At 42.1% G+C, this 72,089-nt stretch overlaps 2 protein-coding genes and 1 pseudogene across 3 annotated transcripts; all 3 read left to right on the top strand.

Moving 5' to 3' along the window:
• Positions 1-14,496: 14,496 nt before the first annotated feature.
• Positions 14,497-15,366, top strand: LOC147898443 (ubiquitin-like). 2 transcript variants are annotated; one of them, XR_015541576.1, is made up of 3 exons: positions 14,497-14,766; positions 14,964-15,106; positions 15,186-15,366. XR_015541576.1 is itself a non-coding variant. In XM_087379626.1 (2 exons), the coding sequence occupies exons 1-2, from the start codon at positions 14,514-14,516 to the stop codon at positions 15,020-15,022; spliced, it is 312 nt and encodes a 103-aa protein (XP_087235752.1). In that variant the 5' UTR covers positions 14,497-14,513; the 3' UTR covers positions 15,023-15,366. The 2 variants fall into 2 exon arrangements, 1 of the variants encoding a protein (XP_087235752.1); XM_087379626.1 differs by having other exon boundaries at positions 14,964-15,366.
• Positions 15,046-16,342, top strand: LOC147898442 (uncharacterized; annotated as a pseudogene).
• Positions 16,343-29,549: 13,207 nt separating this feature from the next.
• LOC147898441 (uncharacterized) lies at positions 29,550-29,984 on the top strand. Its single transcript, XM_087379166.1, has one exon. The coding sequence runs from the start codon at positions 29,550-29,552 to the stop codon at positions 29,982-29,984; it is 435 nt and encodes a 144-aa protein (XP_087235292.1).
• The last annotated feature ends 42,105 nt before the right edge of the window (positions 29,985-72,089 follow it).

Here is a 72,089-nt window from a genome sequence, read left to right as displayed (position 1 = left end):
ACTGTAGGAGTGCACCAGCATTTCATTTAAAAAATTTGCAGCAAAATGCGATGTGGACCTGTTTGAAATTCCAAACTACTCATATCGCATTTTATTGCAAATTTCTATTTGGCTTCTACCACCCCTGTGATTGCCTTTTCTTTGTAAGAACATGTTCTTCATGTCTTTGATCTCTTTCCAATCCTTTGTATGCAGTTTTTCAGAGTGATGGCAAGAACCAAATCAACTGCAAGGCAAGTTGGCAAAGGACCAGGTCTTGCAGCAACAGCAGCTGGGACAGGTTCCAAGAAGTTTAGTGTTCCTCCAAAGGGAAGAGCTTCACATGGCAGGAAGGGTAAGCCAATGAGCTTGCTCAAGCAAAAGGCCAAAAGATTGAATAAGGGTGCAGGTGTGCTTAGGGAAATAAGGAGGCAACAGAAAGCCATAGGTTTTGCAATACCCAAAGCACCCTTTCAAAGACTGGTGAGAGAAATTTGTGACAGTTGGAACCTTGGGTTCAGGTGGAATAGAACTGCCATTCTTTCCTTGCAGGAAATGGCAGAGGATTACCTGGAGAAATATTTTGAGGATGCAATGCTTGTAGCAGCCCATGCTCACAGGGTGACTTTGATGGCCAAAGATTTCAACACTTTGTCCAGAGTGAGATGGAGATATGACAAGCTGGTTCATCCTGTGGAATGGCAGGACATCAAAATGAGAGATATATTGCTAATTCCACCTACAAGGAAGGTCCAGGTTGATGAGGTAAAGGTTGTTGAGGTAACACACTCAAAGAACACCAGAGGGAAGGCTGCTTATGAGGACTCACTGAAGCAGCAAGTAAAAGAAACAAAATCTGTGATAGATGTGGAAACTGGAAAGAAGGAGCTACACATACATAGAAGGTTGAAGGAGCTGGGCCCTGATGTAGTTGTACATATTGAGGATGAAGTTTCAGTCAATGATTTTGATTTGACAAAACAATGCTTAGCAGCATTGGCTAACAAGAATGAGTATTGCTCAGATACTATCATTCTTGTAATGCTCTAGTAAGTGTCTTTAAATTTTACATTTTTTGCAAATCAATCCTCCTTGTAACTCTTTTATAACCTACCCTAATTATGTTCTGATCCTATGCAGCATGATGAGAAGCTGGCTTAATCCCTCTGTACAACATATAGTCCATATTGTTGATCCAGCCATTTCTTCTAAATTAAGAGATGCAAAAGAGACTCCCATGAGTATTTCCAGCTGGTTCAAACACTGCAATTTTGAAGTAATTGACATTTTGCTACTTCCATATCATAGCAGGTATGTGGGTGACTACTTCTTTTAAGATTCTTCTTTAATATTGGGAACTCTTGTAGCCTTTCATTTGCTTATGCTTTTTTCCTTATGCAGTGACCACTGGAGTTTTGTGTCTATTGACATCCAGCAGAAGCAGTGCTTTCTATTCAACTCTCTAAAAAACACACACAGAGAGCTGAAATTGTAAGTACTGTGTGTGCTTTCTGAACTCAAAACTTCATTATTTTGATACCATACTAACTAAATTATACATATTGCAGTTGTATTAGAAGGCTATTAGATGCATTGGATCATTGTCCTCCAAATGTCTCTCTGTTGGATTCAATAGAGCCATTAAGTCTAGAGGTAAAAAGTCTATTAAATGCTATGTCTTTGAACTTATTGAATAATTTTGTTTTGTGCTGATGCTCACAGTTTCTAACATTTTTTTCTAACTGTACAGACACCACAACAAAATGATTCAAGTAGTTGTGGATGGAGGGTGCTGATCAATGCAAAATATATACTTTCAAGCTACTTTGAAAAGGAACAGCCAGATCTGGTAAGGAAAAATACTTTTCATTTAGCTTGAATATAATTCATAATGATACAAAGTGTTCTAAATTATCCTCTGCCATTGCAGATGAAAGAGGATAGCTTCAGCCCCAACTATGTACATAATTTTAGAGCTCATACAATTTTGAGGTTTTTGAGCTATGCCTCCCCCAAACCTATTGTAGCAGCTACTGTGGAGCTGGGTGAAAGCTCTAAAGTACAAGAAGGTGTCATACACCTTGATCCCACATATGAAGCACTTGATGTTGAGGACCAGAAGCCACAGGAGCAATCACAGAGTGCTGAGGAGGAGCAGACACAGGAGCAAAGACCTGCTGTTGATGTTGAGGAGAAGGTGGAGAAGCAGCAAAGAGAGGCTTCTGGGGCAGTGGAGGAGACAGGATGGAGCACGGACAGGATGGAGCAGCAGAGAGAAGATCCTCCAGAAAATGTAGAGCAGCCTCTGGATGAAACTGTACATAAATAGAAAATGGATGTTAGAAATATGTTCTACAGATTCAGCTAAACAATTCTGTAAAGGCAATATGAATTAGAGTGGTAAATTAAACTAATAGCAATGCTTATAGAGACTAGGATAAATCAGATGGTGTACCTTTCTGTTCTTGTAGATAAATAAAAAGTCGTTTGAGATAGAACCTTCAGTCTCAAACAGAATGTCACTGCGTAATTGAGCTAGGGAGCAACATTCTCTTAACGAGATACTGGCTACCACATCACCATTCTCAAGAACATCAATATCAATAAGTTTATTTTGTGCACCAAATGACTCTTCATCTTGGTCCATTGGGACAAGCTTTGAACCTAGCATTCGACTGCGCTTGTAATAAAAAGAGAAAATAAAATTTTGTGATGCAACCATGTACTTCAGTTGCATAGAAGGTTGGACCACCTCACAAAACACTGAACTACATGTCTTCTTATCCCAACCTTTATCCAAAAATTGTGGCATGCATGCCGAATTTGTTGCTTTAACTGTGAGCATTGTTTTTGAAACCTTTACTGGAAAGGTATTAAACAAGTCTACAAAAACTGTGAGAGGCATGCACAAAGAAATTTTTACTATCCTAGTGGCAATATTGGGCCTCAGAGCTTTCTGTACTTCTGTAAAAAGCTTCGCCCTATATGCCTCTGTAACACTAGAATGTGGGTGAGGCCAATCCACCGAATTCCACGCCGGAAGGTCTTGTTTTATTAATACACCATGTGTGTTAGCTTTGTCCACAGCAACTGATAAAAATGATCAGTAAAAAATATACCCGATTGAGCTAGCTCTGTTGCACATCGACCTTGGTATTGTTGTTCTCCTATCGATCCATGCAGAACATCTATAAATCCCAGAATACAATCGATGTTTTGCCATGTCTCATACGATGAAGGATATAAATCTGAAATAAAACAACACAAGAATGTCAATAAGTTAAGAGAGAAAGCTTCATCTTAAAAATCCATACACCTCATGAAGGAAAAAACCACAATAGAAAAATATACAATTAGGCCTGTGTTGTGGAAGATTTTTTGGATAGTCTCGCAAGACAAGTTCTTTATGCATGTACACGTGCTGAATCAAAACTTCTTTCACGGATATCTTCCCTTTGGTGATTTTAAAATCTCGTACTCTTCCCTTCCACGATGCCAAGAAAATGTTTTTTGTCTGGGGTCTTTTTCTTTTGCTAGGTTGCATGAGCACCCATGCTCCTTTCGAAACACTAAACCTTTCCCAAGTTCCTTCTGTTTTGACTGTACTTGAATTCTCTACCGACGAAATAGAAGAAGCAGGTCGACGGGGTAAGGATGTTTGGTATAATTCTGCCTTCGTAGCATTATCATCCACAGAGCGTCTTGCACAAGAACGGCCGTGGTTTTGGTTCACCATGGAGATTTTCTGAATCTGTAAGAATAGCAAAGTAATGTAACTAAGATAACAATTTGAAGTTTCAAGAAAGAGAAAGTGGGCAAACAGGCAGTTGACGAGAAACATCTTACTCTACGCCAAACAGGATCAAGGGAGCAGTTTTGGAAAAGGAAGGCAGTTGCACAATGAGGCAATGGTGTAGAATGGTAGACCTTTCGCACGAAAGGCGGCACAATATTTGAAAATTCAAAGGAAGGTGGAAGCGGGAAGGATCTTGTCAGATAAAATGTCAGTTTAGATTCTATCTTCTTGTCCAAAGATCTTCTATGAATAAAAAACCAATCTCCTCATTAATGTAGCACGCTTGTACTTACATAAAGTATTGTTTCTTTTTTCTATTTTCTCTTATTTTCGTGAATTTTCAACGTTACGTTGGCCTTCTATTGATTGGTTGAGAGCTTATTTTTCCAAACCGTAAAAGGCCCCAAAATGAGCTCCCTTTTTTCCTAATGATCCAGCTTTTACTTGCTTGAAAGAATTGGACAAAGTTAAGAGAAGGGGCTTGTGATCAGAAATACTTATGTCCTTGAACACGTTAGTAGTGTGGTTAGAGAAAGCCACCAGAGCTAACGTAAGCTCCATCAAGCTGAGCTTTTCTGTGGGCCACTGCTTTGCACGAGTTCTCCTAAGTGAAATCCTAAGCAAGGCAAGTGTCAACTAGATATTATTTCCTTTACAGGAAAGCCAATTCTTTTTCTCTCTTCCTTTGATTACTACCCCTTGATTAAGGAATCGATCCTCAAGGGACTCAACCACGTTGAAGTCCCCAGTCAAGATGACAGGGTTGTCAAAATGGGAGAGGGAATTCCACAGGTCTGGCTGAGTGTTAGTTGCACCTCCAGCGTACAAAGACACAACAACAAAGGATTCATCTGCTTTAATTCGACTGCCACCCATCTGTGTGAGGCTTCGTAAATGGTGTTCTTGATACAGAAGCTCCACTTGGGGTGGATTCCAAGGGATGCGCCCCCACTTCTCCGGGTATGGTTAGTGGTGATCCAGATAAAGTCATTGGCAATGGCTTTGAGATTGAACTCCAAGACCCTGTCAATAGTCTTAATCTCCTGCAAGCAAATAAAATCCACAGTTAGGCTATTGTCTGAAATCCATTTTCTTATAACTTTAGGTCTTTCCAGGTCAGATAAGCCCCTTGTGTTAAAGTCAAAACTTTTAGCTGCTTAATCATTTTTTACTATTTTTGGAGGGTTTTGTTAGATATCAATGCTCCACTCTTGTGTAACTACGTGGGAACCAGCTAACTCTATTTGTAAGCCCCCCATATGAGGAGAAGGCGTTTGAGTAGCTCGGTTTTCCGGTAGGTCCTAGTTTGGACACTAGATGGGGGCCATGTGTGGCCTGATGGCTGGATAGCTTTAGATCACACTACCAACTAGGCTACATGCAAGTGCGGGAAGGCATCCCTTGACTGACCGCACAAAGGGTAGACGAAGCATTTCTCGGGGTAGCCACTCTCGGGTTGTGGGACCCGTTTGGAGCCTCAAATGATCCCGGATGGCTCAGGGCCGAACGAAAACCGTACGTTAGTTACTCTGTTTTACGCACCAGTTCTATCGTATAGTCGGTGGCCTATTTCGGGACCGACCCCTAGTCGACCGTTTTGGGCGGACTGGGTCGGTCACCCAATTGAGCCTAACCAACTACAACTGGTGGCTATATAAGAGCAAGCCCGTGAAGCCCATTTTGTCACTGGCTATAGCAACCCTAATTCCTTAGCATCCAACCTCCGTCTTCTACTGTTTCTAGCATGCCATCGAAGCTTCTTTCACAGGAGCACACTGTTGGGAGGCAGCGCCATCTATTGTATCAGTTCTACAGTAATCAAATTTTTGATTCTCCATACTATCTTGTTTTCTCTCTTGCGTATGAAATCCTGTTATCTGTTGAGCACAGACATTGTATTATTTTCTTACATGGTATCAGAGCCTGGACTCTAGCAAGAAGATTTGGTAGTGTGTTTTTGTTTGTGAGCAGATTATGAGAGATGGCCCAGCTCGCAAGACTGCGAATCCCACCGTTCGGCGAAAGCAAAAAGTCGGACGACTCTAACTATCCACTCTGACAGCTCAAGATGAAGACCATCCTAAGCGCATACGAGCTTTGGGACACTGCTACTGGGGTGGACGTGAGGCCGGTTGCGAGATCGGATCCAGCCAATGCAGGATAACAGATAGTACCAACTGCGGATGAGATTCTCGCGTGGACAAGAAGAAATGCAGATGCGCTATGTTCTATTGTCTGCAGTGTTAGTGATTCCGTCATGGCGTTAATTCAACATGTCACCACAGCGAAGAAGGCATGGACGGTCTTGAAAAATCAATATGAGACCATGAATTAGATGCAGATTCAGAATCTGGAGACAACTCGCGAACGAGAAGTTATCTGAGTCTGAAGCGACAGAGAAGCTCATCACCAGGGTGAAGAATCTGCGCGATCAGATGACTGCGATTGGAATCACCATCACCAGCAAGAATCTAGCATGAAGGTGCATACGGATTCTCCCACCAAAGTACGACGATCTTGTTACGACGCTGAATGCGCAGAACAGAAATCCACCCCTCAACTTTGAGAATTTCAGCGTGATGCTTCTAGAGGAGTTTTAGTATGTTCAAGGAATGGCATGTAATGGTCGAGAAAGAAATGGGGAGAAAGGTGAAGAAGTTGAGATCAGACAGAGGTGGAGAGTTCACATCAACTGAATTCAAAAGTTACTGCAAAAGTCACGGAATCAAGAGGTAGAAACCCCCGCCACATACATCACAGCAAAATGGAGTAGCAGAACGCAAGATGCGCGTCATCTGCGAAATGAACCGCAGTATGATGAAAGAGAAAGATTTGCCAAAGACTTTCTGAGCTGAAGCATGTAACACTGCAGTTTATATCCTGAATTGTAGCTATACGAAGGCTGTGAACGGGATGACTCCACTGCAAGCCTTTTCTGGTAAGAAACCTTCAGCTGTACATTTTAGAATTTTTGGATGTGACTGTTTTGTGCATGTCCCTGATGCTACCAGGATCAAATGGGAAGCGAAGAGCCGGAAGTGTATTTTCTTGGGCTACAGTGAAGAGGCGAAGGGTTACCGTCTCTATAGCTCTGTTACCAGGAAGGTAATTGTAAGTCGCGATGTGGTCTTCTCAGAACAACCGCATCAATTGGAGGAGGATGTTTCCTTCCCAGACAACCAGGACCAGGATATCCATCCAGTACTGCCATCAATAGCAGACCGAACTCCCCCAACGGTGCTTGGGAGGATTCAAGACAAAGAAGATGAAGAAGAGCCTGTAGAACCACGACGGCAACGGCCATTCCTGAAGTAGGTAAAGCAGCTTTTGGACAGTAGAGAACCTCCAGCCATTGAGGAGGAACCATCCGAACACTGCTAGTCCGAGAGATTAGAGGAGCAAAGAAGAGCGTAGGAACACTTGGTCAACTATGCTTTGATGACAGAAGTGATCCGTGCTGATGAACCCAAGTGTCTTGAAGAGGCACAGGGCGATGATAGGTGGATGGAGGCTATGCAATCGGAGTATGGCTCCATAATGAAGAACAACACTTGGGACCTTGTGGATCGACCACCAAAACGCAAGGTAATTGGAACCAAGTGGGTGTACAAGACCAAGTACAAGTCTGACAGCACGTTGGATAAGTACAAGGCTCGGCTCGTGGCAAAAGGATTTGCACACATAAATGGTTTTGATTATCAAGATACTTTTGCTCCCACAGCTCGACTAACCACAATTCGCAGTGTTTTGGCTTTAGCTGCCCAGCGAAGTTGGCCTGTGTTTCAGATGGATATGAAATCCGCCTTTCTGAATGGAGATCTCAAGGAGGAGGTATACATGGAACAACCACCAGGTTTTGAGATCCCCGGTTCAGAAGGTAAAGTCTGCAAACTGAAGAAGGCACTTTACGGGTTGAAACAGGCTCCATGAGCGTGGTACCAACAAATTGATGCCTACTTTCTGCAAAACCGGTTCAGGAGAAGCCCATCTAATGCAAATTTGTATATCTTCAGAGAAGGAGGCATGTGTATGATCGTGGTCCTTTATGTGAACAACCTTGTCATAACAGGGAATCATGAAGAGAAGATCTCACAGATGAAGCATTTGCTAGGAAGAGAGTTTGAAATGACAGGACTGATGCATTTCTGTTTGGGGATTGAAGTTTGGCAGGAGCCGAAACAGATCTTCATTTCACAGCTAAAGTATGCTGGAGAGATACTGAAGGCATTTGGCATGGCTGAATGCAAGACAGTTGGTACCTCTATGGAGATTGACGCGAAGCTCTCAAACGCGGATCCATCACCACTGGTGGACGAAGCGAAGTACAGAAGGCTTGTGGGCAGCTTGATTTACCTGTGCAACACACGGCCGGACATCAGTTTTGCGACTGGTGTACTAAGCAAGTTTTCCAATAAGCCCCGGGAGAACCATTGGAGGGCAGGGATGCGGGTGCTGAAATACATCAAAGGCACACTTGATTATGACATCACCTATACCAAGGGCAACATCTTGACCGAATTCTGTGACTCGGATTTGACAGGAGACGTGAACAGCAGGAGATCAGTGACGGGGTACTGTTTCTCACTTGGATCTGGAGTTGTGTCATGGGTCAGCAAGAAGCAACCCACAGTTGCTCTTTCTTCTACTGAGGCCGAGTACAAATCTGCATGCTTTGCTTCTTGCGAGGCAATGTGGATGAGGAGGATTTTGGGAGACATGGGTGTAGTGCAAAACAAGCCTACGCAATTATCATGTGACAATCAGAGTTGCATGGTGATTGCGATGCTCCACGCTTGCACAAAACACATTGAGATTCAATATCACTTTGTACGTGAGCTCATCATGGATGGAGAGGTCGACTTGGTGTATTGTCCGACTACAGAGAATGCTGCAGACATCTTCACGAAGGCTCTTGGAAGAGGCTTGCTGAAGAGGCATCTTCATCAACTTGGCATTGGGCCGAAAAGGTAAGTTTACTTGCGGGTGGACATTGAGGAGGGGTGTTAGATATCAATGCTCCACACTCATGTAACCACACGGGAACCAGCTAACTCTACTTTTAAGCCCCCTATATGAGAAGAAGGCATTTGAGTAGCTCGGTTATCCGGTAGGTCCTGGTTTGGACACCAAATGGGGGCCATGTGTGATATGATGGCTGGACGGCTTCAGATAGAGTTGGCACACCGCCAACTAGGCTACATGCAAGTGCGAGAAGGCATCCCTTGACGGACCGCATTGAGGGTAGGCGGAGCATTTCCCGGGACAGCACACTCTCGGGTTGCGGGGCCCATTTGGAGCCTCACATGATCTCGGATGGCTCTGGGCCGAACGGTAACCGTAAGTTAGTTGCTCTGTTTTTTTTTGCGCACCGATTCTATCGTATGGTCGGTGGCCTATTTCGGGACCGACCCCCAGTCGACCGTTTTGGGTGACTGGGTCGGTCACCCGATTGAGCCTAACCGACTACAACTGATGGCTATATAAGAGCAAGTCCGTGAAGCCCATTTTATCACTGGCTAGAACAACCGTGATTCCTTAACATCCAACCTCCATCTTCAACTGTTTCCAGCATGCCATCGAAGCTTCTTTCACAGGAGCGCGCGGTTGGGAGGCAGCGCCATCTATTATATCAGTTCTACAGTAATCAAATTTTTGATTCTCCATACTATCTTGTTTTCTCTCTTGCGTACGACATCCTGTTATCTATTGAGCACAGAAGACGTATTATTTTCTTACAGGTTTCCCTTGAGTACCTTTACCTGTACCTGGCTGGCCTTCGAGACTTTCCCCTACCTTCGAGTGTCTTCTCTTGGCCTCAAGAGCAGCTTTCTTACCTTTGTTTTGAGAGGATTTGAAGGGAGATGGACTTTCTGCCATGCCAGGAAGATTTTCTTCTTCCGCTTGTGACAGTCACTTCTCCCTTGTCTGCTGGGAGATTCAAGTCATAGGTGTTTACTTCTTGAGCTAGCTACTCATCGTGAAAGAATTGGGTGCCTTCAATAAACTCGTCTTCTCCCATCTCATCACTAGACTCTCCTTCCTCTAAAATTGGTTGAAACAGCACTTTGGATGGCTCAGTTAAATCAACTAGCAGCGGGGAGAATCGGTTGGCATACCTGTTCCGAACAAAGGGGACTTTTGAGGTAGTTTGGGGTTTGATAGTTTTACCTTTTCTACCCACCACCTAGAAGCCATCTCGGGGCGGAGAGATAGTTGCCGGGGGGATCGAGCTGGAGGTGTGTCCTTACTGGCATTCTTCGAGCAATCTTTGATGAAGCAACCCTGCTTAAGACATTTAAAGCACGCATTTGGCAAATTTGTATAGACCACTTGCTGTTTCCTAATGGCTTTCCCCATGGAGTCTTCAATTAGGATGTCTTCGCGCATATTCATACTGGTGTCTATCTCAATGAGGATTTGTGGATGCCATCGAGGATTGATCTCGGAGAACGGACGTTGGCCTAGAATCCTACCCAGGGGTTCTACAGTGAACTGAAGGAGGGGGGCTAGATGCAGAGGGAGGTTGGGGAGCTCAACCCAGACAAAAATTTGTGTTGGTTTGGGACCAGTCAGATCAAAGTCTTCGGCTCATTTGAAGAGGGAGAGGGGTGAACTACCAATCATCCATTGCCCCCACCAGGACATTCAAAGCAGTTTCTTTACTTTCAAGGTACTCTCTGGTCACAACAGGATTGTCTTTCCAGCTCGTCTTTATCCAGCTCCTGAGGAACTCCGTTGGTGGATGGGGCCCATGGCAAAGTCTAATGAGGGCCCTTTCTTGGTATAGTCCAGTCCAGTCGTTAAGAATATCAACTGGAATACGGTACCTGGGCCAGCGTTACTTTGGCTTCTGCCTTCATCATTGTTGTCTGCTTCGGCGGTCCTTGGGCTGGTGCCTTCGATACGTTTTTCTTCGAGTTGTGCTTCCTGCGACGTCCTGTAGTGTTGGCCTCCCCCTGTATGGGTTTAGGAGAGGGGGGGCAAGACACCTTGTGGGCTTTCTCCGAGAGGTGGGACATGGGGGAGCTGTCTGTGCTCAGACAGTGAGTAGAACTGCGGGCTGGCGTGGGGGAGAGGATGAAAACCATAGCTTGCTGCATGCAGGGGTAAGTAGGCAGAATTGTCAATCATGGTGTAGGGCTTGTGGGAGCTGGAGGAATCAAGCCCTATCGAGTGGTGATCTTGGGTAAGCAGGAGCGGATTCTCCCGTCCAAAGGAAATCCCTTCTAACCCTTGTGAGGCCTGCGCTTGCCACGATTGGAGAACTTGAACATTGGGATCTATTGGTTGCATGATTGGGCTCGAGTGAGGCGCTTCCTCCAAATGTGTCTGGTACGCGTTTCGCAGGGGCGAAGAGAAAGCTGGGGGTAAGCCGAGCCGCCTCTGCCATAAGGCAAGGGGGGGCTACCCTGGACAGTTTGAAGGAGGGTCAGGGCGAGCTGGAAATCTGATTGCAAGGGAGAGGCGGAGATGGGCGGGGGAGGAAGGAGGAGGTGCATGCAGAGAGAGGTTGAGGGCGAAGACGGAACCACAACAGCATCATAATTTTCCAAGCCTTTCTGCTTCAAGGCAGAGCTTTTGTTGCTTTAGCCGTAAGGCTGTTTTCTTTTTCCCAAATTTGCTAATCAACGCTGATCCTAGTCAAGCTCACCGTCTTAAAAAGTAGGTTGGTGTTTCATTTTGTGTTAGTTGTTAATGGGCATTAAAGATTGGGGAGAGAGAGAGAGAGAGAGGGCGCACTCGCGCAAGACGAGACCGGAGAGCTGCAAAGACCAGAGAACGGTTAATCATCCTATCTTCCACGCGCAATTGCCCGCAACTACCACTAATTAATGAATTTAATTTTGTGGAGGACAAAGCAAACGTTTTTTTTAAATTGTGGCTAGCCTTGAGCTATTAAAAGGTACTTTAGACTCCTAAAAGACAAGTAACTTCTTGAAAATAAGAGTGCACAACTGTGGCTCCTTGTATAGAGCACTTTTGGATTGAAAGGAAAAACAAAATTTTTAATGCAATGGGCTATTAAAAGGCAATTTTAGCCCTAATTTGTACGATGATCTCATGCACAACTCAATTTTTTCTTTAATGCACATGAAAATTCAAAAAGGCAAATCTAAATACACACAACAAATGTTATGATCCTTACACAACATTTTAAATTAAGAATTTGAGAAGTAATATGAAAATCATAGGTCCATGTGGACCTAGGCCTATTCCACTTTTTAAAAACAAAAGCTTAGTATGAAGAAGGCATTGCTCATATGAGTTTGTGATCCTACGATCCATAAACAATGCTATTAAGAGAATCAAATCCTCAAGTATGCATATAAGATTCACAATAATTTTGAAGATTGATTCATTACGTGAATTGAGAAGTATTCATAACTCGTCAATTCACATAATGAATTCGTCTTCAAAATTTGTATGAATCTCAGAAGTGAAAACAACTTTTTACCATTGCAAGGAAAATAATTCCAACATCATTTAAATAGAGAACAATGAGATTGATAAGAAACTCGAAAATTGGATCGCCCAAAACACAACATGGGATGATGAGGAATTGAAACTCTAGCTTATTAGCGAGCCCTCCAAGCACCCTCCTATCTATAAAAAAATATTATTAGTCTATCTATGCAAACAAAAAAAGCCTACTCAATTTTTTTCAAAAAACACTTACAAAATCTCCTAGGTAATAGAACAAGAAAGCCTTAACATTACCAAAATTCCTTATCAAACAAAGTGTGCTATTCTAAGTAAAACGTGCCAATTCAAAAGTGAAAAATTAGCCATAAGTGTATTTTCAAAATACTAAAATTATGAAATGGTTGTAAAATGCAACTATTAAGTACATCACCTAATATTATTTTGGCATCCTTATAATAAACTTTCAAAATAATACAACCCTTACTTTCACTCTTAGCCCTCTTTGTTCTTCTCCTATGTATCCTCTTAATAGCGTCCCCTCACACTTGTACATAATACAACATGCAAACTCAACTTTTAGTGCAAAAGATAGCTCCACATGGATTTCCTTAAGAATGTCCCAAAACATTCCAAAGAATTCTCAACCCGAAGCCTCTCTTTGCTCAAGTGCCTATCAAACAATTTTACATTGAACAATTTCACCAAGGTGATAGTTAGTGGAATTGTAGTGTAGAGGAGGGAATGGTCAGACCAATAGATGTAGTTTGTGCCTGTTGTTTCGTTCTAATCGAAGACAGAGTTGCACCAAATGTGGTCAATTGTTGAGCTTGTTATTGTTGTCGGAGACGTCACCACTTGCTCCATACTGTGTTTGTGCATGAATTCTTGCAGCCTTTTCTTGCTGCAGGCCTAACACTTGAAAGCAATGACCTCACATGGAGACCATCTGCAGCATACAAATCCACGAAAGGCGATTCAAAGCCTAGCAAGGAGTCCACTTGAGCTCTGCAGATTTGAACAACTACATCGGTGCCATCGCCCAGGAATATACGCCCTTTTAGAAGGGGGACTTTCGATGCATGGTATGAAGCCTTGCAACATATTAACAAAATGGCTTGAAAGGATCACGACTAACCCGTGCTCCTCTACAAACACTGCACATGTACTGTGGATGAGCTGAGCGTTCAGGTTTGTGAAGCGCAAGATGCCAAAAACCTGCAATGATGAAACCAATATGTCAAAAAAAGAGATTGAACAAACAATTCAATAATGTTCATATGTGTACCTTTTGCCCATAGCCAAGCTTGGAGACTTGGGTCATGAATGCATCTTGCAACTCATCATTCGCGGTGCTTGCCCTCTAGCAACTCAGCTATAGAATGGTGAAATCGTAGAAATCAAGCATGTTCTTTGTAGTCATTTAGGAGCAATTCTTCATCGTGTACATGACAATGCCTTCATCATTGTACTCTTGCAGCAACCAGGTAAGAACATTCTTCCGTTCCGTGACAAATGATAGTTGCGGAGAGATAAGTGTGAGCGATGAACTAACAATTGTTTTTTATCACAAAAAGATCATGAGATGTGTTTCAAGGTCCTTACAATTGCTCGATCTTCATTTCGTGGCCCATTTGCTATGACTATTTGATCTGAACCACCGTTTCGGTCAACTTTGATGAACAAAGCTTATAGTGCCGACAACTATGGAGATGGTGCCTTTCTTTGTTGTGAACGACTCTATTCCAAATGGGACAAAGAAAGATATAGAAGTTTCAGACACCAAACGAAGAGTACCATCAAACAGCTCTACCTTCAAAATGCTTGTGGTTGCATCTACATGGAGTGAAAATTGGCAACTTCCACCTTCGCCTTGACCTCGCTTGTGGGGGGATGCACCTTCAATCCTATAGAAGGAATCAGGCACCAAGATATGCTTGTATTGGTCAACGAAGCTATGAGGAACCACCAGTGTGATGGTTTGGCAATTGTTCATGTTAGTGAGGTCAGCCAATAGCCTTGTTGCGTACGTCGCATTCTTCGCCTTGAAAGTCCCATACTTCACTAAGACTTTTCCCTCAAAAGCGAACCTGTGCGGGATTGCATCGCTTATGATGTCTATGTCAACAATTGGCAAACTATTTGCCCCACCAATGGATTTCTCTCTTGTAGGGACCAAGGCATTTTATGTATGTATGTGAAATATGAAAAAGTTTCTTATGAAATTTAAAAACCTCTTTATAATGTACAATCTATTAAAAGCTTTTAAAGAACTTCACAATGACATTACTACTCAAGATCATAGGAGTCTATCGTCATGCAGATCTTCGTCATGAAGCTGACAGGCACGGTCATAACTTTGAATATGGAGAGCTCGGAAACCATCGACATGATTAAGGCCAAGATCCAGGATATGGAAGGCACCCCGCCTAACCAGCAGGGCCTCATCTTTGCGGGGAAGCAGCTTGATGATTGCTCGACCCTTGGTGATTACCATATTGAAAAAGATTCCACTCTCCACCTTGTGCTGATCAATAAAGAGTCCGGTCTCCGCATCCTCGGGACTCAAGGTTGCTTCAGGATTGCAAGTTCCGTCGATTATCGGTTTCCTAAATGTCCACAGTTTTCCCAGTCTACATGACAGTTTATGGATGCGTTGAGGAAACAATTCTTTGGTCTTTGGTTTACGTTGCTTTGGTAGCGCTTGCCTTTTGGATGTTTTAGTTTTTCGATGGCTTGTGCCTTGACTCTTTGCCTGTGTTGCAAGGTCATGAGCACCTAACCTGCCGAACTCATGAAACTGAAGCGCTGCAATGGTGCAAATGAAATCCAAACCAGATCAACCTACCATGAGGACTTTGAAGAGGATATCCTCGATCAGTACTTGAAAGATCTTGACAAACCTAACATGTAAGACATGTCGAGATACGACTCAATCCTACTCGATAACATGAATTTGCCATGTACTGAAAGTTTTGTTTTCTTGCAGCTCTTACAACCAACAATTGGCCTTCCGTGGCTTGAAGGCCCAGGTTTGGGGTGGACAGACCGAAGCGCACAGAAGAAAAGTTTCATATGATTAACTCAACAAAGGTCTAAAGCATGCAATCATGTCTTATGAGAATGCTGTCAAATCTGAAAAAGATTCAGGACCTTAAGTTATTCATCCAAGTGTTTCATTCATAGCATTTGAGCACTGGTATCAAAAGCAAGAAAGCAGCGGGCGCATTGCCTTCCAATTCACAGATTCTGAAAGTGGAGCAGTATATGGAGATCCCTCCTTTTTACATGAAGCCATTGCATCATGGTTCACCACATTACTAGTGGAGCAAGCCGCTCTTCTGATTCAGGAACCTGTCAGCACAATGATTCAGTTGATGGGATCTTCAAGGATCATTTTACCTGGTGGTCTACACAAGGAACCTGATTTTTCTGTGCAGCCTCGAAAATCCATGCATAGAATTCTGCCCTCTATTGGTGAGATAGCTTATGCAAATGAGTCAGCTAATGTACTACAAGGAGAATTGATTAACTGGACCATACAAGGTGGAGCAGAGATTGCTTATGGTGTCAAGGTGGCACTCCTTAAGGATGAGAACAAAGGAGTGAAATAAGACGTGCAATTAAGATTCATGGAGCGCAGAAAAGGGAAAGACAGGTTCACTCAAGATGTGGACTTCAGTCCGAGGAACTATACAAGAGTTGGTGATCCAGATTTCCAAGTGAAATTTCCTTTAGGTGTGGTTTTTAGAGGCGCCACAGAGGATCAAAGGCTACTTGAAGGGGTGGTCATGCTTGATCTATATGTGCTGCAACAGACTGTATTGGAGCTGCTAGAGAATTTTTGTTTGGCATCCAAGGAGAAAAGTGAAGAATGATGGATCGCCACTCTTGAAAGGTGCAAACACTATTTCTGAACAAAAGAAGAAGAAGAAGCCAAAAGGACTCTCAAAGCTGTTGGGACGTTTTCGTCGCAGATAGTCAAGTCAGTAGTTCATGGCTTAGCAGTGTTGATCACAAAACCAATCATAGGGCAAGAAGGCCTCTTCTGTAACCCAACTTTGGAACCTATCTTACGGTACAGCTTCAAGAGTTCTCTTAAAGGCAATTTCAGGAGTTCCACTGTGACTACAGAAACAGGCTGTCACAAACATGCTATTTTACTTAAATTGTTTGGCAGTTCATATAATCAATTGTCTTGAATTGGTGGCAAAACAGTGGATGTTGTCATTAAGGTAGTGTTCTTGGCATTATGTTGGTGGATATGTACGCCAAATGTAGTGCACTCGTAGAGACACAATAGATGCTTGATTCGATTCCAATGTTGTCTCTGGAATGCAATAGTTGTTGGCTATGGAAAGATGGAGAGGGTGAGGAAGCACTAAACTGTTTATAATTGATGTAATTTGAGAGCCTCTTTGCTAATATAGTAAAGTGTCTTTGCATCTTGAAGAAAGTTTGCTTGAGCAAGAATGTATCGGTAGGATGTATGCCGAATGTGATAAAAGAAACATTTTGGCTGACCCTTTACATTTGTGAGATCAAAGTGTGGAGACAGAAGGATAGCACCTTACGTGTGTAAATTGATAGAATACTATGAAATTTTGCAATGAGCTATGAAAAGGGTTTTTCAACAACGTGACACATGCCAAAAGGATGAAGTTAGGTTTTGCATCTGACTGGAAGACCAGCTTGGTAGGTCAGCAAGGGACTGAGACTGGCTTGGTTGGGCTCTTCGTTGGGGCAGCAGCCCTGTCCTGTAAATAGGGATCCCAAATCATTCACCCTTTCAGTGCCCAAAGCTGTGCCGAATTCAGCCTTCAGCTAGATGTTTACTAGTCCCCTTCCTCCAATAGCAGCAACAGATCTGTTCGTTCATGCCTTCCTACTGCCTGCTGAACCTCATGTTCAGAGCTAGGCTAAAAGTTCACAGCCAGAGAAGGCAGCATTCAGTTGATGCTATGTGTGGCCTATTAAAGTCCACACATGGCTCCTGGTGCTGCTTCTTGTTACAGCCCCTGTTGCTCATGCTGCCAGGCAATGCTGGCCTGTCATTCACACTCCCTACATGCTGCCCCACTATTGTGTGCTATCTACTGCCTCAGGCATTTACATTCCCTTCGTAAGTACCCCAAGTATGGAAGTATTAACATGCTCTAGATACCATCAGTACAACCCATCCGGCTATGAAAACATTACAACCCACACAAGAACCTTGTCAAACACTTGTGGTTCACTGTTGCTTCCTTGTCTTGCCCTTGTAGGGCATATCTTACAATAATGCAGACCAAGAGACTGGATTCCGGACAGGTGCTCATCAGACATTCAAGTGCAGCACGTTAGTACATATCTACCAAATTAGTTTCAAGCACAATATTTATTCCCAACCACCCGTCTTACAATCTTAGCATTATTTTCTTCACCGTTATCAAGTGCTCCTAAGCTACTGCAGGCATTCAAGATGCACATGAAGCTGACTGCATCTCAGGAGAGACCCTCATGTTGCAACAGTCTACTGCTTCCCCATTCTACCCCTGGCTGATGCATGATGATGAGCTCTATTGGTTGGTGGAGAAGTGAAGGGATTTAGAAGTAGAGAGGGACGTGAAGAAAGACGGAAGCTCATGCACCACATGTGGAATACATATCTACGAATGCATTTTTAATCAAATTACTATTTTTAATCATATCTACGAATGCTTGGCTTGATCGATAACGTTATCATTTGATCCTGTTTCAAGGAAATAATTTACATAAAGCATAATAAATGACATTTTTGCGATGAGGATTTGTGTAGTATTATGTATGAATCAACATGCATAAACAGGATATTAAAATGCATTTGCTAAGAAGTCTTTGTGCAATAGCTTGAGGTAACATTGTCCCAGGCAAGGAACACGTGTAGCCTTGATATAAGTGTTTAGGGTTTAGAACATCATGCTTTCTAGTGGTTTACATACTATGGATACATGTGTATAGGTTTCCTAAGTGGAAATCATCCTAGTCTAGAAGAAAACGATCTAGATCTGTCAAATTTTGCAATATTGACTTTGCAAAAGTCAAGGGTTTTGTCGGAGGTTAGAGAGGTGATCTTGAAGTATTTTGTCAAAGAGGAATCTTTGTCCCCTTGGGCTAGCAGAGGGGAAAAATTGCAAGATAGGAAAATTTGGTTCAATTCGCGGATCGCATTTTATTGGGATAGGTGGACATATGCTATGGGAATCCTTATTGGGATATCTCAAAAAATATGACTTGCCACCTTTGTTGTGTTGTCTTGACACACCCACCATGAACGCCAAATCGAAGGGGTTCCTCTATTGTCATGATAAATGGAGCATGAGGGTCATTAGTTTATTTATGGGACCTTGCTAGTGACAAATACAATCATATTGTAGATGATCAATGATGAAACTCTTGATGCACTACTTGATTCACGGTATTGCCCATGCTATTTATTGGGAGTTCGTATCTTCCAAACTTATCATTGTCGAGTATGATGTTAGTATTCTCTCATGAGCCTTTTGCAACCTCTTGGCTGCCTATGACTCATCTTTTGTCCTCTGGTTGTGTGCCTTGGATTGTCTATTGATCTTTGAGCAATGTTCTTCCTTAGCTTCATTTCACAGGCCATTTGGTTTCCAGAGTAGAAGGTGGTACAGATGGGTGGACCTTTTGCATTCAATGAAGTATCTAGATTATTTAGCTTGTCAATGTCCTTGTATAGGAGTTTTGTTCTTTAGCCTTGGCATCCATCTCTCCATTCATACATTTAGCTTGAGAAGATGTTCTTCTACCCTTGATGCCTTGATTATAGAGATTAAGCCTTCATTTTCCTTCCACACACCTTGTTGGGTTTCTGTACATTTTTTAAAGCCAAAATTTCCACTTATTTGCTTAGTTGGGGATGAGCCTTTTTCACCTCTTAAATGCACTCTTGGGTGTCCTTTGGTTTATCCTCCAAATATAACTCTATTTCATAGAGCTCGTAAGCCTAATTCTCCATGTGCACTCTTGTTGGTGTTTGTTGGAGCATTGTCACATAGCCCATCTTTGGTGTAGGCTATGGTATGCCTTCAACCAATGGCCATTATAGGAGGTGACCATTACATAAGGAGATGGTGGGATGGGGAAATGCTATAGTTGGAGCATAGGTGGGGTGATGTTGGGGATCTCTCCATACTCCATCTCATTGTCCCTTCCTTCTAGCAAAATGGGAGCTTGGAAGCAATAGAAGTAGCAACAATGTGATGTATTTAAAATGAGCGAACCAAAGTACAAGAGTTTAGTCAACATGACAAGACCCTAACTCATCCATGCACTTAGACTATTAGTGAGGATTGGAGTCGATGTCTTGTGTTTTCCATGAAGATTTGGAAGCAATCTCCCCAGTCAAACACATTGCATATTATCATGAAAGCTACCTTATACTCTACTTTACATGATGAGGTAACCGTCTCCTTCACATGACGATGTAGCCATCATAAACTGTTTCTTAGTCAACAATGAAACACACGAATGTCCAAGAAAGAACCAATTGCCACTAGTGGATTGTTGAGGATCAAAGTAACCAACCCAATCAAAATCACTCTAAGCATGTCACCCCCCTTCGGAAGTAACAATCCATATGACCATGTACCTTGAAAATAACGAGATACATGCTTCACAGCTTGCCAATATATGTGTATATGTATATGTATGTATGCATGTATACATATACATATACATATACATATACACATACATACATACATACATACATAAATACAAATATACACACACACACACACACACACACACACATATACATATGCATATGCATATACATATACACATACATACATACATACAAATATATATATATATATATATATATGAATGTATGTATATATGTATGTATGTATGTATGTATGTATGTATGTATGTATGTATTGTTAGATATCAATGCTCCACTCTCGTGTAACTACGCGGGAACCAGCTAACTCTACTTGTAAGCCCCCCATATGAGGAGAAGGCATTTGACTAGCTCGGTTATCCAGTAGGTCCTGGTTTGGACACCAGATGGGGCCATGTGTGGCCTGATGGCTGGACGGCTTCAGATAGAGTTGGCACACTGCCAACTAGGCTACATGCAAGTGCAGGAAGGCATCCCATGATTGACTGCACTGAGGGTAGACGGAGCATTGCTCGAGGTAGTCCACTCTCGGGTTGCGGGGCCCGTTTGGAGCCCCAGATGATCCTGAATGGCTCTGGGCCAAACGGTGATCCATAGGTCAGTTACTCTATTCTGTGCCACGGTTCTAACGTGTGGTTGGTGGCCTATTTCGGGACCGACCTCTAGTCGGCCGTTTTGGGCGGACTGGGTCGGTCTCCCAATTGTTGGGTCTAACCGACTACGAGTGGTGGCTATATAAGAGCAAGCCCGTGAAGCCCATAATCATCACTGGCTACAACAACCCTGATTCCTTAGCATCCAGCCTCCGTTCTCTACTGTTTCCAGCATGCCATCAAAGCTTCTCATAGAAGAGCGCATGGCTAGGAGGCAATGCCATCTATTGTATCAGTTTTATAGTAATCAAATTTTTGATTCTCCATACTATCAGCTTTTCTCTCTTGCATACGAGATCCTGTTATCTGTTGAGCACAAACATTGTATTGTTTTCTTACATGGTATCAGAGCTTAGGCTCTAGCAAGAAGATTTGGCAGTGTGTTTCTGTTTGCGAGCATATTGTGAGAGATGGCCCAGCCCGCAAGACTGCGAATCCCACCATTCGGCGAAAGCAAAAAGTTGGACGGCATTAACTATCCATTCTATAAGTTCAAGATGAAGACCATCCTAAGCGCATACGAGCTTTGGGATACTGCTACTGGGGTGAACGTGAAGTCAGTTGCGAGACCGAATCCAGCCAATGCAGGACAACAGATAGTATCAGCTGCGAATGAGATTCTCGCGTGGACAAGAAGAAATGCAGATGCATGTGTTCTGTCGTCTGCAGTGTAAGTGATTCTGTCATGGCGTTAATTCAACATGTCACCACAGCGGAGGAGGCATGGACGGTCTTGAAAAATTAGTACGAGACCACGAATAAGACATGGATTCAAAATCTGGAGACTCAACTCACGAACGAGAAACTGTCTGAGTCTAAAACGACAGAGAAGTTCATCACCAGGGTGAAGAATCTGCGCGATCAGATGACTGCGATTGGCATCACCATCACCAGCAAGAATCTAGCACAAAGGTGCATATGGATTCTCCTACCAAAGTACGACGGTCTTGTTACGACGCTGAATACACAGAACAGAGATCTGCCCCTCAACTTTGAGGATTTCAGTGCAATGCTTCTGGAGGAGGAGATGCGTCAAAAGACAAGGACTGGAGAAGATTCGGCCTTCTCGGCTCGATCAAAGAAAGGTAAGGGTAAGGACTCTGGTAATCCATCTTCTTCTGATGATAAAAAGAGAAAGAATAAGATCAAGTGCTTCTATTGCAACAAGGCAGGGCACAAGCAGAATGAGTGCCGGAAGAAGATTGCAGATGAGAAGAACGGAGTAAAGAAAGAGTCCAGCAACAGCGCGCAAGCAGTACCAATAGAACTGTTCGTAGCAATTGAGGAGATTTGCATGGAGGCAATTCATGTACCTGCGGATGTATTGACAGTGGTGCATCGCGCCACATGACCAGTCGGAAGGAGTGGTATACCTCTCTACATCCTGTAGGGAATGACATCCTGGTAGCAGTCGGCAATGATGCAAAATGTCCAGTAAAAGAAAAAGGTTTGATTGCTCTCAAGTCAGATGGAGTTGTAAAATAGTTGTCCGATGTTCTTTATGTGTCAGATATCAAGAGGAACTTGTTATCTGTTTCTGTGATCACGAATCGGGACCTCAAAGTTCACTTCGATAAGAATGGCACACAGATTTTGGATCTTCAGGTCATTGGTAAAGGTACATGGCGCAACAACATCTACGAACTCTCAGCTTTTAGTGCTCGAGCGATGTGAACAACACTAAGCTGTGGCATGAGAGGTTTGGTCATCTAAAACTTAGTTCTTTAAAGGAGATGCATAAAAGTGGAATGATTGCAGACCTACCAGAATATACAGATCTGCCCGATGTATATGAAGCTTGCATGATGGGCAAGCAGCATCGGCAGCCCTTTCCTAAAGAGGCCAATAGGGCAAAGGCTCCTCGTTCACACGAACCTTTGCGAAAAGATGGAGACGAAAGCTTTGAGTGGTTCCTACTACTTCATGATGCTGATCCACAACTACAGTAGAAGGATATGGATATACTTCTTGAAGACTAAAGATGAGGCTTTTAGTAAGTTCAAAGAATGACATGTAATGGTCGAGAAAGAAACGGGGAGGAAGGTGAAGAAGTTGAGATCATACAGAGGTGGTGAGTTCACATCAAGTGAATTCAAAAGTTACTGCAAAAGTCATGGGATCAAGAGGCAGAAACCCCCGCCACATAGATCACAACAAAATGGAGTAGCAAAGCGCAAGATGCGCGTCATCTGCAAAATGGGTAGGAGTATGATGAAAGGGAAAGATTTGCCAAAGACTTTCTGGGCTGAAGCATGTAACACGACAGTTCACATTCTAAATCATAGCTACACGAGGGCTCTGAACGGGATGACTCCACTGCAAGCTTTTTCTAGTAAGAAACCTTCAGCTGCACATTTCAGAGTTTTTGGATGTGATTGTTTTGTGCATGTCCCTGATGCTAACCGGACCAAATGGAAACCGAAGAGTCGAAAGTGTATTTTCTTGGGCTACAGTGAAGAGGCGAAGGGTTACCGTCTCTATAATCTTGTTACCAAGAAGGTAAAAGTAAGTCCCGATGTGGTCTTCTCAAAACGGCCGCATCAATTGGAGGAGGATGCTTCCTTCCCAGACAACTAGGACCAGGATATCCATCAAGTACAACCACCAACAGCAGATCGAACTCCCCCAACGGTGCTTGGGAGGATTCAAGATAAAGAAGAGGAAGAAGAGCCTATAGAACCACAAGGGCAACGGCCATTCCTGAAGTGGGTAAAGCAGCTTTTAGACGGTAGAGAACCTCCAGCCATTGAGGAGGAACCATCCGAACACTGCCGGTCCAAGAGATTACAGAAGCAAAGAAGGGCGCAGGAACACTTGGTCAACTACGCTTTGATAACAGAGGTGATACGTGCTGAAGAACCCAAGTGTCTTGAAGAAGCACAAGGCGATGATAGGTGGATGGAGGCTATGCAGTCGGAGTATGGCTCCATAATGAAGAACAACACTTGGGACCTGGTGGATCGACCACCAAAAGACAAGGTAATTGGCACCAAGTGGGTGTACAAGACCAAGTACAAGTCCGACGGCACGTTGGATAAGTACAAGGCTCGGCTAAAGGCAAAAAGATTCGCATAGGTACATGGTTTTGATTATCAGGATACTTTTGCTCCCACAACTCGACTAACCACAATTCACAGTGTTTTGGCTTTAGCAGCATAGCATAGTTGGCCTGTGTCTCAGATGGATGTAAAATCTGCCTTTCTGAATGGAGATCTCAAGGAGGAGGTATACATGGAACAACCACCAGGTTTTGTGATCCCCGGTTCAGAACGTAAAGTCTGTAAACTAAAGAAGCCACTTTACGGGCTGAAACAGGCCCCACGAGCGCGGTACCAGTGGATTGATGCCTACTTTCTACAAAATGGGTTCAAGAGGAGCCCATCTGATGAAAATTTGTATATCTACAGAGAAGGAGGCAGGTGTATGTCCATGGTACTTTATGTGGATGACCTTGTCATAACAGGGAACCTTAAAGAGAAGATCTCGCAAACAAAGTAGTTGCTAGGAAGAGGGTTTGAAATGACAGACCTCGGACTGATGCATTTTTGTTTGGGGATTGAAGTTTGGCAAGAGCCAAAACAGATCTTCATCTCATAGCTGAAGTATGCTGGAGAGATACTGAAGGCATTTGGCATGGCTGAGTGCAAGACAGTTGGCATCCCTATGGAGGTTGATGTGAAACTCTCAAACGAGGATTCATCACCACTAGTGGACGAAGCGAAGTACAGAAGGCTTGTGGGCAGTTTGATTTACTTATGCAACACATGGCCGGACATTAGTTTTGCGACTGGTGTACTAAGCAGGTTTTCCAATAAGAACCATTGGAGGGCAGGGATGCGTGTGCTGAAATACATCAAAGGCACACTTGATTATGGCATCACCTATACCAAGGGCAACATCTTGACCGGATTCTGTGACTCGGATTGGGCAGGAGACGTGGATAGTAGGAGATCAGTGACACGTTACTGTTTCTCACTTGGATCTGGAGCTGTGTCATGGGTCAGCAAGAAGCAACCTACAGTTGCTCTTTCTTCTATCGAGGCTGCATGTTTTGCTTCTTGTGAGGCACTGTGGTTGAGGAGGATTTTAGGGGACATGGGTGCAGTGCAGAACGAACAAGCCAACGCAGTTATCATGTGACAATCAGAGTTGCATGGCAATTGCCAAGAACCTTGTGTTCCACGCTCGCACAAAACACATTGAGATTCAATACCACTTTGTACGCGAGCTCATCATGGATGGAGAGGTCGACTTGGTGTACTGTCCGACTACTGAGAATGCTGCGGACATCTTCACAAAGGCTCTTGGAAGAGACTTGTTGGAGAGGCATCTTCATCGACTTGGCATTGGGCCGAAAAAGTAAGTTCAGGGACATTGAGGGGGGGTGCTAGATATCAATGCTCCACTCTCGTGTAACTACGCAAGAACCAACTAACTCTACTTGTAAGCCCCCCATATGAGGAGAAGGCTTTTGAGTAGCTCGGTTATCCGGTAGGTCCTCGTTTGGACACTAGATGGGGGCCATGTGTGGCCTGATGGTTGGACAGCTTCAGATAGAGTTGGCACACTGCCAACTAGGCTACATGCAAGTGCGGGAAGGCATCCCATGACTGACCGCACTTAGGGTAGATGGAGCATTTCTCGAGGCAGCCCACTCTCGGGTTGCGGGGCCCATTTGGAGCCCCAGATGATCCACGATGGCTCTGGGCCAAACGGAGATCCGTAGGTTAGTTGCTCTATTTTGCGCCACGGTTCTAACGTGTGGTTGGTGGCCTATTTCGGGACCGACCTCCAGTCGGCCATTTTGGGGGGACTTGGTTGGTCTCCCAATTGGGTCTAACCGACTACGACTAGTGGCTATATAAGAGCAAGCCCATGAAGCCCATAATCATCACTAACTACAACAACCCGGATTCCTTAGCATCTAGCCTCCGTCCTCTACTATCTCCAGCACGCCATCGAAGCTTCTCACACAGGAGCGCACGGCTGGGAGGAAGCGCCATCTATTGTATCAGTTTCACAGTAATCAAATTTTTGATTCTCCATACTATCGAGATACTATCAGCTTTTCTCTCTTGCATACGAGATCCTGTTATCTGTTGAGCACAGACGTTGTATTGTTTTCTTACATGTATGTATGTATGTATGTATGCATGCATGCATGCGTGTCACTTGCCTATAGGCATCCATTTAACCCATTGCTAGCTCGATGGTCTAAGTTGCCAAATAAGGTCACGCTAATCATCAAACTGGTGGCTAGACTAGCTAATTCTCCTTGAATTGGTCTCATTTCACATGAATGCTATGTGCACCACGGTGGTATGTCGGTGGTCTATGTTATCAAAACGTTTTTCCACACACCTTAATAAATTATGTTGATGTTGCATGTCTTCTTAATGATATGTCCTTAGCCAGCTTTATGTTGGGAAGAGGTGAAACTAGCTAGGAATCAAGTGTAAAATTGACAAACTTTGAGTCACTCAAGAATGTCCATGAAATGATATTAAACAAGTTATTTTTAGGTGGTGTCAAGTGCTAGACAGTTGGTAGTGTCAAGAAATTTTGCTGCTAGTCAAAGTGGTAGTTGTAGATTATGTTGTCATGATGAAAATACGAATATCCATGTGATGATATGTTTTTTTCATTATTTTTTAGGGTGGTCAGGTGGCAAACAAGGGCATTGTAAAATCAATCAATGTGTTTGGCTAGAGGTCAATTGGGTAGGTTAGAAACAATGTTGTCACGATGATATTCCAAATGTCTACACAACAAAAAAAAATAAAAAATAAAAATAAATTTTAAGGGTGTTATGATTTTTAAAAGTTTGTACCACTATTGTCATGTCAAGTTCCTTCGATAAGGTAGCTCTAATGTGACCACTATTGACTCTGTGAGCATAATCGCTCTTGTGCTTGCATCAATTAATTAATTAATTGAATTTATTCATAAGAATCAATTATCCTAAGACAACTTAGATTAATTTCTTGATCGAGCGTCATAAATTTTGCATCAAACGCAACGAGGTAGAGAATATTTCTCTCCTTTATTTCATATTGAGATTACATCCAGATTCAAAAATTAGCTCGACAAAACTTTGATAAGTTTCACAACAGTTTCCAGCCTACTTTCTTGTTAAATCCGGATTTGCATTGGCGCTATACCTTTCACAAAACTCAAGCTCCATCTCCTAAATCGCTTTTACAAAACTAATGCCATAAGTTTCACACAACTCACGTAACCACAAATTTCACGAAAGTCAGCAAATATGTATTCCATCTCTTGGTCTGTTGTCGATCAAAAAAATAAACTCAAGTAGATGAGCACCAGGACTGTCAGAAGATAGTCTCGCACCAGCACTGCACGCTGGCTCCTTCCCATGCCGATGTTTCTCGATGGAATCAACACTTTCCACTAGACTTGCAGTCAGTCGACTCTTATTTACAAGGAGAACATTCTCATTTGCACTCAGTGGAGATGGTGTTATACCATAGTACCTTCGTGGATCAAGAACGCCCTTCAAGTGGTCGTCTAGTCTTGGATGGCTTGTTGCTGAATCACAACAAAAACATATCGCACTCACATCGCTAGATGTCAAAGCATATGGTGAAATCATCGACTTCCATAGGCACTGCATCCATTCCTTTTCCATGGTAAGGAATCACCTAGGTAGCAAACAAATAGTATTGTCTCGATTGTAGCATCTTCAGTAGGCATTTTCTCAAAGACATACCCAATCTGCAATGTATCTTGAACTTCTAAAACATAAACGAACGATAAAAAATATTTTCACTGCTTAAACACACTCGATTCTTGATCTCATCAGCATCATATCTGGTATACAACTCTATCCCCACTTGCAAGTTATAACTAACATTCTTAGATACTCGGTTCTTACCAAAGACATACCCAATCTGCAATGTAGCTTGAACTTCCAAAACATAAACGAACGATCAGAAATATCTGCTTAAACACACTCGGTTCTTGATCTCATCAGCACCGTTTTTGACATACAATTCTATCCTCGCTTGCAAGTCCTCAAAACTAACATTCTTAGATACGCTCTTGAAGTGAGGTTGCCCAAAGTCTTTTAAGCAGTATCCAAGCATCCCGACATGTGCATGTTGTGCTGCTTGAGAGCCCTGCACATGATCATACCACCTTTTGGCCTCTTGGCATCCAAACCTAGATATTTTTGAAAAGCAACCTATTCACACTTTTCATGCTTCTAGCAAAAATACAAATCCAACTGCAAATGAGACAATGCACCACCCCTTTCGACTGCACAAAATCGTGACATAAGCTTCCTCCAAGAACTTCTCTACATTCATGAGAGTATACTCACATCCACATCACCACCTTCAATTCCTATAGTCACACAACTCAAAAATCCTGGGATCTCCACCTTCCTTCATAGTCCTTGGCGACCTTTGCTTGCTCATGCAACACCAAGAATGAGCGTGATGTCCTTCCACAAAAGCTAAATCAGATCAACACCAAGAATCAAAGCGTGATGTCCTTCCACCAAGAAGTCATGCCCGCCATTACTTACTGTGTGATCCTCAGTCCATCACCCACAGTAATCGATGCTTCCTGCTTTGTCAAAATTTGCTTAGCTTGACCTTCATGATCCTCCTCCTTTTTTAGCAAACTGCAACTCCTGGCCATGCTCTTCAGCCTCATCACTGTGCTACACAATAAGTTCCATCCTCACCGTAGACAAACCTATATGCCGGATGCCATCGTGTGCATTTGCATTTGCAGTCATAGTCCAGACCACATCGTGGTGCATTGCATGCTCTTCTAATGCAGCTGAGTGGGTGTTTAAGAAGTGACGTGCTACCTTGCCATGTGGCATAGCATGCAATTACATCAATCCCCCCTCCCACTCAGCACAAATATTTTAATTAATTGCACAAAAACCAACTGGGGTCCCCTATTGTGATTTTTTTGGTGGTTTCAACTACATAAATAACGTAGCAATGTTCCTACCTAGCTACACAATAAATTTCAAACCACACTAACACGTAAAACATCAAAAAACAGCCCCAAACTGGCTCCTACAACTCCAAAACTAGCCACCTTTTGCTAGTTGCCAGAAAGAAATGCTAGTGCAAAACAAGTTAAGAATCATAAAGCTTGGCTGGAAAGAGCACGTAGGGTGCTTCAATGGTTTTCAATATCTATTTCAGATGACATGGTTATGCAAATTCGAACTGCAAAGTCTCCCAACAATGCATGGGATATCTTGATAAGATATTATGGCACAACTACAAGTGCCAGGAAAATTCAGCTGAAGCAAAAGTTCAACAATATGTCAAGGCGGGGTAGAGCAATACAGGAGTATGTGACTGAAATCAAAACCATAGATGATCAATTAGCTTCTCTTGATGCTTCTGTGGATGATGATGACATGGTTGTAGTCACTTTGAATGGACTTGGTCCTAAATATAAGTCTTTTAACACTTCCATTTTGGTGAGGCTAGATATGTCGGATTTCAATGAACTGGTTGCCCTTTTGATACATGAAGAAGTCAATCTTGGGCTGAATACTGATGCTAGTAGCTCTAGAAATAGAGATGTTGTTTTTTAGTCTAATTAGAGAGGTAGAGGTGGTAGAGGCAAGAGTGCCTCTCATGGTAGAGGTGATGTCAGATATACATAACAGGTTCAAGCCCATAATTGGAGCAATCAAAAGCAGCCTCATAGAGCAGGAGGATCTCTCCGAGGTAGGGGGAGATTTGGATCACGAGGTAGAGGGGATTGGCAGCCACCTCACCATGTGGATCAGCCCAATAAGGATAAGGTATGCCATTACTATGGGAAGATTGGCCATATTGCTAGGGATTGCTTCAAGAAGTAAGCGAATCAGAGAGGAAGGGCAGATCAGCAAGGTCATTTTGCTTCTTCAAGTCATACACATGACACACCCACAGACTAGTTGTTTGCTATGACATATGTACAAGATCATAAGCCTACTGATGGTGGCTTTGAGGATGTGTGGTACATAGATTCAGGAGCATCTAACCATATGACACCACATGGTGAGTGGTTTGAACAGATGACTCTTGGACTGCATGGATCTGTTTGCACCAGTGATGATACTCAGCATGACATTACTCATATGGGTGTTGTACCTTTGGCTATGCATGATGGCCAGACTAAGAAATTGATTGATGTGTTGCATGTGCCTTCTATCATGAAGAATTTGTTGTCTGTTGGGCAAATGGCTGAGCAAAACTTGCAGGTGCAGTTTAATAAGCATGGCTATTTCGTTGAAGAATTTGATAATGGCTATAAACTTATTGCAAAAGGGAAAAGACAAGGAAGAATGTTCATTTTAGATGCAGGCATACCGAAATTGAAGGCTACCATGTTCACCCATGGTACGGGTGTTGTTCAAGACTTGGAAATTTGGCACAAACACATTGGTCATATTAATATTCAAAAGCTAAAAAATATGTAGCATAAAGGCATTGTTGTTGGCTTACTAAAGTTTAAGTATAATGCTTTGGAGCACGTATGTCCTGCATGCCAATTTGGGAAGCAATCCAGGTTGCCATTTACTAGGCATATGCGGGAAAGTAATAGACCCTTGCAGTTGATTCACACTGATGTCTGGGGTCCAGCTCAGACTACCTCGATGGGAGGTTCACCATATTATGTCACATTTATTGATGATTTTAGTCGGTATACATGGTTGTATTTTTTGAAACATAAGGATGAGGTCCTGCCTACCTTCAAGCATTTCAAGCAACATGTTGAAAAGGAGTTTGGGTCATATATCACATGCTTGAAATCAGATAATGGAGGTGAATATCTCTCAAGTGAATTTGATGACTTCTTGGCCTATCATGGGATTAGACGGGAGCTTACATGCCCATATATACCATAGCAGAATGGAGTGGCTGCATGTAAGAATGGGGTGATTGGTTCGTCTGGTAGAGCCATGTTGAATGAAAAGAACTTGATTATTATTGGGCAGAAGCACTTGCAACTGCAGTGTATGTGCTGAATTGCACTCCTATTGCTAGCATTCATATGCTCACACCATATGAGAAATTGTATCGACAGAAGCTTGATGTCAGTCATTTAAAAGTGTTTAGTAGCTTGGCATATGTGCATATACCAGATGTGAAGAGGAGAAAATTAGATCCGAAGGCTAAAAAATGTGTGTTTATAGGCTATGCTCAAGACCGGAAAGGCTATAAGTGTTACAATCCCTCTACTAGGAAGACTTTGATCAGCTGCCATGATGTTATTTTTGATGAGATGGGATCTTGGTATGGAGAACCTGATATAGTGGTTCCACATCAAGCCTCTGATGCTCAGTTGAATGATGATACAAAATCAGCCACATACTACTTCTATTAAATTACGTAGCGCAGCAGCGGAACAGAAATTGAATAAAGAATAGAGAGTACACAACAAACTAGAGAGGAACAAACTTTTCCTTCAATACTGATGTAGTACAGATGATATCTCTATCCACCCATGCACTTGCACAGTGGAGCTTAGATGGTGATCTAGACAGATATTAGGTGAAGAGCTACTAGCTGGAAGATCTGATCTGATCTGAACTGATTTGATGCAATGGAATGGTTCGGTTGCCTCTAGTCGCGGGCGGTAGTCATATCAACGAAGTCGGTGGAGTCGACCAGTCAACCTAGCCGTGGAGCTGACCAGTCAACCTAGTTAGTGGAACGGACTAGTCATCCATGGAATATTCAAGGAATATTCCCCATACCATCGCCTCTGGGGCTCTCGCCCCTCAACCCCCACCAAAGGGGATGCTGGCCCCCCTAGGACCCCCCAGCTAGGGGCCAGCTAGGCCCCAGGCCTCAGGCCCCAGCAAGAATAAGGGGCTCCCACACAATCACCTTTCTACCATCAATGATCTCATTGATAGACCTCATCTGACATGCAAGTCAGGATCCATCTAGTGTCCTGAGTTCACACATGGCTTCTCCTCATATGGGGGCCTTACAACTTGAGCAGCTTGGACCAGTGGTGGTTACCAAGTGGGTGGGGCATCGAGCATATCTAACACCTCCCCTAAATGTCCACCCATAGGTGAACTACATTCTCGGCGAGTCTCTGAAGATGACCTTGAAGCTGATCCTTCTCTTTCTCTATTGGATAGTAGACCAATTCCACTATCCCACCATCCTCGATCAAATCACGCACATAGTGATATTGAATCTCTATATCTTTTGTGCGTGCATGAAACACTAGATTTTTAGCAATAGCCATGCAACTTTGATTGTCGCACCTTAGCACAGTTGCCTCATCCTCTTGCACTCCCATGTGCCATAAGATCCTCCTCAGCCACACTGCTTCACATGCAGCAAAACATGCTACCTTGTACTCATCCTCGGTGAAGACAATGCCACTATTGGTTGTTTCTTACTGATCCAAGAGAAGATACGTGAATCTAAACAGAAACAATATCCAAAAACTGCTGATTTCCTGGAATCAACATCTCCAGCCCAATTTGAGTCACAATGACCAGCCAAGGAAGTGTTCGTACCATAGGTGATGCCATAATCAAGAGTGCCCTTCACATATCTAAGCACCTGCATCCCTACATTCCAATGATTCTCCTGGGGCTTATTGGAGAACTTGCTCAAAATGCCAACAGCAAAACTGATGTCCGGTCTGGTGTTGCACAGATAGATGATACTGCCAACCAACTTCCTGTACCTCCTGATGTCTATTGGTGGTGAGGCATCCTCCATAGACAACCTCGCATTTACCTCCATAGGTGTAGCTATCTCCTTGCACTCGGACAACTGAAAAGCTTTTTTGATACAATTGTAAAGCTTGAGGATACTCTGAGAAGTAGTCCTCATCTACCCACTTACCATCAAGTGCCGAATAGTTCCTAAACTTGACAAGGTATCTACGGATCACCTTGCCTCTGGGTCCTTTGTTTTCTATATGATATATAATTTGTTCTGGTTGGAGAATCTCTTCCATCTCTTCCACCTTAAGTGGCTCTTCTTGAACTGAATCTGTGGGTTCTGGCCCTTGATAGACTCACATGAAAGCATATTTCTGTTGAGAGATGAAGATCGTGCCTGGCTCTTGCCAGAATTCAATCCCCAAATAGTAGTGCATCAAGCCTGTCATCTCAAACTTAGTGCTCAACGCCTTTCTTGTCTATTGGATCATGTCTTCATAGTCACCTGTAATAAGGAGATCATCCACATATAGAACAATAATAGCAGATTTTCCACCTTTCTTGTACACATACAAGTTAGCATCTGAGGCACATCTTTTGAATTTAATTTATGAAAGAATTTATCTATCCATTGGTACCATGCTCTTGAAGCCTGTTTCAGCCCATACAGAGCCTTCTTCAGCTTACATACCTTGTTCTCAAAATGGGGGGCCTCAAACCCAGGTGGCTGAGCCACGTACACCTCCTCCTTGAGGTCACCATTCAAGAATGCTGATTTAACATCCATTTGATAGACTGGCTACTTTTTATGAGCAGCCACTGATAGTAGTGTGCAAATAGTGGTCATTTTGGTAGTCGGAGCAAAAGATTCCTAAAAATCAAACCCTTCAACCTACAAAATTCCTTGTGCAACCAATTTGGCTTTGTACTTTTCCAAAGTCCCATCGACCTGGTACTTTACCTTCCAAACCCACTTGGTGCCAATAACCTTTCTGTTAGGTGGTCGATCTACTAGCTCCCAAGTTTCATTCTTCATGATGCTATCATATTCTACTTGCATAGCGTTTTCAATCTCATTCTGCAAGTGCTTCCTCCAAACTCGCAGGCTTCTTTACTTCTGCAATAATCTCAGCCATCAAGGCCATATTGACTATGTGAGCAAAAGCCCTCCTTTCCTCCTCGATTCTATGAGACTGCCGCCTAGGTCTCTCTGCATGTTGCTCAACAGACATAGGCATCTAGTTATCATGGTCATAGAGCTGCCTTACCCAACATGCCAATGGTTTTTTCAGTGGTGTAACAATAGGTTGGTGACTTATACCTTCATCATCTGATATTTCCTCCTCCTTTATAGCTCTTGGGATAGGTCCATAGTGAGTTACCTCTTTGCTTGATGATAAAGTGGAAGAGCTCTTCTCTACCTCCACTACATGTGGCTGCTCCCTGAACACCACATCGCGGCTCGCTATGATCTTCTTTGCCTCTTGGTCATACAAGTCATAGGCTTTCTTCTCATCACAATAGCCTAAGAAGATACATTTGGTGCTTTCTGGTTGTAGCTTGTTTCTCTCTTTGTTTGGTACATGCGCATAGCATTGACACCCAAATGTTCTGAAGTGGGAGATAGATGGCTTCTTACCGTTGTAAGCCTCATGTGGTGTTTTACCTTTGGGCGCCTTTGTATAGCTGTGATTAAGGATGTAAATCGTAGTATTGATAGCCTCAGCCCAAAAGTGGTTTGGCAGTCCAACACCTTTCAACATACACCTCCCCATCTCCATGGTGGTCTGCATTCGGCATTCAACAACCAAATTCTGCTGAGGCGTATGTGGTGTCATCGTTTGTCACTTGATCCCTTTGCTCTTGCAAAAATCTCCAAACTTTGTAGAAACAAACTCACCACCACCATCCGATCTGATTTTCTTCACTTTTCTCCTTGTTTCATTTTCAGCAAGCTGTAGACATTCTTTAAATTTACCGAAAGCTTGAGCCTTTTCACGAAGAAAGTACATCCACATCTTCCTACTACAGTCGTCAACAATCAATAAAAGATAGGAAGATCCCCCCAAGGCCTATGTAGGCATCTTACCGGACAAGTCAACATGCACCAACTTTAGAGGAGCATTTGCTCTATTCTTGCTTTCTTGTGGGAATTCCTTTCTCTGTTGCTTGCCCATCATGCAAGCTTCACATGGTTCTTTGATTTCTGCGACTGCAGGTAAGTGAGCAACCATACCTTGCTTCTGCATCTCCTTCAGCACTGCAAATCCGATGTGGCCGAATCTTTCATGCCAAAGTCTGCTTGTGCCCACTCCAGGAGGCTATAAGAGCACTTAGCTCATACAGGTTGTTCCTCCTTACTCCTGTGCCAACAAGGGGGTTTCCATTTTCCAAGCGAAAACCCCCGAGCGACGAGCGGACAAAAGGTAGGAGGGGTCAAAATATATAGGCTCAAGTCATTTTTGGGAAGAAAAAAAATCCAAATTATTTTAAGGAATATGTAAGTAAATATGAAATACTAATAAATAGATATAGATATAAATATACCTTTATATAATATACATATATAATGTCCAAGTGGTGACTTATTTTATCACTTTCAAAAATCCTTTCTTTTCCTTTCACCATTGGTTGGATCATAAAATTTTGAGCAAATATCCTCTTTATAGTTCCTCAGGATGACCTAAGAAAATAATATAATACTTTTTTAATAAACCCTCTAAGTGTATTTTTCTAGAGGAATATGGCTTGAAGAGCTTGCCCCCCAACCCTATTCCGCCGGCAGAATACCCTTGGAGAGCCTACGTAGAAGGGGTCATAACTTTTGCTCCTTATCTCAGATTGAGGAGCTGTAAAAAGGAAAAATGTTCAAAATTTCACGATCTATGCAATGGAAGGCTTAAAATTATGCTTTTGATAGTTATAAAAGATAAAAAGTAAAAATTTCAAGATGTATATGAGAGTTACTTCTCCCCAATTCATATTATGGTAGGAAGGAGTTCAATAGAGACCACATTTCCTTAAAAGTACTTAGGTTTGGAGAATTGGGAATATTTTGAAAACTCGTTCCTTGCCTTCCCATATTTGATAATGTATTAGAGATTAATTTATGATCGATTATAATGGCCTCAAGTATGAGGTTTCCAATATCTTTTTCCTACTCATCCAAGGAATATGGTATACATTGTTATATGAGAGCTTCAAATACGGGATTGATAAAGATTAGGGAAACTCTTTTAATTGATTTAATTACCATAATCCTCAAAAGAGAGTATGGTAAGGAGGTATTTATAGGAGTTTCTAAAGTGCTCACTATTTGTTCATATATAGATGATGTTTTCTAAAATGAGGGTTATAACGAAAAATAAGTAAGTATATGGTTCCATAAATGAGAAATTAAGAAAGAATTGTATATTCCTTTGAGAAATATACAAGCATGGTTGGTGTTAAAAATTATCGCTCGGACTTTTCTGCTCATAGATTTTTGCTCAGAAAGTGTGCACATCCCAACAACAAGATTGCCTGCTCTATCCAGACTTTTTGCTCCTGTCTTGTTGAACCTCACCCTCAGGGGGGTCACTATGTATAAACCCTCTATATCACGTGCGTTCAAGGACTATATTTAAAATCCCTTATCTGCAAAAATTTTCATTAATAAAATGTACCCCTTTTCTATACAAATCTGTAAATTTTTTCCAAAACTATTTTAAATAGTCCCTTATGTATATTTATTTCTGTAAATTTTAGAAATAAAAAATATCCTTCTGTTGAACTCATGTGATAGGGTTACATATGATGAGTGACCCCCCCGAGACCTCACCTCATGGTCAAGGTCAGTTATGGAAGCCACTGATAGCAAATTTCTCTTGATTTGTGGAACATACAGCACATTAGATAGTTTCTTAACATCTCCATTTAAAGAATCAAATGAAACCATACCTGTACCCTCAACAAGGCATTTTGCGTTATTACCAACCATCACGGTGATGGGTTCCTATAGAGGCGATATAGACCCTCCTTGCAGGTCATGCGACAGGAGGCGCCACTATCTAACACCCATGAATCAGTGGTTGAAGCTTCTTGAACTGAGGAACACTCTTCCTCAATGGCCAGAAATAGATCCAACTTTGCTTCCACTGTGTTAGCTATCTCTTTCCCCTTATCTGTCTTCTTTAGGGTACCATTGTTTTCATCTGCGTTCTTGACCCGGCAATCTGCAATCATATGGCCCTTCTTCTTGCAGTAGAAGCATTCTTCCTGAAACTTCTTCTTGCCACCCTTCTTTTTTTCACCACTAGTAGAGGACTCACCTTTGGTGGAGGAACCACCTTGGCCTTTCGCAGTGGCAGAGAATGCAACATCCCCATTGCTGCCTCCATCTCAAGCTTTAAGCCTCAATTCCTCCTCCATAAGTAAAGCAGAAAAGTCCTCCAATGACAATGGTTGGGGTCCCACCTGAGTGTTAAGTGCTGTTTCCAGTCAATCAGACCTTGGTGGACATATCCGAAGACACCATCGAGCTAGCTCTTCGCTAGTCTTTTGTATCCGAGCACCAGCCATCTGGTCATGCAGATTTTTGATTCCGGTTATGAACACCTCCGCTGTCTCTCCTTCATTAAACTTCTCAGCTGCGAGCTGATTCTCCAGGTTCTGGATCCTTGTCTGATTTTGTGCCTCATACCAACTCTTCAATATGTTCCAGGCCACAATTGCCTTAGATGTATGCTCAATCAAGGTCAAAACACTATCAGTAGTACTTATAACCAGGGCACACACAGCATCTGCATTGTTGCATTTCCAAGCTCATAGAAGGTCAGCATTAGGAGGTATCATACTCCTCGGATTTGCTGGATCAGGGGTTCCTTGTGGTTTTGGGTCAGCAGTCCCCAGTACTATCTCCAAAAGCTCATATGAATCCAGAATAGTAGTAATTTTAAACTTCCATAGAGTCTAGTTCATACCATCTAGCTTGCCTGGTGGGCAAATCCTCAACGCCTAGATTGTTGGTGCAGTAGCAGATGTTGAGCTCAAGCTGCTTCCTGTTGAGCTACTTCCTATTGCCATCACTCTATATGCTGTTAAAGCCCTCACCTCTCTTCTATTCTTTGATCCTTAGAGCCGCCTAGGCTCTAATACCATGTTAAATTACATGGCACAGTGGAACATAAACTGAATAAAGAATAGAGAGTACACAACAAACTGGAGAGGAACAAACTTTTCCTTTAATACTGATGTAGTACAGATGATGGCTCCATCCACCCGTGCGCTCCCACAGTGGACCTAAATGAAATAATACTTGCCTTCTAGATTGGTTTCAAGACTTCTTCATAGGCTTTGCAATTGTAAAGAACTCAGTATTTTGGTTCCAATATTCAATAATTTCCCAAATTTAGAACATATACTAGATTTGATGGAGCATAAGTAGGGGATAGAATAGAGTATTTCCAAAAATTTTGGAGATTAGATAGAATTTTTTGAGATTGACAGTTGTGCTTGGCTAGAAGGGGAGGCAAATAAGCTTTGACTATAAGGCCACTTGATACATCCATTAAGGATATTGTTGCAACTTAATAGGTCATTTGAAAACTTAATTTAGGGAAGAACACCATGAAATCAAAGAAAATATGAGAAATTGCATACTTTCAAGCGCCAAATATAGCACCACTTCAAGGAGTTTTGCTAAGCTTAGATGGCGATCTAGATAGATACTAGGTGAAGAGCTACTAGCTGGAAGATCTGATCTGATCTGAACTGATTTGATGCAATGGATTGGGGAGGCTGCCTCTTTATAGCTATGAGGGTGGTAGTCAAATCAACATAGTCGGTGCAGTCGACCAGTCGACCTAGTCGGTGGAGCCGACCAATCAACCTAGTCGGTGGAACTGACTAGTCGTCCATGGAATATTTAGGGAATATTTCCTATACCGTTGCCTCGGGGGCTCTCACCCCCAAACCCCCACTAAGGGGCCAATGGCCCCCCTAGTACCCCCCAACTGGGGGCTAACTAGCCCATAGGCCCCAGGCCCCCTTGGTACCCCCCAGCTAGGGGCTAATTGGCCCATAGGCCCCAGCAAGAATAAGGGGCTCCCACACAATCACCTTTCTACCATCAATGGTCTCATTGATAGACCTCATCTGACATGCAAGTTAGAATCCATCCAGTGTCTCGGGCTCACACATGGCTTCTCCTCATATGGGGGCCTTACAACTTGAGCACCTTGGACCACTGGTGGTTACTAGGAGGGTGGGGCATGCTGAGATATCGAGCTCCACTCGTGATATGGCAGGGTGACCGTTGTACATTTATGTCATTGACTTGTTAGCTACAGATGTGGTTGGTACGCCGCCCATTAATAATACTTGGGTGACAGCTATCTTTATGTACTCTAGTCTCACTCTAGTTAGTGGCTCAATTAGTATGCCATCTTAGTTAGCTGAGTTTGGTTTGAGACCCACATATAGGGCTCACCTATTCTTTTGTACTTAGAGTTCTTTTGGCTTTCACAACTAAGAAGAGGAAAACTATTTTCAGCCTCCACCTTTGTGTATATTGCCCCATTGTGTATGTGAGAAAGCTGCAAGTGAGACTCCTTCCTTCTCTCCCACTCTCTTCACATGATGGTATCAGAGCTCGGTTCATGGTAAGGAGCTCAAGAAAGCAAACCAAGTTCATGGTGTCCTAGTGAGAGGATCAGTGTTGCTTTCCTTTTTTTTCGAGTTTGGGAGCAAATCTCTGTAGGTAGCACAGCCGGAAAGTGCAAGAGTGCATTGTCTCAAATTGGGACGTGCTTCGTGGTGTGGTGAGAGGGCAGTACATGCTACGAGACAGGGCAAAGCACTAGGTGAAATTATTTTTTTGATTTGAGGTCATTTTTGGCCCCGTTTTGGTGGCAGAAGTTTTCCGCAAGCACTTAGAAAAGTGCCCTATTTTTACTATGCAACCACTGTTCTGCAGGTTGGTGAAAAGTTGTCACAAAAATTACATTGTATGCCTGTGCACAGAGATGTTGGGAGTGATAGAATCATTCTTATTGCTGTTGATGCATAATCGTCACTAAGAAGTGATTGTGTGGTCAAATACCACTTTTGTTAGTTTTGTAGATTTACCCTTGTGAGGCAGAAGTTGTTTTTTTTTGCAGTGATAGAATATTTTGCAGTGTTCTATAATGGCGTCTGATGCTCTTTCATAGATTGTCACTGAAAAGCTTGACAAGAATAACTTCCAAGCATGGATGTTTAGAATGATGAATTTCCTTAAGGGAAAAGGCTATTGGGAGTTCATTACTGGAGTTGAACAAGAACCAGTTATTCCTAATGTTCCCAATCAACAGGAGTTGCAGGCATTTAAAGGCTGGCATGAGAGAGCCAGAAAAGTTATGTACTGGCTGTCTATCAATATTTCAGATTCTATGATTGTGCATATTCAGGATGCAAGCATGCCGAAGGAGGCGTGGGATACTTTGACAAAAATGTATAGCACAAATATGCAAGCCAGGAAAATGTAGCTCAAGCAAGAGTTGCATAATGTGCAGAGAGAAAATATGAGCATCAATGACTACTACATGAAGGTGAAGAAGATTGCAGATGCACTTGCTTCTATTGGGTCACTAGTGGAAGATGATGATTTAGTTTCTATGACCTTGAATGGTCTACGAAAGGATTATGCACAATTCCGAACATCCGTTGTCGTCCGTGAGAATTTTCCTTATTTTGAGGAGTTGATTGCTCTTCTAATTTCTGAAGAGTAGAGAAATGGTGGTGCATCTTCTTCAAGAGGAACTTCAAAAGAAGCTGTCTTCTACTCAAATGCTGGAAGAGGTAGAGGCAGAGGTAGAGCAGGCCAATTTGGAGGCCATGGCAGAAATCAGAATATGCAGCAAATTCAAGAAAACTAGTCCTATGGAGGACGTGGTAATTTTAGAGGCAGGGGGAGCCAAAGAGGTCGCGGTGGACGGCAGAGAGGCAAAAATGCAAACAGCAATGTTGAATACTACTACTGTGGTAAAATGGGTCATATGGTTAAAGACTACTATAAAAAGTAGAATGACATCATGACTGGAAAATTGCAGCAAGGCAATTATGCATCCTCTAGTAGACAGGGTGATGACAGAAATGAGCATCTTTTTATGGTGTAGTACATGACCAATTCTATGACAAGTGCAGAAGAAAGCAATGATGTGTGGTATGTTGACTCAGGTGCATCAAACCACATGACAGGTCATGCAGAATGGATGCAGGATGCAAGGAAAATGGAAAGACTAGGATTTTTGGAGACTGGTGATGATACTACACATCCTATTGCGCAGATTGGTAAAATTCCTTTGTCTTTACTACATATCCTATTGTGCAAATTGGTAAAATTCCTTTGTCTCTGTAGGATGGAAAAAAGAAATACCTGTCTGATGTATTTCATGTCCCGAATATCACCAAGAACCTGATTTTTGTTGGTCAAATGGTTGAGCAGAGCTTGCAGGTCAGATTTAATCCTCATGGATGCTTTCTTGAGGATATGAAAAATAAAGGTTGCTTGATAGCAAAAGGGAAGAAGAAGGGCAGGATGTTTACGTTGGATGCAAACATGCCTGAATTGAGTATAGCAATGTTTGTACATGGGACCAGTGTAGTTGCAGATATTGATATCTGGCATAAACGCATTGGTCATGTTGTTGCAGGCCCAAAATATTGTTGTAGGATTGCCTAAGTTCAAGGTTACAGAAATGCATAAGGTATATGAATCTTGTCAATTTGGAAAACAGGCAAGGAAACCATTTCCTAGACATGTTCAAGAGAGTATGAGGCCATTGGAATTAATCCACTCTGATGTGTGGACTACTAAAGCTGCATCTATTGGAGGCTATCATTATTTTGTCACTTTTATTGATGACTACAACAAAAAAGTTTGGGTGTATTTTATGAAAAAGAAAAGTGAAGTGTTTGGGCATTTCAAAGATTTTAAAGCTATGGTTGAAAAAGAAACATGCCTACAAATAAAATGCCTAAGGTTAGATGGAGGGGGAGAGTACCTCTCAAATGAGTTTGCAACTTTCCTGCAGGAGCATGGCATAAAGCAACAATATTCATGCTGTCATATCCCATAGCAAAATGGACTTGCAGGAAGGAAAAACAGGCATATTGGAGACGTATCTCGTGCCATGCTCAACAAAAAAGACCTGGCAGATTATTATTATTGGTTTGAAGTAGTTGCTATAGGAGTCTACATACTCCCACTGCATCAATACATGGCATGACGCTAGAGGAGAGGTATACTGGTAGGAAACTAGATATTTCTCATTTGAAAGTTTTTGGTTGCATTGCCTATGTTCATGTGCCAATTGAGTTGAGATCCAAGTTGGATCCAAAAGCTAAGTGCATCTTTATTGGTTATTCTCTGCAGTAGAAAAGGTATAGATGCTATAACCCTTCTACTCATAAGTTTATAGTGAGTAAAGATGTTGTTTTTGATGAGATGAGCAGTTGGTATAAACTACTAAATGTGATTGATGATGTAGATGCACAAAATGGTAATGCTACACAGAATTCACAGCAGCAATCACAAAATATTAGTGGACCTATAGTGTCCTCTGGCAGTGGTTCACATACTTTGCCATGGATAGGCAGATTGAGATCAGGAGGATCTCCTCAAAGCAATATAGATAGTGGTATGCAAGTATCACGAAAAGGGAAAGAGAAAGTAGATCAGCCCATGGTTGATGTGAATGCAGGTTACTCTTATGTGGATGGTGAATCCAGTGGCTCAGAACAGAGCCTTGATGATGAGTTGGATATTCCTTCTATTGTTACACCTAGAGTAAGGAAGACAAGGGATGTTTTGAGAGCACCTGGTAATGAGCATATTTTGCACAGGTCTACCAGACCTAGATATCTTGTGGATAGGTTGAAATATGATGGATTTGTAGCCATTCACTTTGCCTATATGGTCAAAGTGATACATGAACCAGAACCCACTTCTTTTGAGCAAGCCATGGGAAAAGAAAAATGGGAGAAAGCCATGGATGAAGAAATGGATGCCTTGAAAGTAAATGCTACATGGGAATTGGTGCCGTTGACTAAAGATAAGAATGCAATTGGCTACACGTGGGTTTATAACGTGAAGCACAATGCAGATGGTTCTGTGAACAGATACAAGGCAAGATTAGTTGTCAAGGGGTATGAACAGATATATGGCATTGATTATGAAGAAACATTCAATCCGGTTGCAAGGATGGCAACCATAAGAGTAGTCATTGCTATGGCTACATCAAAGGGATGGTCTTTACATCAGATGGATGTAAAGAATGCTTTCTTGCATGGTGATTTGCAAGAAGAGGTCTATATGGAGCAGCCACCAGGTTATGTTCATGCTGTTCATCCCAAGTTTGTTTGCAAGTTGAAGAAAGCCTTGTATGGCATGAAGCAAGCACCCAGAGCATGGTCTAACAAGATAGGACAATATCTTGTCACTATTGGCTTTCAGATTTCCAAGGCAGATTTTTCACTTTATGTGAGAAAAACAGAGAAAGGCATTATGCTGCTTGTCATTTATGTTGATGATTTGATCATCACAGGTGATAGTGATGAAGATATCCTTCATGTGAAAATGCTATTGAAGCAGAAGTTTGAGATGAAGGATTTGGGAGAGTTGCATTACTTCTTGGGCATTGAGGTGATTAGATCCATAAGTGGGATATGGCTCTTGTAGAGGCAGTATGGATTGGACATGCTGTCCAAATATGGGATGACAGGCTGTAAGCCGATTTTAGTTCTTTTGGAGCAGAATTTAAAGCTGAGCGCAGATGCAAGTGAGCTTCTGGAAGACCCTACTATGTACAGACACATAGTAGGATGTTTGATTTATATGACTGTTACCAAGACAAATTTGAGCTATGCTGTTGGTTTGGTAAGTCAGTTTGTGCAGGATCTAAGGAAACCACATTTGAATGCAGCTAGACGCATACTGAGGTATGTGAAGTCCACATTGCAGTATGGACTATTTTATGATAGTGGGGTTCAGATACAATTGCATGGATACACTGATGCTGATTGGGCTGGTAGTATTTCTGATAGATGATCTACCAGTGGATATGTGTTCTCTTTTGGGAGTGGTGCAGTCACTTGGAGCAGCAAGAAACAGACAAGAAACAGACTACAGTTGCCTTGTTGAGCATAGAGGCTAAGTACAAGGGTGCAGCAACGGCTGCATGTGAGGCAGCTTCACCTTCCAAATTCTCTGACTCTCCAAAGTTTGGGATGGTGAATGAGAGAAATATAGCTACTTTATGATATGCATCAGTCTACAGATGGGCCAGTTGTCATTTATTGTGACAACATGAGTAGTATACACTTGGCAAATAGCCCAATCTATCATGCTAGAACGAAGCACATTGAGGTGCATTATCACTATGTGCAGGAGAAGGTTGTAGTAGGTTTTATTGATCTAGTTTATGTCAGCACAGAGGATTAGGTAGTTGACATATTCATGAAGGCATTGGGTGTAGAGAAGCTGCACAAATTCAGAGACCTGCTTGGTGTGCAGGAATTGGGATTGAGCTCGAGGGGGAGTGTTGAGATATCCAGCTCCACTCTTGATATGCTAGGGTGACCGTTGTGCATTTATGTCACCGACTTGTTAGCTGCCGATGCAGTTGGTACGCCACCCATGAATAATAGCTGGGTGACATCTATCTTTATGTACTCTAGTTAGTGGCTCAGTTAGTATGCCACCTTAGGTAGCACTAGAGAGGTATTTCTTTTGGCCAGGGATGCGGAAAGATACTGAATGCCTTACGTGTTAGTTAGCTGAGTTTGGTTTGAGACCCACATATAGGGTTCACCTATTCTTTTGTACTTAGAGTTCTTTTGGCTTTCACAACTAAGAAGAGGAAAATTGTTTTCAGCCTCCACCTTTGTGTATATTCCACCTTTGTGTATGTGAGAAAGCTGCAAGTGAGACTCCTTTCTTCTCTCCCACTCTCTTCACATGGCATTGAGCATATCTAACATCTTCTATGTCAGGACATATAGCCAGTGGTGATTCCACTGTGAGTCCTTGGTTAGGCAGGTTGCATTCTTCCACCACTAACACCTCTATGTTAGTGAGGGGGAGAGATAAAGGGAAGAACAAGGTGAATGAGATTTTTTCAATCCCTAAGATTGAGGTTGATATGCCCCTTGGACCATCTAATTCAGGTTATGATTCTTTTGGTGATGACAATTTGGATAGTGAATTGGGCATTCCTTCTATTTCCACACCAGGTGTGAAAAGCAGCAGGTATGCTCGGGGGGGTCACTCATCATATGTAACCCTATCACGTGAGTTCAACAGAAGGATATATTTTATTTCTAAAATTTACAGAAATAAATATACATAAGGGACTATTTAAAATAGTTTTGGGAAAAATTTACAGATTTGTATAGAAAAGGGGTACATTTTATTAATGAAAAATTTACAGATAAGGGATTTTAGAAATAGGCCTTGAACGCACGTGGCATAGAGGGTTTATACATAGTGACCCCCCTGAGCAGGTATGTGCCTCCTCATGAGAGAGGAGAAGCTGAAATGTCAATGTCTGGAAAGTCTATGAGAAGATATCAAAGGGTAAGATACCCTGTTGACAGGTTGACATACTCTGGGTTTGTGGCAAAACACTGTGCATACATGGCAAAAGTTGTGGGACATACAGAGCCATCTAGATTCAATGATGCTGTGCATGATGAGCAATGGTGGATAGCCATGGATGAAGAAATGGATGCCCTTGCATTGAATCAGACTTGGGATTCGGTTGAGCTTCCTGTAGGAAAGACACCCATTGGATGTAAATGGGTATACAAAGTGAAATGCAAGTCTGATGGATCAGTAGAAAGGTATAAGTCCAGGCTGGTCGCAAAGGGTTATGAATAGAAGTATGGTTTGGATTATGAGGAAACCTTTAGCCCGAATAATATTTTTCATTGATGGCATAAAAATTAAGCTTCTCCTTCTGTAAAATACCCACCAAAACCTAGGGAACACAAAACATAGAGAAAATAATATTGTACCTAAACAACCAAAGATGTTCCACTATTTGGGATCCATCGATAGAACTAAACACATATGTGCATACCATTGAACTATCTTGAAGTATACAAACGCTTTGTTAAAGTCTGGACTTGAACACATATGTGCTGTTGAGAGTTGTGGTGCCATGAGCACATAATTAAAGGCTAAGGTATGGTATAGGAAAGTATTAAAGTAGCCACCCTAAGATGTGGACTACAAGATGTGGAGATGTGGATTGAGGATATCCACAAGGAGAGATGTGGATGAGAGGATCCCACATGGTTTGACTATTCTAAAGGCTCTCTCTATATAAGAAGCCTATCATGTATTGTTGAACACACATTGCAAGAGATATACTTTGCTATCTCCCTCTCATGTCTTATTTACTGTGCTTTGAGCCTCCATAGTTCTTATGCTCATCTAGACACACTAGGCTTAGAAGTCTCTGTAAGGTCTCTCATATTCTTTGAGACAGGTTTGAGTTTTTTGATTTCATGATACATTAGAGGTCTTGCTCTAGCCATTTCGAGTTTACTTCCTGGTTTATTTGGTCCTCCGCTCCTACAATAGAAGCCCTATCTGCAACCAAAAGCCCATGCACTCTCTCCACCACCCAATGCTAAGCTCTACAGCAACCCGACTCCTCAAGCATGCAAACTAAGCTACAGCCAAAGACAACTCTTCAACAAAGGAAAATCAAATAAGGATCTGCGACATCATAGATCAACCTTCAGTCTCTACTCCATGCAAAACTAGTTCCAAGCCTTCAAACACCTAAAGAAGCTTGCAATAAAGGTTGATGCTAGGGCGAAAAGCCCAACTCTGAGGGAGAAGCAAACATGACGACTGTGTGTTGAAGAAGGAATTGATGGAGCAAGTGAGAGCGAGGACACATCGCGGTTTTCTATGTAATTGAGGCGAAGCCAATGAATCAAGCAAAGAAGCTCTCACGCAGAGCACGCATGCAAGGAGGCTAGCCTTGCAACATGGACTTTAGCTTGGCTTGCTCTTGCTAACGGACAAATTCTGAGTGCTCCATCAAGCTTCAACGACGCCTCCAACTACTTGACCTCCGAGTTCTCCATGACTAGCCTCAACAGCCGCTCCACCAGCCGCGATCTCCATTGAGCCTTGTAAGAGCTCTCAACATCAGCCCCAAACCCTGCAACAAATAATGCCTATGACCTGTCAAACTAGCTCCACCGACTACTCTGTCTCTTCTGGAATGCCTTGCAAAGCATCTGCAACACACAACAGCACAGCGCTCCAACATCAAAAGACGGAGCTTTGTACAATAAGATGAAAGTTCTGAGGCCATCCATAGTTTGCTGGTAGCATTGGAAGGAGACACATGATACCTTTCGCTTCCTCTTCTAGCTCGTTGCGACAATGTCCACATCGCCATCGTCGCTATAGATTAGAACAGACCTCACTTTCATTCTTGCTAAGGTCACCATTAATTGACACGTGGCAGTAGATAGCATGGGATTTAACTAGGGTTAGTCAAGTAAACCCACAAAGGTAAAGTCAGGTAAGGGCTTGGTCAGTTTTCTGCCACGTGGCAGATCAACAGAAACTATGGTTAAGTTAACTCAACCCACACTAAATGGTTAAGTTTAGGTTAAGGATTGGTTAACTGCCACATCAACAAGTGCCACCTAAGCACAGACGCCCTTGTGAAGCACAGTTTGAATTCTGTATGTGAATCCTTGTGCCACATCATCAATTGCTCCTCTTCTTGATCAAAACTTTGACAAGCCGTAACTTGCAATCCAAGAGGAATTTGGACACGCTCCAAAAGGTAAAAGTGATCGTCTTTTTGAACTCTACGCGCTTCTCAAGTCAAAATCATTGTTAGAAATGCCATTGAAGCAAAAACGGTCATGGTAAGACCTTTGCGACAATAAAGCATGAATGCACACATCACTGTCATAAGCATACCAAAAGCACAAGTGCATGAGATGACCATAGCACAAAGCATGGCATCCACACATAAAGCATAAAGGCACATGGAAGAACAAAGCATCATGCATGAAGCTACGTCAAGCGAAGAAACAAACACCATCAACATGAAGCATTGAAAAGCAAAAACCTTGCCAACCTTGCCTATGTTTTGTAAATCAAACCTGACCACTTGAGAGTAGCTATGAAAGCACCCAGGGGCGGTATTGACATGTAAAAGCCACACTTGACCACCTTAAGTAGCAATGCAAGCATTAAGGGGAGGTGATGGAATCTAACTCACATCTGACCACCTTGTAGTAGCCAAAGGATCATGGCACCAAGGGGAGGTGTTGAGAGTTGTGGTGCCATGAGCACATAATTAAAGGCTAAGGTATGGTATAGGAAATTATTAAAGTAGCCACCCTAAGATGTGGACTATAAGATGTGGAGATGTGGATTGAGGATATCCACAAGGAGAGATGTGGATGAGAGGATCCCACATGGTTTGACTATTCTAAAGGCTCTCTCTATATAAGAAGCCTATCATGTATTGTTGAACACACATTGCAAGAGATATAGTTTGCTATCTCCCTCTCATGTCTTATTTACTGTGCTTTGAGCCTCCATAGTTCTTATGCTCATCTAGACACACTAGGCTTAGTGCCGATCACATGTCTCTTTAACATGTGCATACCATGATATTGGATCCATGCAACGGCTGACCATGTGCATTTCATCCACAATTTAACAATTTAAATTCCATTCTGGAAGGGGATTGGTACCGTTTTTCATGTCAGATGATACCTTTAAAAACAAGCTGATGTATCTCTGCTAAATGCAATCTATAGCCTCGATTGACCCTAACTCGCATTTTTCATGCACAACTTGATTTTAAAGGTCTCAATCGACATGCAAAATAGTACCAATCTCCTTTAGGAATAGAATCCAAATTGATGAATTGTGGATGAATTGCAGATTTGGGCAGCCGTCGCATGGATCCATCATCGTGGTATGTATTCAATTCCAGACTTTAATCAAGCTTTTGTATACTACAAGATAGTTCTTGCAGGATAAAGTCACTCCATGTGCAATTCTAAAGGATGTGATATTATTGTTTATTTCAGGTCACTATGAAAAATATTTTTCTACTCAATTGATGTGGCCCAAGATAGACACATTGCTGAACCAATTTTGATGTTGAACCTTTACTTCCAGACTTGATCATGGTAGCCATTGCACTACGGAAAGATTAAAAAAAAACTTGGTTTTTTAAATCTTGGTACATTCTTTTGTAATGGTGAAGAATTGACAAGAAATCCTTCAGCTTTATAAAAAGATCTACCAAGTTTTTTCAAAAGATAGGTTTTTGAAAATATCTTCCACTAACACAATGGCTTACCATGGTTCATTATCAAAATTGGTTCAACAAAGTGTTTGCCTCAGGCTACAACTCGTGAATGAAAAAGATGATTTTATTCAATAGAATCCATCCTATCCATGCATGCTTCAAGGCCAGGGTGCCTGGAGGATTTAGCAACAAACTCCATATTGAGGAAATGAAACTAATACTACTAGGTCCCACCCATGATCGTATAAGAGCCCATAATACAGTCTACTAGTTTCATCCTAGACATGCTTCCAAAGTGAAAATCTAGATGTGCCCATACTTCATACACAATGTGCTTTAGTGTGCTGATATATGTAGCATTCTCAAAAAGTTTCTATACTCTTGAAAAACATACGCAAAACATATAATGGACAAAAGAAGTGCAAGCAAGGATATGACTACTCACTCACTTGAAAGTCCTCATTTTTGTTGGCCTAGGTCAATGATGTCATTTGCATGATCCCCATCGTCAGAGTTGTCTCTAGTGGCAAAGTTGTCATCAGAGTCAAATGCTGCATCCATTCTCCTCCTTTCACACCGTTTCTTACTGCATAGTGAAATGAAAAAATATTGTTGGATATCCCATGGAGCTACTACAAATTTAATGGAGAGATTGTTTCTATTGAGTGATCCTTACAGGATGCTTATTTGTAGCTTGTGTAACATAGGAGCTTCAAATGACAAAAAAATAAGCTTCTATAGAAAATAGTAAGCATATGTGTTGGATCAGCAAAGGTCATTCCAAAGCTTTAGACACCCACCCTAAGAAGCTGCTAGTATAGAAGTTTGCATGCATATGGCATGTGTACTTCCACAATGTGGAAGTAAACATGTTGTATGCATGAAAAATTCTATAACAATGGCTTCTCTCGCATGTATTAGCATGTGTATATATCAATCGGATGCGCTTATAGATGTGCTTGTACATGTGGGTATAGACGCTCTGCAACTATTGTTAATAAAAAACACAGCATGCTATGTGGTTGCAAAAATGGGATTCTGCAACCACACAACATGCTATGCTTTTATATATAGAGAGTAGTATTGGTTGTATCATTTTAATTTGCATGATTTTGCACATGTTGAGCTATTGGTTCATTATATATATATTAAATGAGTTAAAGGACGAAGTGAAATTTAAAGTCATATACAAGCCGACAATTATAATTCTGAATAAAACATTACAGCTACAAAACATTATACAACACAAAGCATCCATGGATAAAACATTGCACCACAAATTGAATGCCAAAAAAACAAGAGGAGTGTATATTGATTGATGCCCAAAAAGTGGTTTGCATATACACATATCATGAAGCCACTTGTGGCTTCAAGTACAAAAAAGAATAAAGCTATCTAGCACTACTTCTATGACTAATTGGAGGCACCCTCATCATCACTCCCATCACCACTCCCATCACCACTCCCATCACCCTTCTTCATCACCTTCTTCTTCATTGCCTCCTTCCTCCTCAATATTGCCAGTTTCTTTTACACAAGAGACACCATGTATCAATGAATTTGGAAACAAGACAAATTTACAACATTGAGATTTTATAAGTACTTTTAAATACATGCAACCTGGAAAATTTCTAGTAGCCCAACTATATTGCTCCTGAGTAATCAAAACCCCTCCTCATAGAAGTGCTTCCAAGTATCTCGCCTCTCACATCCATAGTGAACTGTTGTCTCTGCCTGCAAGAGTAGGATATCTACCCCACGATATCAAGTTGCAAGATGACACAATTTGTATAGGGATTAGAACAAACAAACAACCTCCTAATAAATCACATAAAAACAATACACAAGAATTAGATACTAACAAATTGGGCCTCCCATTATGCAATCCCCCCTGCTTCAAAATGAGAGGATCCATATTTCTCCATTTGGATCTAGTGTGCCTCTTTGCGCTATAGAATGGGGTTTTCTCTCACTGTTTGCTTTGCCTTCTTCCACTCATGCTTATGAGCGGTGTGTGGTTTGACCTTTGGTGGGATTCCTTGTTCTATCTTGGCCACAGCTTGGCCTTTTCCTGCCTCTTTATAGCAAGGACCTCTTATTGGCAAGGATATCTTTAATCTTTGTCATTGCCCATTTATCACAATGAACTCAATGTGTTCTATATTGGAATACCTCCTATGTAAACTCTTGATGTGCAACTGCAGTTTCTTTCTAATATTTGAATTTTAGAAGCAATCTCTGTAACTCTTATGAACTACAAAGCGCATCCAAGACATGATCTCCTTTCCTTGTGCATCCTCCCAGATGCCGCCCATCTTAGTGATGTCATAGTATGATGTCCCATCCCCCTCTCACACATCTGGATCTGAATCATTGTCCCTGCCACTAGTACATAGTCCACCAAAGCATCCTCTCCCTCCCCCACTCTCCCTGCTACTACGACATGTCCTGCTACTATGTCCTAATGAGCTATGATGGACACTGTGATCTAAAGAAGGCTGGCGGTTTGCTTGCAAGGAAGGGGCTACTGAGTGCTCAAGAGTAGGGTTGTGCCTCTGTCATCTAGATGGGGCTCTTGAGTGCTCAGGAGTAGGTGTGCATCTTGTGAGTGTGATGCTAGATGCACATGGTGCATAAACGAGAGTGGCGAAGAGAGTGCTTGGAGAGATAAAATCAATGATTGGAAGAGAATATTGTACGTGCATCTGATTGGATAGAAGTCTCTGGAAGGATGACTTGATCTTGTCCTTGTGCCTATTTAAAGAGGCTTGCACTTATGGATAATTATCTCAAGTTCTTTCTCTCATGATGTTGATACTTGTTGATCCTGGATAGTGTTTTCTCAGTGTGGTATCAGAGCCAAGTCGCCCACCCCATCTACCTGGAGTCCTTGCATGATTATTTTGGCATGTTCCTCTCTTTTTCTTGCTATCTTCGTGACCTCTTATTGCTCGTTTTTTCTGGATGTCACTGCTTGTTGCAACCTCTTAGCTACTATTGCTCCAATCAGTTTCCTGATGGTCTGTCTATAAGAAGCTCATCAATTTGTTCTTGTCATTCATTTCCCCCCACAAAGATCAATTGCTAGCTATAGATTGCCCTGTCAAGATAATTTGGTTCCTGCTATCAAGACTAGTACAATGTGTTTCCAGCATGCCGGTTGCTCCATCTACTAGCTATTGCATGAGCTGGTCAGAGTTGATGAAACTGCGATGAGGAGAGCGATGAGGTTACAGAGTTGCATGCAAAGCTAATTCAATGCCAGGTCATTTTTGGAAATTATTTTTTGACAGAGGAACACTCTTTTATTTGTGATTCTGATTTTGCTATTTGAGTTTCAACGTCCATAGTTTGGTGGTTTCAAGGGAAGTCATTTTTCTTGACAAGATTGTTGTTGGACTCTAGAGAATCACCTGCAATGACTTGATACAATGACCACCTTCTTTGTTGCAACTAGTTGCTACTCTATACGAGAAAGATGAGTCATAGCCTTCATCTCCTCTAGGCCGAAGGTTTCAGCTATCACCTCTATTGGTAAAATTGATCGATATGTGTCACATAAACAATCTATTTAGTTGACATTTTCATTGTATGCCTTTCACCATTGAATCATGCCATCCTCTTGTGAATCCTCTAACCAAAAGAGGCTCAAAGTTAAGTCCAAAAAACAAGAAAAATCCCAGAACTTGATACTACCACTATGCAAGACAGCAAGGTTTTTCTAAATTTTTGAGCAATAATATGCACCTCTATGGATGTGAAGACTTCTTCGTAATAGAGATAGACAATGCTGAGCAATAAGCTTTGGTAAGACCTCTCCATGGAAACATAAGATAATATGTTTGAAAAATTCAATGGATTCGGCTTTCATACATGGCAATCAAAGGTCATGTAACTTTTGATGAGGAAGAATTTATAGGATCCAATCAAAGGGAAAGACTCATATGAAACTTTTAAACAAGATTGGGAGATCAATAACGATATGTCTCTCTCTCTCTCTTAATTCTCTCTCTTAATCTCTCTCTCCAAGGCATCCATTTCTTCATCCATGGCTTTCTCCCATTTTTCATTTCCCATGGCTTGCTCAAAAGAAGTGGGTTCTGATTCCTGTATCACTTTGACCATATAGGCATAGTGAATGGCTATAAATCCCATCATATTTCAGCCTATCCACAGGATACCTAACCCTGGTAGACCTGCACAAAATAGGCTCACTTCCAGGTGCTCTCAAAACATCCCTGGTCTTCCTTACTCCAGGTGTAACAACAGAAGGAATACCCAACTCATCATCAATGCTCTGCTCTGAGCCACTGGATTCACCATCCACATAAGAGTGACCTGCATTCACATCAAACATGGGTTGATCTACCTTCTCTTTTCCTTTTTGTGATACCTGCGTACCACTATCTACATTGCTTTGAGGAGATTCTCCTGATCTCAATCTACTTGTCCATGGCGAAGTATGTGAACCACTGCTAGAGGACACTGTAGGTCCACTGATATTTTGTGATTGCTGCTGTGAATTTTGTGCAGCATTACCATTTTGCGCATCTACATCAATCATCACATTTACTGGTTTATACCAGCTACTCATCTCATCAAAAACAACATCTCTGCTCACTGTGAACTTATGTGTAGAAGGGTTATAGCATCTATACCCTTTCTGCTGCAGAGAATAACCAATAAAGATGCACTTCTCAGCCTTTGGATCCAACTTGGTCCTCAACTCATCTGGCACATGAACATAGGCAATGCAACCAAAAATTTTCAAATGAGAAATGTCTGGTTTCCTACCAGTATACATCTCCTCTGGCGTCATGCCATGTATTGCTGCAGTGGGAGTCCTGTTCATTATATAAACTACTATAGCAACTGCTTCAGCCCAATAATAATCTGGTAGACCTTTTTCATTTAGCATGGCCCGAGATACCTCTCCAATATGCCTGTTTTTCCTTTCTGCAATTCCATTTTGCTATGGGGTATGACTACATGAATATTGCTGCTTTATGCCATGCTCCTGCACGAACCTTGCAAACTCATTTGAGAGGTACTCTCCCCCTCCATCTGACCTTAGGCATTTTATTTGCAGGCCTGTTTCTTTTTCAACCATAGCTTTAAAAGCTTTGAAGTGCCCAAACACTTCACTTTTCTTTTTCATAAAATACACCCAAAGTTTTCTGCTGAAGTCATCAATAAATGTGACAAAATAGTGACAACCTCCAATAGATGTAGCTTTAGTAGTCCACACATCAGAGTGGATTAATTCCAATGGCTTTTTACTCTCTTGAACATGCTTAGGAAATGGTTTCCTTGCCTGTTTTCCAAATTGACAGGCTTCACACACCTTATGCATTTGTGCAACCTTGAATTTAGGCAATCCTGCAACAATATTTTGGGCCTGCATTGATTTAAGTCGTTGTACATTAACATGACCAATGCGTTTATGCCAGATATCAATATCTGCAACTACACCGGTCCCATGTGCAAACATTGCTGCACTCAATTCAGGCATGTCTGCATCTAGCGTAAACATCCTACCTTTCTTCTTTCCTTTTGCTATCAAGCGACCATTATTTTTCATATCCTCAACAAAGCATCCATGAGGATTGAATCTGACCTGCAAGTCCTGCTCAACCATTTGACCAAGAAACCAGGTTCTTGGTGATGTTCCGGACATGAAATACATCAGACAAGTATTTCTTTTTCCCATCCTGCATAGACAAAGGAATTTTGCCAACCTACACAATAGGATGTGCAGTATCATCATCAATCTCCACAAATCCTGGTTTTTCCATTTTCCTTGCATCCTGCATCCATTTAGCATGACCTGTCATGTGGTTTGATGCACCTGAGTCAACATACCACACATCATTGCTTTCTTCTGCACTTGTCACAGAATTTGTCATATGCTGTACCATAAACAAATGCTCATTTCTGTCATCACCCTGTCTACTAGAGGATGCATAATTGCCTTGCTGCAATTTTCCATTCATAATGTCATTCTGCTTTTTGTAGCAGTCTTTAGCCATATGCCCCATTTTACCACAGTAGTAGCATTCAACATTGCTGTTTGCATTTTGGCCTCTCTGCCATCCACCACGACCTCTTTGGCTCCCCTTGCCTCTAGCGTTACCACGTCCTCCTGCATAGGACTGGTTTTCTTGAGTTTGCTGCATATTCTGATTTCTACCATGGCCTCCAGATTGGCCTCCTCTACCTCTGCCTCTACCCCTTCCAGCATTTGAGTAGAAGACAGTTTCTTTTGAGGTTCCTCCTGAAGAAGATGCACCACCATTTCTCTGCTCTTCAGAAATTAGAAGAGCAATCAACTCCTCAAAATCAGGAAATTTTTCACGGACGGCAATGGATGTCTAGAATTGTGCATAATCCTCTCCTAGACCATTCAAGGTCACAGAAACTAAATTGTCATCATCCACTGGCGACCCATGGATGCAAGTGCATCTGCAATTTTCTTCATCTTCATGTGGTAGTCATTGATGCTCATATTTTCTCTCTGCACATTGTGCAGCTCCTATTTGAGCTACATTTTCTTGGCCTGCGTATTTGTGATGTACATTTTAGCCAAAGTATCCCATGCCACCTTTGGCATACTTGCATCCTGAATATGCACAATCATTGAATCTGAAATACTGATAGACAGCCAGTACATAACTTTTCTGGCTCTCTCATGCCATCCTTTAAATGCCTGCATTTCTTGTTGATTGGGAACATTAGGAAGAACTGGTTCCTCTTCATTTCCTGTAATGAACTCCCAGTAGCCTTTTCCCATAAGGAAATTCGTCATTTTAAACTTCCATGCTTGGAAGTTGTTCTTGTCAAGCTTTTCAGTGACAATCTGTGAAAGAGAATCAGACACCATTACAGAACACTGCAAAATATTATGTCACTGCAAAAAACACAGCTTCTGCCTCACAAGGGCAAATCTGCAAACCTGACGAAAGTGGTTTTTGACCACACAGTCACTTCCTAGTGACGATTTTGCATCAACAAGCAATAAGGATGATTCTGCAACTCCCAATATCTCTGCACACAGGCATACGATGCTACTTATGCGGCAACTTTTCACGGACCTGTGGATTAGTGGTCGCACAGCAAAAACAGGGCCTTTTTCTGAGTGCCTGCGGAGAACTTCCGCCTCCAAAACGGGCCCCGAAATGACCTCGAATCAAAAAAATAAAGTCCTCAAAATGAACTTCCACCGCGGCATATAATGCCCTCTCGCCACATCATGAAGGGCGTCTCAATCTGAGACAGTGCACTCTTGCACTTCCGGCTGTACTACCTACAGAGATTTGCTCCCAAACTCGAAAAAGGAAAGCAACACTAGTCCTCTTACCAGGACACTGCGAACTTGGTTTGCTTTCCTGAGCTCCTTACCACGAACAAGGCTCTGATACCATGTGAGGATAGTGGGAGAGAGGGAAGGAGTCTCACTTGCAACTTTCTCACATACACAATGGGGGAATACACACAAAGGTGGAGGCTGAAAACAGTTTTCCTCTTCTTAGTTGTGAAAGCCAAAAGAACTCAAGTACAAAGAAATAGAAGAACCCTATATGTGGGTCTCAAACCAAACTCAACTAACTAAGGTGGCATACTAACTGAGCCACGAACTAGTGTAGATAAGGATAGCTGTCATCCACCTATTATTTGTGGGCGGTGTACCAACCGCATCTATAGCTAACAAGTTGGTGACATAAATGCACAATGGTCACCCTGGCATATCGCGAGTGGAGGTGGTTTGTTTGGTGGAGGAGACCTTTCCACATTTTTTTCTCACAAGACAAATACATCTCATAGTCCATTTGGTGGATGAGATTGCTATATGCGGCACTATACATGCACGATGGTTGTTCTTCCTCGAGCACTTCATGAAGACCTTGAAATACTTGTTAGCTCCACTCGTGATATGCCAGGGTGACCGTTGTGCATTTATGTCACCGACTTGTTAGCTACAGATGCGGTTGGTACACCGCCCACGATGGATGACAGCTATCCTTATCTACACTAGTTCGTGGCTCAGTTAGTATGCCACCTTAGTTAGTTGAGTTTGGTTTGAGACCCACATATAGGGTTCTTCTATTTCTTTGTACTTGAGTTCTTTTGGCTTTCACAACTAAGAAGAGGAAAACTGTTTTCAGCCTCCACCTTTCTGTATTCCCCCATTGTGTATGTGAGAAAGCTGCAAGTGAGACTCCTTCCCTCTCTCCCTCTATCCTCACATGGTATCAGAGCCTTGTTCGTGGTAAGGAGCTCAAGAAAGCAAACCAAGTTCGTAGTGTCCTGGTAAGAGGACTAGTGTTGCTTTCCTTTTTCGAGTTTGGGAGCAAATCTCTGCAGGTAGCACAGCCGAAAGTGCAAGAGTGCACTGTCTCAGATTGAGACGCCCTTCGTGGTGTGGCGAGAGGGCATTATATGCTACGGGTAAGGGCAAGGCCCTTGGTGACTTTATTTTTTTGATTCGAGGTCATTTCGGGGCCCATTTTAGAGGCGGAAGTTCTCCGCAGGCACTCAGAAAAAGGCCCTGTTTTTGCTGTGCGACCACTGTTCCGCAAGTTGGTGAAAAGTTGCTGCATAAATAGCATCGTATGCCTATGCGCAGAGATATTGGGAGTTGCAAAATCATCCTTATTGCCTATTGATGCAAAATCGTCACTAGGAAGTGACTGTGTGGTCAAAAACCACTTTCGTCAGGTTTGCAGATTTGCCCTTGTGAGGCAGAAGCTATGTTTTTTGCAGTGACAGAATATTTTGCAGTGTTCTGTAATGGCGTCTGATTCTCTTTCACAGATTGTCAGTGAAAAGCTTGACAAGAAAAACTTCCAAGCATGGAAGTTTAGAATGATGAATTTCCTTATGGGAAAAGGCTACTGGGAGTTCATTACAGGAAATGAAGAGGAACTAGTTCTTCCTAATGTTCCCAATCAACAGGAAATGCAGGCATTTAAAGGATGGCATGAGAGAGCCAGAAAAGTTATGTACTGGCTGTCTATCAATATTTCAGATTCAATGATTGTGCATATTCAGGATGCAAGTACGCCAAAGGTGGCATGGGATACTTTGGCTAAAATGTACAGCACAAATATGCAGGTTAGGAAAATGCAGCTCAAACAGGAGCTGCACAATGTGCAGAGAGAAAATATGAGCATCAATGACTACCACATGAAGGTGAAGAAAATTGCGGATGCACTTGCTTCCATTGGGTCACCAGTGGATGATGACGATTTATTTTTTGTGACCTTGAATGGTCTAGGAAAGGATTATGCACAGTTCCGGACATCCATTGCCGTCCGTGAAAAATTTCTTGATTTTGAGGAGTTGATTGCTCTTCTAATTTCTGAAGAGCAGAGAAATGGTGGTGCATCTTCTTTAGGAGGAACCTTTAAAGAAACTGTCTTCTACTCAAATGCTGGAAGGGGTAGAGGCAGAGGTAGAGGAGGCCAATCTGGAGGCCGTGGTAGAAATCAGAATATGCAACAAACTCAAGAAAACCAGTCCTATGCAGGAGGACTTGGTAATGCTAGAGGCAGGGGGAGCCAAAGAGGTCATGGTGGATGGCAGAGAGGCCAAAATGCAAACAGCAATGTTGAATGCTACTACTGTGGTAAAATGGGGCATATGGCTAAAGACTGCTACAAAAAGCAGAATGACATTATGAATGGAAAATTGCAGCAAGGCAATTATGCATCCTCTAGTAGACAGGGTGATGACAGAAATGAACATTTGTTTATGGTACAGCATATGACAAATTCTGTGACAAGTGCAGAAGAAAGCAATGATGTGTGGTATGTTGACTCAGGTGCATCAAGCCACATGACAGGTCATGCTGAATGGATGCAGGATGCAAGGAAAATGGAAAAACCAGGATTTGTGGAGACTGGTGATGATACTGCACATCCTATTGTGTAGATTGGCAAAATTCCTTTGTCTATGCAGGATGGGAAAAAGAAATACTTGTCTGATGTATTTCATGTCCCGAACATCACCAAGAACTTGGTTTCTGTTGGTCAAATGGTTGAGTAGGGCTTGCAGGTCAGATTCAATCCTCATGGATGTTTTGTTGAGGATATGAAAAATAATGGTTGCTTGATAGCTAAAGGAAAGAAGAAAGGCAGGATGTTTACGCTGGATGCGGACATGCCTGAATTGAGTGTAGCAATGTTTGCACATGGGACCGGTGTAGTTGCAGATATTGATATATGGCATAAACGCATTGGTCATGTTAATGTACAGCGACTTAAATCAATGCAGGCCCAAAATATTGTTGTAGGATTGCCTAAATTCAAGGTTGCAGAAATGCATAAGGTGTGTGAAGCCTGTCAATTTGGAAAATAGGCAAGGAAACCATTTCCTAAGCATGTTCAAGAGAGTAAAAAGCCATTGGAATTAATCCACTCTGATGTGTGGACTACTAAAGCTGCATCTATTGGAGGCTGTCACTATTTTGTCACATTTATTGATGACTTCAGCAGAAAACTTTGGGTGTATTTTATGAAAAAAAAAAGTGAAGTGTTTGGGCACTTCAAAGCTTTTAAAGCTATGGTTGAAAAAGAAACAGGCCTGCAAATAAAATGCCTAAGGTCAGACGGAGGGGGAGAGTACCTCTCAAATGAGTTTGCAAGGTTCCTGCAGGAGCATGGCATAAAGCAGCAATATTCATGCAGTCATACCCCACAGCAAAATGGAATTGCAGAAAGGAAAAATAGGCATATTGGAGAAGTATCTCGGGCCATGCTAAATGAAAAAGATCCACCAGATTATTATTGGGCTGAAGCAGTTGCTACAGCAATTTATATAATGAACAGGACTCCCACTGTAGCAATACATGGCATGACGCCAAAGGAGATGTATACTGGTAGGAAACCAGACATTTCTCATTTGAAAATTTTTGGTTGCATTGCCTATGTTCATGTGCCAGATGAGTTGAGGTCCAAGTTGGATCCAAAGGCTAAGAAGTGCATCTTTATTGGTTATTCTCTGCAACAGAAAGGGTATAGATGCTATAACCCTTCTACATGTAAGTTCATAGTGAGCAGAGATGTTGTTTTTAATGAGATGAGTAGCTGGTATAAACCAGTAAATGTGATGATTGATGTAGATGCACAAAATGGTAATGCTGCACAAAATTCACAGCAGCAATCACAAAATATCAGTGGACCTACAGTGTCCTCTAGCAGTGGTTCACATACTTCGCCATGGACAGGTAGATTGAGATCAGGAGAATCTCCTCAAAGCAATGCAGATAGTGGTACGCAGGTATCACGAAAAGGAAAAGAGAAGGTAGATCAGCCCATGTTTGATGTGAATGCAAGTCACTCTTATGTGGATGGTGAATCCAGTGGCTCAAAGTAGAGCATTGATGATGAGTTGGGTATTCCTTCTGTTGTTACACTTGGAGTAAGGAAGACCAGGGATGTTTTGAGAGCACCTGGAAGTGAGCCTATTTTGTACAGGTCTACCAGGGTTAGGTATCCTGTGGATAGGCTGAAATATGATGGATTTACAGCCATTCACTATGCCTATATGGTCAAAGTGATATAGAAACCAGAACCCACTTCTTTTGAGCAAGCCATGGGAAATGAAAAATGGGAGAAAGCCATGGATGAAGAAATGGATGCCTTGGATGCAAATGCTACATGGGAATTGGTGCCTTTGCCTAAAGACAAGAATGCAATTGGCTGTAAGTGGGTTTATAAGATCAAGCACAATGCAGATGGTTCTGTGAATAGATACAAGGCAAGATTAGTTGTCAAGGGGTATGCACACACATATGGCATTGATTATGAAGAAGCTTTCAGCTCGGTTGCAAGGATGGCAACCATAAGGGCAGCCATTGCTATGGCTACATCAAAGGGATGGTCTTTACATCAGATGGATGTAAAGAATGCCTTCTTGCATGGTGATTTGCAAGAGGTCTTTATGGAGCAGCCAGCAGGCTATGTTCATGCTATTCATCCTGAGTTTGTTTGTAGGTTGAAGAAAGCCTTGTATGGCTTGAAGCAAGCACCTAGAGCATGGTCTGACAAGATAGGATAGTATCTTGTCACTATTGGCTTTCAGATTTCCAAGGCATATTTCTCGCTCTATGTGAGAAAAACAGAGAAAGGGATTATGCTGCTTGTCATTTATGGTGATGATTTGATCATCACAGGTGATAGTGATGAAGATATCCTTCATGTGAAAATGCTATTGAGGTAGAAGTTTGAGATGAAGGATTTGGGAGAGCTGCGTTATTTCTTGGGCATTGAGGTGATTAGATCACCAAGTGGGATACAACTCTTGCAGAGACAGTATGGACTGGACATGTTGTCCAAATATGGGATGACAGGCTGTAAGCCTATTTTAGTTCCTTTGGAGCAGAATGTGAAGCTGAGCGCAGATGCAGGTGAGCTTCTGGAAGACCCTACTATGTACAGACACATAGTAGGAAGTTTGATTTACATGACTATTACCAGGCCAGATTTGAGCTATGCTATTGGGTTGGTAAGTCAGTTTATGCAGGCTCCAAGGAAACCGCATTTGGATGCGGCTAGATGCATACTCAGGTATGTGAAGTCCACATTGCAGTATGGACTATTTTATGAGGCTGGGGTTCAGATACTGTTGCATGGATACACTGATGCTGATTGGGCTGGTAGTATTTCTGATAGACGATCTACCAGTGGATATGTGTTCTCTTTTGGGAGTGCTGCAGTCACTTGGAGTAGCAAGATACAGCTTATAGTTGCCTTGTCGAGCACAGAGGCTGAGTACAGGGGTGCAGCAATGGCTGAATGTGAGGTAGCTTGGTTGCATAAGCTACTTTATGAGATGCATCAGTCTACAGATGGGCCAGTTGTCATTTATTGTGACAACATGAGCAGTATACACTTGGCAAATAACCCAGTCTATCATGCTAGAACAAAGCACATTGAGGTGCATTATCACTATGTGCAGGAGAAGGTTTTACTAGGTCTTATTGATCTAGTTTATGTCAGCACAGAGGATCAGGTAGCTGACATATTCACGAAGGCATTGGGCGCAGAGAAGCTGTGCAAGTTCAGAGACCTGCTTGGTGTGCAGGAATTGGGATTGAGCTCCAGGTGGAGTGTTGAGATATCGAGCTCCACTCGTGATATGCCAGGGTGACTGTTGTGCATTTATGTCATTGACTTGTTAGCTATAGATGCGGTTGGTACACCACCCACGAATAATAGCTGGATGACAGCTATCCTTATCTACACTAGTTCGTGGCTCAGTTAGTATGCCACCTTAGTTAGTTGAGTTTGGTTTGAGACCCACATATAGGGTTCTTCTATTTCTTTGTACTAGAGTTCTTTTGGCTTTCACAACTAAGAAGAGGAAAACTATTTTCAGCCTCCACCTTTGTGTGTATTCCCCCATTGTCTATGTGAGAAAGCTGCAAGTGAGACTCCTTCCCTCTCTCCCACTATCTTCACACTGGGGAAATCTTTGAGGCAGAGGGTGAGAATATACGCCTCGTTGAGGGTAAGCATCTAAGGGAGGACCATACATTTGAGGTGGAGGTGATGGATACATCCCTGATGAGGGGTGGGGGTATGCCCCTGAGTTAGACCCCCCAGGTTGTTGTTGCAGGAATTGAGGGGGTTGCGGAGGGACAATCGTCTTCTTTGAAGCGGGGTCAGACTGAACTTTATCAAACTTTTGAGTAATGTCATGTGCTAGCACCATAGTTTCTGGATTCTCCCATTTAAGCTTGAGGCAGAATTCATCACTTGCTCCTGCTACAAGGTAGCCCAGCACATGCTAAGTCATTCCAGCTCAAAATCCGGCATTGTCCTCCTGTGTGGCAATTCAACGGTCCATGAGCACAGCTGCTCGATCCACATATCGATGCATCGTCTCACCTTCTGACTGCTTCAAGTTTGCCACCTGCAGGTACACATTCTCTGGCTCCTCTTCTTTGTCGAAATACTCAATCATTGCTGCTGTCAACCTTGGCCAGCTTTGGCGAATGTCGTCGGCTTGCTTCTCATACCACACTTGAGCCAAACCCTCTAGAAATGTGGGAAGAACCAACAGCCATCTGTCTTCAGTAAGAAAGTTGAGAGAAACACAACGGCGCTTGAACGCCACAAGATACTCATTTGGATTTTCTTCCACTCGTCCACAAAACACAGGAATGTCAGCCATGCTTGGAAGATGGAAAAGAGAGTGGCAAGACAAGGCTTATCTATGGACAAACAATAGAAAGAGGAAGCTTGAACTGAAAATCGGGTGAAGATACATCCACAAAGCACACATAGGTAGCGTAGGGTGTGACTGGTGTATTGTGAAATACTACACGGGAAGAATCTTTAGCATAGAATAGCACGTAGAAAATCTTAAAAGGACCAACCCTCATGATATCACATCCATCTTTACGAGCGAGGGTTAGAGACATGGCGCTGCATGAGGTTGTTCATCAAGGCAAACAAGAATGCCATGACAAATGTCAACAGTTGGAGAGCTTGCACATCACCTTCAGCTTCTTCCAGTTCTTGTAGTCGCCATGCTATTTCTTCAAGGGGTGTGCGGTCTGGCATCCTTCTTTTGAGCAATGTCCTTGAGGACCTTTCTGATGATATTCCGAAGTCGGTGAACTCGTATCAAGTATGCCCAACACTTAGTTTCATGATGACCACAACATTTGCATTCCTTACAAATGATCACCCTCCTTCGTGGCTTGTGACTTTGTTGGGGTGGTGCTTCCACTCGCATCATGCGTGATTGAAGTACAAGCTTCATGTGCCAAGAAATCAGCAACTAGATTTTGAGCTCGAGGGATATGCTGAATTTTTATCTCTTCAAATTGGTTGCAAAGTTCCAATGCTTGTTGATGTTGTGGAACCAAGCCTTTGCTCCGCACCTTCCACCTTCCACTAACTTGTTCACACACTAGTTGAGAATCTCCTTGCACTTCAAGTTGCTTGGCATGATGTTCTTGTGCCTTTTGTAGCCCAAAAATGAGCGCCGAGTACTCAGCTTGATTGCAAGTACTTGCAGGTGCAGACTTGCTATAACAATACTCCTCACCACTCGGTGAAGTGAGCTTCACACCCATGCTAGCAGCCTTGGTCGAAGGTTTGTAAGCTCCATCAAATTGAAGGATCCAAGATGTCATCACGCCAAGACTAAAATTCGGACATCCCAAGTTTCTCCGTAGTCCAGGATACGTAGAAGGAGAGGGTGGGGAGAATTCAACACTTGAGCCAAACGTTCAGCACCAAATAAACTTGCAATCCTTTGTTGATAGTTTATCTTTAGACCAAAAAGAATTACAACTTGAAGCTCGAAATGAGGCACAAAAGGTTGATTAGGTACAAATGGATTCCTTGGTCAAAACATTACCAACCATAGCCGAGGCCTAGAAACCTTTGTAGTGAGATTGAGAATAACCCATTCAGGACGAGCTTATCCATAGGAATTAACAAGCAGATGCGCCAAATCTCCCCCCAAGCATGGGGAGCATCCCACCCTTCGATGAAGGACACAGTTTTAATTACCTTTGAAGTAGCAAGTAGTTCAATCACCGCACAATGAGTAGAAGTAAAGTCAAAGTTCTCCCAGTGTATCAGTAGTTCTTCACCATGAATCATCCACGGTGTATCATTCCACCCGTCATCTCCTTGAACAATGCACTGGACAATCAGTCGTTGAAGGTCGACATGAAGATCAAGGAAGAGATCTTGTGAATTGGTAGCCGTAAGGCGCGGAGGATCAAGCACCAAATCCTTAAACGCATCGAGAAGTGACATAAATATCCACCCTCCTCATGTGGCGTGCATCCTGAAGTGGACTTAGAGAAGTTTCGAATCGGTGATCTAGCAGGAGATGTGAATAGAGCACATGAAATGAAGTACTTTTGCTTTTAACAGCAAGAGTAAACTGCCCATGGTTAGAGAGTTACAGTTCTCGAGATTTCAATATATAAACAAAAATCATTACATTTTCATCACTTCCAACTTGTTGGCCCAATGATAAGTCTCACTTTTGTGAAGGGGGAGATCTTGGGTTCAAATCCTACTCTTTAATAAAACGAGAGGAGAGGAGAGGAGAAGGAGAAGAGAAAGAGAAGAGAGAGGGGGGTGCGGGATCTGCTGTTACAGTTTTGCACAAACTCAGAAGAACTGTCTGCGATCAGAAGACGCAGCAACCCAGAAAACTATCGCGCGGGTGATTATAGTAGACGGGCGAAGCGAGAAAACTGTACGCGCGGAGCCTAGAAAACTGTCGCGTGGGTGAACACAGTAGATGCGCGAATCGAATGCGCGCGTAGTAGCTTAGAAGGAGCATAGATGGTACAGTTTTGCAAATGCGACCGGTATGAGCAAAAGATTCACCACTAGCCGTGGAGATTTCGATCCCAGCAGCCACAACATTTCTATTAGCCGGAAAAGAAATCAGGACCAGAGGCTAGAGGCTAAGCATGGCGACGCTCGAGGGCCATAGAGGAAAGGAGATCGTGAGGGCGAAACGTTATCATGGGAGGGGAAAAGGAATTAGAAGGGGAGGGAATGAAGAGGGAGACTATGACACAAGGGAAAAGGGAGAGGGGGAAGAGAAGCATGTACATGATAGGAGGAGGAATGTAAAGATGGAGACATCAAGGGAAGAGGACCATACTTTATTTAAAAGAAAGGATGAGAGGGAAATATCAAAGTACTAGCTAGGTGGCTTTACAAGAATCAGCGTGTCTCATCAAGGAATAGTCCCCTCCTTTTATAGCCAAAAGAGGGGGACTCTCCCAATTAATGCATCCTCCCACATGCATGGTGTGTGTGGAAAAGTCTCCCATGTGGGCTAGGCGATTACGCACTCTCAATTGTGTGCGACAACCCTTTGCCTCAATTTTCCACATAAATCAAGCCCCATATCTCAAGTCTATGATACTCCCTTGGTCTCTTCCCAATTTTATAATATGTTCACACCTCTAGGAGGACAAATGGAGGGTTGGCACAAGGAATCTTGCCACCTCATCCTACTTTCCCCATTATTTATCTTGCTCTCTTGGACCTTCTATACCTCCCCCACATGGGCCTATCCTATATGAAGGGAATAACCCAATATAACATCCATCTCCACCTATTTTATATTACTTCTCCCATGGACTTTGTGCCATAACTCACTAAATGCAGCCTAGGTGGAGGGGTGGCACATGGAGGAGCCATGCCACCTTACATTTTATAATATTACTACCATAGATTATGTACAACACACCTTATGGGTCCTCTTACGTGGAAGGGTGGCACATGGTCATGCCCTGCCACCTCAACCCTGGGCCCTATGCACACCATATTTTATTATACTATTGCCACATATACAAACACACACACATATTAATGCCTTTTTCCTTAGACAATTTTATCCATAATAGTACACATGCACATGCACATGTGTGCACACGCATTCATGTGCATGCATGCACACATACACACACACATATATACATACATACATACATACATACATAAGTACGTACGTACATACTTACCACATGCATAGCACACATGTGCGCTTGTGCACCCGCACACATCCCTTGTTACTTTTTCCCACTCTCACACCCCCTTTGGCATTTGATTTCTTGTATGTACTACCACATGATAATAACATGTGTTAGTCATAATGCTCTAAGGACATTCCCTTGCCAACTACAATTATGAGGATATTAGGTCCTAGCAGTAGCTTGTGTCACTTGGTAAGTATCCCTTAGGTGAGTGGAATTCTAGGCTATGTACTCTACATACTATACCAAGGGTAGTGGACTTCCTAATTATACCAATGGACGTCTTTGGGTTGGTAATGTAAAGCCAAAGTCTTGTTAATATTTGGCAAGTATGGTAGAAAGAAACTATCTAAAGTAGCACTAATCCCTTGCCTATTTGATACCCTTAACCAAGACACATTCCCCCATATCTCACCTTTTTTTGCATCCTAGTAAGTAGACCATCTCACCTTGGATGGTGTAGCACCTCTCAAAGCCTTCCACATGCTACTAGTCCCTTCTTGTAAATTGTTAATCCATCCCTCCCCTACCTTTCCTACTTTCATTGATTAAGATACCTCGTTGCTTATCTTCAATCCTTTGTCCATTAAAACCCATCATAAAGGAATTGTGTGACCTCTTAAATAACCTACGTCTCATTGCTCTCATGGGCCACTCACTACAATCTCCAACTAGCAAATCCACAGGTGAGGCTTAGCAGATCATCTTCTTTGCACGTCTGCTCTAGTCTTGTAGCCTCTATAGGCTGAGATAAGGATCCTACATGTTCTGAGTCAGTTCTAGAGTGACCCATGAATAGCTTTGTTCCATTTTTCTCTTCATTCAACTTCTCTATCTTATGTTTTAGTTGGTGCACACTTGGGTGATGATCTTGCATGATTTACCTTGGCTCTTGGTACAGCCCATCGAAAGCTTTATTCTTGTCTTGTATGTCCTTAAAAGAGCCTTTTCTTGTGTGGGTCTTGTCAATTTCATGCTCTAGATGACCATCATAATCAAGTTGTATGCTTAGTCTTGACATTTTTGCTATGCATTCAGGAGTCCCACAGTGGGAAGTCCCCTTTTAATCGGGTAACATTGAGTGTTTGTATTCCCCCTCTATTCAACTTCAAGATGCATTGGTTTTGGATGGACATACTTAAATTCTACTTTATATGAACCTTCTAACGTGTTTCTTGCTCTTCCTATGGTTACTTGTTCTTGTAATCTATTCATATTCAATAGATCTAGGCTCACATGTATGTTCTCCTTGAAGTCATTAAGTCAAGGAAACTCTGTAGGCTAGTTTACAAGGGCCTCAACCACATCACTCCAATCCCTTAAATACCAATATAGTCCTAAGAGAAATACTGATATAGTCCTAAGAGAAATACCAATCCCTTAAATACCAATATAGTCCTAAGAGAAATCCTCACTGGTGGGTTTTTATTGCTTCCATAATTAGAATTAAAGATACTGATTCATTAATGATATCACAAAAAATAGAAAGAATCTTTTATAGAAAATTCAAAAGAATCCATAACCTCTCCTTAGAATCTTCATGGATAACTTCTAGTCTCAAGGATGATATAAGTGACCTTACTAAGTCTTTTCATAGAAGGATTGGAAAAGGCATGTTATTCTCCCTTTTTTGCATGCAAAAAAGTTTCCCATTAGCTAGTGTTTGGTAGATTCATGAATGATGAATTCGGGTCCCTTTTAGGCTTCCGTAGTAGCATTACTCCCAACATCATGTTGGAGCTTGCATATGTTGGTTTTCAATGATATAAGCAACTTAATCAATTCCTTTCTTAATGTTTCTTAATGTAATCCATAATACTTTGAAGAGGTATGCAATGAAAAAGAGAGTGATACATTGAGATTTTTTAGATTTCAAACATCCGTATTCTGGGTACGCAAAGCATCACTTTCAGACATAACAATTAGTAATTTTGAGGGAAAAAGACACATCTTTGCAAGGCTGACATCATCTTGTGCTATAAAAACATCCCCCTTATAGGTGATGATAGTCTCTCTCCAATATTTTAGAAGTTGCCAAAAGTACCTTCTTCAAAAAAGCCCAGACAAGGTTTGAAATATTGGTACACCATAATTCCTTAGCTCGATGGTCTAAGAGGTCATCCAAAAAATTTTCCCTTCCCCTACGATTTAAAGGAAACCATAAAATTGATAGAATGGGTTTTGAATTTGTCTTGTTTCCAAGTCGGCTCTCTTTTATTTCATCAACAAGTTGATCCCAATGGGCTACCCCTGCTCTCTTGCATAAGGAAGCCTTCACTTTGCATGGTATGAATTTCAATTTATCTCAAGGTTAGCCAAACTCAAGAAATCCAATCTACTTTTAGTAAGTTTTGCCATGCATTAAAGTACCTAGATGATATTATGGTCTTTTATAACCAAGTAATTAGAAGGTTCCTTGACCCAACCAAGATTTCCATCTTGATAATCTCTTTTGGATTTACCCACTCAACATTGCGTGCATAAAGGAAGACTATACTTCGTCCTTTGTGTTAACACCATTCCCTCTGTCACTTGTGCCACCTTTTGCATATAGAGTTCTTCCTCATCCCTCCTTTCACTAGAGCTTTCACATCTCATTTTTCTTGGAAGAAAGAGAAGCTCCCCTTTCACACCATAACCTATGTCCAAGCCAAAAGCAATAGGTTATCCTAGGTCAAGCCTTTGTCATCATTTATTCCTCCTTCCCCCCTTATATAGTTGCACAAGAAATTCTAAGTTTAGCTTATATTTTTCATGTGAATGGGTTTCGTAAACGAGTAGCTATAAATAGGAGCATCCATTTTCATTTAGTAAAAATCATTTCCTAGCCTTGTATGGTGTAAAGATTGTCTTTTAGCATTCCTTGCCAAACAAAACTATGCAGTAGTGGGCCCTCCACACTTGAAAGGGAGGGCCCCATTGCCTTACTTTTTTGATGTGGCAAGTGTGTGTGTGTGTGTAGATTTAATCATCCCATCAATAAATGAACCATGCAATTAATTCAATCATTAGGAAGTACCTTTTGATGATATTGATGAAGTACCTTTTGACAATATTGCAAAGAAAAACTTTATTAAAAAGAAAATAGGCGAGATAGCAAAAGAAAATTTCTTTTTATTGAGTTTGCTGACTAGAATTAGTTCAAAATTGTCAAATCCATCAAGTAGTCTAGGCTCTAAGGTCAGGTTCCACTTACCTCTGGCACCATCCAGACAAAACAATGTATTAGAACATCATAGTTTTGTGATGGAAGACAGATAATACCTGTAAACCCTAGCTTGTTATTGCTTATACCATAGAGTAAGACACCAATCAGGATTCTAAAACAAATTGGAGCAACAATCAATTATTCAAGGGATGACCCTACTTCTATACAAATGTTAGATACTTATCTTTAAACCTTATACAAAGGGAAGGTGTATCTCTTTATGTGAACAAATTCCAAGGAGGGTAATCCACAACCTTGTAGAAAAGAGATTTGTCTCTTAATTATTTTTTAAAACCAATTAACATAGAGAAGATGAGAATAATGAAGATGAAGATGATGGGGGGTCCTCCACACCCATGATCTATACTTAAAGGTAAAAAACAATGAAAAAATAATAATAATAATAACTTGCAAGTAGGAAAATAAATAAAACTTCTAAGGAGACAAGACAAGTGCATAATTCATGAAATGATTTAATTACACAATTAAATAATTATTTGGTAGCACTGTTAACACAACAACACAAAGCAACTATAGACGCGCTTGGTAGACGCGCAAAATAGCAGGCGCATCTATAGGCGTTTCTCTAGTAGAGAAATTACGGGCGCGTCTATAGGTGCGACTAAACGCTCGTCTATTTGCGCGTAAATCACCGCGTTTATTTGCGCGTTAGATCTGAGAAAATACGGGCTCGTCTAACATCCCATGTATTAGCGCGTCTATTTGCGTGTGTATTTGCGTGTTTATTTGCGCGTTTACACTGAGACTCAGATGCGCATTTAGACGCGTAAATAGACGCACTCTAGAGAATACAGAAAGTGAGATTTTGGTGTACATCATTGCTTTCCAAACATTGCCCATGATTACCAAAGCACATAATTTTTTGCAAGCCCACATATACAAGAATTAAGGAAAATGAGGAGAATGAGACAATATGTAAAATAGTTTTGCCAATATCAATTGTGGGGCTACGGTTCAATCTCATCCTCAATGAGATCAACCCTTGCCAAACTATCTACTTCAAAATCCAAACAAGTGTTTAAATCTGCAAATACATTCAACCCACTACTACTTGTGCCACTCATGTGCTCATCGAAATCAAGATCTCCAATGGTAGGCTCGTCCTCACGGGTAATGCCGGCCTCAATATCTATATCTCCTATCTCATGATCATCCTCCTCTCTTGTATCACGGTCATCATCACGTCCATGGCCATGATCATCCTCCATACGCTCCATATTAGTAAATGTACTATACATCACTTTGGAACGTGGCATAATAGGTATGACATGCCACCACCTATTATTATCCACCATTGGTTGATAGACAACCTAATTCAAACACAAATACAATCATGTTACTTTTCTTGCATCAAATATTTAAAAGCGAGTATTTTTATGTGTGTGCACAGTACCTGTTCACATTGTTGCGGTAGTACTAGTGTGTCCTTCCTACTTTGCCAAAACTTTGTGGAGTCAATAGTTACAAAGCCACTTGCATGGCGTTAGATTATTGCATTAGGGCCTCTTTCCACCACGTCCTTAAACCACTTTACATCCAAAACATACACAAAGAAGCGTCGAAAGTCAAGCATAATGATATCTTGGATTATGCCACAATAATCATCCATGGCTCCATTGGCTCCCTCAAAGCTAGCAATGACGCTGCAATCTTGTGTGTTTCTGTTATCATCAATCCATTGTGTTCGAAAATGCTTGCCCTCACACCATATAGCATTGAACATAGTGCACTACACCAAGAAAAAATCAATTAAATAAGCAATCTAAATTAAGAGGGCCCTTTCTTCTTGTCTTCTTGCCTTTGCATCCTCGTATCTTGTCACCCATCTTTTCATCACATCACTATTAAGCACGCAAAAGAGGTTGATACTATTACGCAACTCCGTGTCTATTACTTTGTTGTGTCCTTTTCCTTGAGGCACAATAGAGGTCATCCTTAGGTCTTCATCATCTCTCCATAGTCGTGGGAGAGAGCTATCCACATCAACAAGAAACTCAGAAATATATACAAGTGACTCTTGTACCAACCAACCCTCGGCCATGCTACCTTCGGGTCTTGCATTTTGTCTCACGAAGCCCTTCAACGTCTTCATGAAGCACTCGAGGAAGAACAACCATCGTGCATGTATAGTACCGCATATAGCAATCTCATCCACCAAATGTACTATGAGATGTAGTTGGCTTGTGAGAATAGAACGTGGAAATGTCTCCTCCACTAAACAAACCGCCTCCACTGACATAACTCGAGCATTCTCAAGCATGGTGGGATCTATTTCCTTTGAGCTCACATACCTCACAAGCTCGCCCATCTTGTAAATACAATCTTTCACGTCCTTTGATGCACTACGTGAAATGCTAGTAGGTAGTATGAACTGAACCCGCGAGGAGGTGGTTGATTAGTTGCTTATAGCTATTCACTCACAAATTTGAAAGGAAAAAGATATTATGCATATAAAATACTTACTTGGAGCATCTTGTGCCAATCATGAGATTTCAAGCCATATAATTGCTCCACACCTCTTTTCTTGCTCTTTGTAAAGGCTCCCTTCAAACACCTCATGCATCCAGTGGGAGTACGAATTGTAGTAATAGCGCGCTTCACCGTCGCCATCTCTAGCTTTGATAACATCCACGGTGCACGAGGTAAAAAAACACGCCCATTTGGTCTCTCTTGAGGCCAAGCTTCACGCATCCTCCCTGTGGTACGCAGATCCTCCCTTATGCCTACCGAATCTCGGGTCCCATTCAAATGCTCCCAAATGGTAGATGCCACATTCTTGAAGATATGCATGGGATCGAGCAGGT

The sequence above is a fragment of the Dipteris shenzhenensis genome, chromosome 9 (genome assembly GCF_047967505.1).
Source record: "Dipteris shenzhenensis isolate YYH24624 ecotype China chromosome 9, Dip_SZ_1.0, whole genome shotgun sequence".
Lineage (NCBI taxonomy): Eukaryota > Viridiplantae > Streptophyta > Polypodiopsida > Gleicheniales > Dipteridaceae > Dipteris > Dipteris shenzhenensis.
This window is presented reverse-complemented; position numbering and strand designations above follow the sequence as displayed.

Coding starts and splice junctions, on each gene's coding strand:
- LOC147898443 (XM_087379626.1), top strand. CDS start 14,514: ATGCAGATCTTCGTCATGAAGCTGACAGGCACGGTCATAACTTTGAAT. Junction 14,767..14,963: donor CCGCATCCTCGGGACTCAAG/GTTGCTTCAGGA, acceptor CTGTGTTGCAAG/GTCATGAGCACCTAACCTGC.
- LOC147898441 (XM_087379166.1), top strand. CDS start 29,550: ATGACACCACATGGTGAGTGGTTTGAACAGATGACTCTTGGACTGCAT.